This window comes from Hyla sarda, chromosome 8, assembly GCF_029499605.1.
Source record: "Hyla sarda isolate aHylSar1 chromosome 8, aHylSar1.hap1, whole genome shotgun sequence".
In the NCBI taxonomy this organism is placed as follows: Eukaryota; Metazoa; Chordata; class Amphibia; order Anura; family Hylidae; genus Hyla; species Hyla sarda.
Window position 1 is genome coordinate 168,647,945 of NC_079196.1, and position 72,089 is coordinate 168,720,033.

General features: G+C 43.7%; 1 pseudogene; it reads right to left on the reverse strand.

The window, feature by feature from the left end:
• Positions 1–16,506: 16,506 nt before the first annotated feature.
• On the reverse strand, positions 16,507–16,627 carry LOC130290057 (U2 spliceosomal RNA; annotated as a pseudogene).
• Positions 16,628–72,089: the final 55,462 nt, after the last annotated feature.

Here is a 72,089-nt window from a genome sequence, read left to right on the forward strand (position 1 = left end):
GGACGTCACAAGGGACGGAGTAATGACGTCACGATACTCCGGCCCTGTGGTCGGTACCCAGCAGTTTGTGAGCTGGAAGCGCGGCATGCAGCTCAAAGAGGTGGGTGCCAAATGCAAGATCGTGGGGGTCCCCAGCGGGGAACACTGCAGGAGAGCTCTGAGGACGTACAGGAACTCAACCTGACAGGACTGTAGGAGCACATCCCATACTGGGATATCACAAACCCCCCTATTAAGTAAAGTCACCCTCGACGTCCATCCTGGAAGGCTTGAGGAGCAAAACGGCCACAGGGCCAGATGCAGTCCTGGGGCATTGCCATTAATGTCCATTTCCAGGCTGTTGTTGATAAAAACTGATAATACAAGAGAGTCTCTGTATCAATGTCCATACATGCTCTAATAAATTGTATAACTGAATAACCTTAGAATTAATGGAGAATAAGGACTATGTATAGCAATGACAACATACCTATGACTATAGTATAAGCATGCTTTATAGACTATGACTATGCATATTATGACATTTGACTAAGCCAATGCATATTATGACATTTGATTATTCATATAACATTTGTCTATGTATATAACAACACTTCATACATATGACTAAGACATAGCACTGGTGGATTGGGTTGCCGGAGGCTTTCTTCCCAATGCCTTGGCTACTGGGGACCCTTGGCATTACACACTTCTCCCCAGAACACTAGTTAAAAAGACATGTATTAGATAACATTAGACATTTGTTACCTTTGACTTTTTAGGTTACATGCTTTGTGGGTACAGGAATACGTTCTGGCCAGCAAAGTATCCTGAGCACGTGGACAGAAGAAATTACATTAGACATATGCAACAACATGCAACAACTTAAAGACAGTTGAATGGACTGTAATGTAGTGAGTGCTTCAGCCCTAATGTATAGGAGACATGTGTACATGAGTTTATGTGTACTTAATGACTATGTGTAGTACACAACGTTAATCTGTATTAAACTTTGATTGTACATGATGTTGGCAATGGGGTGAAATGTTGCTTCTCCCGACTGTTCAGGATACCCCTTCAAAGAAAACTGCCAGACACCGGAAAAAATGGTACACCATGACTTTGGTATACAGCAAATTATTTACATTTTATTATACTACAACCATTTTAGTACAGAAACAGAAATATGTCCCTTGTGTAGAATGGTGAGTAAAAATATATTACTATGACAATATGTACACAGATGCCCATGTGTCGTTCAGCAGTCCAGATAAACTATAGAGTTCAGGTTCTAAGAGCTCAAGCTCCGTCAGGTTCCTGAGAATCACGGCTGAAGCAGGGCACAACACTTATGAGATTGGGTACCACAAAACTTTCTTACCAAGTTCATCAGGCACTGTACTTGAACGTTGCTTGTAAACCTGGAACAACATAAAGAGTGTGCTTGCACACAGAAGTCAGTCTCAGGACCAAGTCTGATAAAGTTACTGTACAAGAGTACACAAATAGGACATTTCTTTACATAGGTACTCTTCCATTCCAACCTCGTAAGTCAGACTGTTTTCTAGGCTGGGACATATACCTAGGACTGCGAGACTAAGCCCCCTCCATGGGGTTGACATGTGTGTTCCAAGGGACAAATGGGATTCAGTGATGGTTCGACACACAGTGACCACTACTTGTACAGCAGCAGCTTGATCCACTGGGTGACAACCTGTTGGTTCCTGTTGGTTCGGCCAAACCTACACAACAGCATGAGTAGGCCGAGGCACTTTTGTTGGTGCCCGATGGTCGGGCCAAACCTCTGGGGCTGCCAGAGTACGCCTGGGCACTTCAGTTGGTGCCCGATGTTCAGGCCAAACCTCCTCAACAGCAGGAGTAGGCCTGGGCACATCTGTAGATGCCTGCAGACCCAGCCAAGCCTCCATGGCAGCAAGAGTGGGCCGGGTCATTTTTTTTAGACAAATATAATTTTTACGTTTTCAGCATCTTGACTTTTCGAACAAAGACATCATGGAGAGGATAGGTAGAATAGCAGGCCTTTTCAATGTCTTGGCCTATGCTGTCTGGAATTAGTCTGTTAACAATTTCCTTCAGATCATTTGCGTGGGCCTCTTGGGTCATGATCTCCATAATTTTTTGTGTGAATCTGACGGACTTGTTGATGCTGGGCATAGGATGTCTTTTTGGTCTGATTGTTGCGCTTCTTTGTGAATCCAACGCAGAAGAAATGGAGAAGATAGAAGTCTTTTCATCCTCATGCGCTTTAATTTGGGTCCTCTGTTTGGTTACAACTGGGCCCCCCTGCAACCTGGTGAGTACTGGCCCTTTAAGATGCTTTGGGAGATGCTGCAGCAGCTTAGTCTGACTGTGCTGAAATACCCTGGGTAACGATTCTCCACATAATGGCAAGTATCCGGGAACACTGCCACTATGTGACTCACCATCGGTACCGGAGACTTACTTGTGATTGTTGGTGTCTTTGACTTTCTTGCGATCGTCAGTATCTGCGGAGTCTGTGCTGCAGCGGCTACTTGGACAGAATTCGTGGAGCCAGACACAGCCACCAGGATTTTCAATATGGATGCACCCAGGGAACTTCCTGTTTGGTCCGGTTGGTAAAGTATTCCACTGTGCAACATGGGGCGGATCCCTAGTTCCTCCTCGCACACTGAAGAGACATCACCTTTGAGGACTGATGGGGTGGAGCCGCGGCCACTCGCGCAGGCGGGAAACACCAGACTACATTTAACCCTTTCAGGTACTAACTTTTAACAGTCTGCAAGGACAATTAGTAATATTTCCTTCACCTCCCTCTCTATTTCACCAGTAACACTTTGCAATTAGAACAGACCCATACACTTTTCTGGCGCAAAACTTTTTCGCATTGGCATGCAATTTTTTTTATGACACAGTTCAGACTAGGGGGGAGGACTTGTGGCTTTGTGGTATATGGCACACACCAGAATCCTGTTTGTGATGCCAAAGTTTAGATGGGATGAGCCATGGGGTGTGAGGTGAGGTGTAAGGGGCAGATGGTGTTGCCCAGGGGTAGATGGTATTAACCCCTTTGTGTTTGTGATGCCAGGGTGTGATTTAAGCTTAATCACCCGAAGGTAGCACCGCTAGTCCTAGGTTAGGCAGGGGCAAATAATAGTCAAAGGGCAGGTTAAGGTTAACGGTAGCTTTTACTGAGGTAGACAGATGGTACAGTCTATACAGTTCAGCCAGGATCCCAGAGAGGTGACCAGTAACACGGGGGACCTCCCAGCTTGCTGGGACTTGCAGTGACTTGACAGAATATAGGTGCATGCCACGCTGACTACAATTGACTTCACTTGACAGAAGATGATGACAGATAAAGATGACTTGACTTACTGACTTGTGGCTGCAATTTAGGTTGAGGAATCCCGATGTGCTGGACACTGATCCTGAGACGTCTGGACTGGACTGAACAAGGAATGAATCACAAGAGAGGGATTGTAGTACCTCCACCTCTTATAAAGGGGGGCTAAGCAAGGAGCCCATAGGCCAACTGCGGGTCACCTGGTGTTCTCTGGGTAACAAACATATGACTTAAACATGTGACAAACATTATCATGTGACTAACAATCATGTTATCCATATCAAAGATCCTTTCCACTTAATATACAACCTATTCCAATTCTGGGGGAACACTGCAGGAGAGACCTGAGAACGTACAGGGACTCAACCTGACAGGACTGAAGGAACACCCGTACTGGGACATCACACTTCCAGTACTTATTAGTGGCTGTATACTACAGAGGAAATTATTTTGGGATTTATTTTCTGTCACGACCACAGTACTCTCTGCTAACACCTCTGTCCATGTAAGGAACTGTCCAGAGCAGGAGAAAGTCCCCATAGCAAACATATGCTGCTCTGGACAGTACCTAAAATGGACATAGATGTCAGCAAAGAGCACTGTGGTTGTGACAGAAAAGAAATCCCAAAAGAAAATAATTTCTTCTGTAGTATACAGCCGCTAATAAGTACTGGAAGGATTAAGAATTTGTAATAGAAGTAATTTACAAATCTGTTTGACTTTCTGTCACCAGTTTAGAATAAAAAAATAAAAAAAAGTTTTCCACCGGAGTATCCTTTTAAGGCATTATTCAGTATAAATAATTCATAGAGACCAAGGTGTTAAAGGGGTTTGCTCTACTGTATTTTAAGTAATTGAGAGCTTTTTAGGACTAGGGATATACAACACCTTTGTGACACAGGGCATTCAGACAAAGACTGGAGTGTTGTGAGCCTGCATCACAGCCAATAAAAGTGAACGCAGTTGCATGGTGCCTTTTATTCCTGTACGCAATTGAAAATGGGGGAATTAATGCCCAAAACATGTCTTGCTTTTTATGCTTTCTTTATTTTATTTTGTTTTGTTACATTTTATGCATCATTGTCAATAAATAGACAATTTATTTCAACATATCTGACGATATTGGATCTATTTGTGGTTGTGCCTCATATAGCAGTCACCGTCTTGCTTTAATTTGAGATTATTCTACTACGGTTCTGATGCATAGGACACCATCGATCTGACTGCTGGCTTGCAACCCGAGATCTCCTTCTATTACCCCTCCTGAGGGGAGACATGCATGTACCCAAGTGAAAGACCAGCTTTTGGAGGGGGGATTGCCCCCCCTCCCCCTCTCTCACTGACAGGTCCCAATGATGACCACATGCCTTCTCCACAAACTGTTTTCCATGTCCTTCAACGAGCACCCTAGAGTCACAGACTTCCTATGCCGTTCATTATCTTCTCCCACATCCCTCCGTATTCTCCTTTTGCATGGCAGGACTTTTGACACACGACTAAGATGTCACTAAAGGTCTTGTAGAGCTTGTAAAAATTTACATAAATGGCCTCTCTCCCACAGTTTCCCAAGATTTGTCCACAATCATTGTAAATCTACAAAATTTAGAAATATATCTGGGGGTGCAAGGGCCCACTGGATGATTCACTAGATCCCTGGTAGGGGGGTGTAAACCTTATCTGTTAAAGATTAGCTATTTCCACAAACCACTGCTAAAGTATGTTGAGTCCAAGGATTTTCAGCTTATTGGGATAACTGTTTGGAACCTTAAAATACCCGAAAATATCAAGAATAATGCTGACCTGAAATGGAATATATACCACCATAGCAATATTATTTAATGGACAATATTCTACACTTCAACTAACATGAAAACCTAATAATCTAACAAAAATAGATGAAACAAATATAATAACAAATAATATTTTTTAAAGTAATTGTTTATAGGTTTCTGTATATTTTATTTTCTGCTGCACATATTCTTAATCTATAAAATGTATAAATCAAACCAAGATTAGTATACATATGCATAGACATGGCCAGATAGATATTATTTATTAAAAAAAAATTATATTTGATATATATCTATTCAGTTCCACCGGTATCAGTGCATTTAGTGATTGGCTCCAGTAGGTTTCCCTCTGGCTTACTTTCCTAATATACTTTAATCCTCTTATTTATTCAATAGCAAAAAAGTTGCGTCACTTGTTGTTTTTTTAAATGTGTTTCTTTAAAAAATTACCTTAAAGGGTTACTCCACCCCTAGACATCTTATCCCTTATAGACCCCCTCCAGTAGACTTGCATTAATGGGGCAGGCCGTGATGTCCCGAGGGGTGGGCTGTGATGTCACGAGAGGGCGGAGCTGTGACATCACAATGCTCCGGTCCCTGTATAATGCGTCATTATGCACAGAGCGAGTTTGCTCTGTTCAGTGATGACAGCAGGGTGCCGCAGCCGAGATCTCGGGGGTCCCCAGCGGCAGGCCCCCCCATGATAAGATGTCTAGAGGCAGAGCACCCCTTTAAATGGGTACTCCACTTCCCCAGCATTAGGAACATGATGAGGCCGTGGAGTACCCCTTTAAACACTATGCTCATATTGGCCCTTTGCATATCATTGCAGTGTTTTGTAATGCTCTACTTTTGTTTTCATACTGTTATACAAGCATATTGGAGCCTGCAAGGGCTTTACAATACATTTATGGCAATACTCTTTTTGCCTGACCACCCTTCAGGCCTTTTATCTCAGGCATGGAAAAGAGCCTTTGTTATAAACACCACATTTCACCGATTTTATAAAACTCTTAGCTACAAAACCATTTATTTGCATTTTGATAGATAGTTGGGGGATTTTTTGGAATAGAATGGCAAATTATTTAGTCATTTCTCAAAATAAAGGAGTTCATTTTAACCCCTTAAGGACCGGGGGTTTTTCCGTTTTTGCATTTTCGTTTTTTGCTCCTTGCCTTTAAAAAATCATACCTCTTTCAAATTTGCACCTAAAAATCCATATGATGGCTTATTTTTTGCGCCACCAATTCTATTTTGTAATGACGTCAGTCATTTTGCCCAAAAATCTACGGTGAAGCGGGAAAAAAAATCATTGTGCGACAAAATTGAAAAAAAAACGCTGTTTTGTAACTTTTGGGGGCTTCCGTTTCTACGTACTACATTTTTCGGTAAAAATGACACCTGATATGTATTCTGTAGGTCCATACGATTAAAATGATACCCTACTTATATAGGTTTGATTTTGTCGGACTTCTGGAAAAAATCATAACTACATGCAGGAAAATTAATACGTTTAAAATTGTCATCTTCTGACCCCTATAACTTTTTTATTTTTCCGTGTATGGGGCGGTATGAGGGCTCATTTTTTGGACTGTGATCTGAAGTTTTTAACGGTACCGTTTTTGCATTGATAGGACTTATTGATTTTTAAATGATATAAAAAGTGACCAAAAATGCACTATTTTGGACTTTGGAATTTTTTTGCGCGCACGCCATTGACCGAGCGGTTTAATTAATGATATATTTTTATAATTCGGACATTTCCGCGCTCTGAGCGCGCGGCTAAAGGGTTAATAGCGCGCGGCGCCGCGATCTGCGCTGCGCGCTATTAGAGGCGGGTCCCGGCTTCACTATGACGCCGGGCCCGCCGTGATATGACGCGGGGTTACTGTGTAACATTCTTGTACATTCTGATCTGTGCACATTTTGCTTATTACACTTCTCTTTTTCATTTATACCTTAACCCAAACTTTCTCAACCAGATCTAGATTTTATTCTAGCATGATTGTGTACGGTTTTAGACTGTGTAATAAAATCATCCACGCAGATGTAATTCCTTTTTGTTTTCTTGAACTTACCCTTGGGAATGTTTTGTAAGTAAGGCTTATGGTGGCAGCTTGAGAAATCAATAACACAATTTCAATTAGTTTGCGTCAAATAATTTCTTGATAGATTCTGTTGTAGCTATAGTCCTCCTCATATATGTTTAAGTCTAAAAAAATAATACTTGTGTTTCTCTGCTCAAAGGTCAAAATATATTTGGTGCTTATTCACATATTGTACAAAAAATCAAGTCCCTTTCCCAGACTAGACTAAAACTATATTTATCTATTTATCTGTTAAAGGTTTTCAAGTTTTTTTAGAATCATTTGAAAGCACATTTCTTCCATAAAAACATGTTATAAGCAATAAAATGTGTCTAATTTCACTTATGAATTGCTAAGAACTCCCCAGTCACAATTTTATTTTAACCACATATTTTGATAGGAACAGATTAATGTATTCAGAAATTCCTCCAGTAAGCAACCGGATTCCAGCCACTAATGGCAAACAGGGTGAGTTCTCAGGGTGGTAATATGTGATAAACAGGTGGTTGTATGCTGGCCCCAGTAGTTCACCTTGGTTGTCAATAATGTAACCTAGCCCTAGGCGCACACACTCTTTGACAATGGAGAGGCTGCCATTTTTGGTACTATGGCGGGACTCTTGGGTTGTGTCCCAGTGTACTGTGTACTGGGGATGTTGGTTTGGAAGCCCTTGGTGTTTTTGGCAGTGCCGTGGGTGATCCGATCAGCCATTTAAATGCCCATATTGCCGCAGATGCCGTGATCTGTATTGATCATGTCATCTGAAGGGTTAATGTCAGACATCAGCGTGATTGCTGGTCTGATGCTCGCATCATGTACAGGACATACGTCCTGGTGTGTTAAGTACTAACACATCAGGATGTACATTTACGTCCATTGACCTTAAGGGGTTATTCATTTTCATTAGTCATTTTACCCAAAAATTCACGGCGAAACGGAAAAAAAATCATTGTGCGACAAAATCGAAGAAAAAACGCCTTTTTGTAACTTTTGGGGGCTTCCGTTTCTACGCAGTGCATATTTCGGTAAAAATGACACCTTATCATTATTCTGTAGGTCCATACGGTTAAAATGATACCCTACTTATATAGGTTTGATTTTGTCGCACTTCTGGAAAAAATCATAACTACATGCAGAAAATTTTAAAAAATGTCATCTTCTGACCCCTATAACTTTTTAATTTTTCCACGTACAGGGCGGTATGAGGACTCATTTTTTCGCGCCGTAATCTGAAGTTTTTATCAGTTTGATTTTTTTTTTGATCGGACTTTTTAATCCCTTTTTATTCATTTTTTAATGGTATAAAAAGTGACCAAAATACGCTTTTTTGGACTTTGGAATTTTTTTACGTGTACGCCATTGATCGTGCGGTTTAATTAATGATATATTTTTATAGTTTGGACATTTACGCATGCGGCGATACCACATATGTTTATTTTTATTTACACTGTTTTATTTTTTTTATAGGAAAAGGGGGGTGATTCAAACTTTTATTAGGGAAGGGGTTAAATGACCTATATTAACACATTTTTTTAACATTTTTTTGCAGTGTTATAGGTCCCATAGGGACCTATAACACTGCACACACTAATCTCTTACACAGATCACTGGCGTGTATTAACACGCCTGTGATCAGTGTTACTGGCGCTTGACTGCTCCTGCCTGGATCTCAGGCACGGAGCAGTAATTCGTTGATCGGACACCGAGGAAGCAGGTAAGGGCCCTCCCGGTGCCCTGTAAGCTGTTCGGGACGCCGCAATTTCACCGCGGCGGTCCCGAACAGCCCGACTGACTAGCCGGGATACTTTCACTTTCACTTTAGAAGCGGCAGTCAGTTTTGACCGCCGCTTCTAAAGGGTTAATACCGCACATTGCCGCGATCGGCGATGTGTGGTATTAGCCGCTGGTCCCGGCTGTTGATGAGCGCCGGGACCGACGCGAGTTGATGCATATCGCGGGAGCCGGCGCAGGACGTAAATATACGTCCTGCGTCGTTAAGGGGTTAAGAGCTTTAATATTTTTAATGGCAAGAACTGCTATTGTTATTCTTGGTGTTAAAAATACTAGAACTCCAAGGAATCCCAAGAAACCCAAGGAATCCCAAGTGACTGGGATCCATTTGGTGTCAAGTGGAAACTACATCTGGCATTTTTCCATGGCCCTTGTTTAAACAAAGCCACAATTGTCTTTATTTTGGAAAAAATTGCTCTAAAATTGGAAATTTAGGCATCTACAGATCATTGGAAATAAGTATTCTTATGGTTTATCTCACCTCTATTTATAATAATAATCATTTTTATTTAGAAATGGTGTTTAGACATTCTTCTCTTGTTCTACATAACCATTATCTTCATGTAGCTTTACATGTTTTTCCAAATCAATAGCCCAAAACTGAAAAGCTATAATATTCAATTACTTAATTTCTTACATTATATAAGCAAACATAACTTTTCTGAAGCGTAGTGTTAAACAATGGCTGAGTAGGTAGTTAAGTGTTACTTCAATGAATGCAGTGGAGTGTTTTTCTTTACGATTAATGTTTGTGCCATAAAGGGAGAAATTTTATAAAGTTTTATATTGGGAACTTTGGAACGTGTCCAAAAACTGGCAGTACATTCATTTCCTCCAGTTCTGTGGTAATAATGCTGTATATGGCAATGATACATAGAAAACGAGTAGCTGAAACTTGTTTTATTACTTGAAATTGCTGCATCGCTCCTTGAAATGAGATTTCTTGCGAGTAGCCCTCGTTAATCAGTATATCTTCTTTATACCATTTATTATTTTCATTGCTTAATTTTATGAAAGCATTTAAGGCTGATGCTATGCAGGAGACTTGTAAATGTAGTTAAATATGATATATTATGATATAAAATGAGTTTATGATTTACCAATAAGTGTGAAAAAGGGTATTTCACAAAGATGTTAAATTGGACAAAGGCAGGAAGCATTGAGTCATTAAAATAAATGACAAAAGGTTCCACAGAAATTTAGTATGTACAGCAATTCTAAATGAGTCTGAAATTTTAGTTTCTGCAGGCCATACATAAACATACTTTATTATTTTCAAAAAGTTATTCCTGGTTCACACAACTCCCTGGCCCACTTTTATCAAACTGTGTGAGTGATTTTCCCACAACAACCAATCACAGCTCAGCTTTCACTTTACTAGAGCTCGTTAGCTGAGCTGTGATTGGCTGCTGTGGGAAAAATCTCTCCATTTTTCTCTCACACAAGTTGATAAATCTGGGCCCATGACTTCCTATGCAGAATACAGATCCATGATATGTCGGTATTTATGATATATACCGATTCCGCATGAGCTATGTATCTGCAATGTCTCTTATGGGAGAAAAGAAAACATGTATAATACAAATCTCAAACTGTTGACTCATTGATACAATTTAGGTGCAGTTATATTTTTAATTCCCATAATAGCATTCAATAGGGGATTGAACGTGTCACATACTGTATATAAAAAAATACTTATATTATATTTCTATGTAAAGCTCCATAGATTATAGAAGTTGTTTCACCAACCAAGTTAAAAACAGCTCCACCCAACATAAAACATATTAATGTTATGACAACAAAACTATTTTTGTCCCTGGTTTACATGTTCTCTATTTTTGTTCTATTCTTGTCCTGTGATTTGTATTTTTTTAGCACATGGGTCTCTCATCACTTTATGTCCCAAGAATATTTTGTAGAGCATAATCAAAGGGTATAGTTAATGGCTTAAAGGGGTACTCACACCCTAGACATCTTATCCCCTATCCAAAGGATAGGGGATAAGATGTCTGATCTCGGGGGTCCCGCCGCTGGGAACCCATGCAGTATTGCATGCGGCACCCACCTGTTTTTTGTCCGGAAGCGCTGGAGGGTCTGAGTCGCGACTACAGAAATGGAAGTCTGTGATGTCCGGACTCCGCCCCCTTGTGACATCACACCCATCCCCTCAATGCAAGTCTATGGGAGGGGGCCCCCTCCCATAGACTTGCATTGAAGGGATGGGCATGATGTCACATGGGGGCAGAGTCCTGACGTCACGGACTTCCGTTCCCGTAGTCACGACTCAGACCCTCCAGCGCTTCCAGACAAAAAACAGGTGGGTGCCGCATGCAATACTGTGGGGGTCCCCAGCGGCGGGACCCCCGAGATCAGACATCTTATCCCCTATCCTTTGGATAGGGGATAAGATGTCTAGGGTGGGAGTACCCCTTTAAATCAGAAGGGGAGATCAATGCAAAGAGCCAAAAACTTCATCATGGAAATGCAAATATTGGGTCATGCTACCTAGAACACAAATGTAGGGGGTTACAACACACAAAATATTTTTTTACTGTGCTAATATTGCAATAATACTTATTAAAAATGTGTAATTCTATTTTGTTTTTATCCATTCCCAGCTTTGACGTAAGAAACGTCCACAACTACATGTGTGATTTTACACTGTGTACATCCACACTGGAGCATGATATTGGTGCACGTAAGGGCATTAGTTTGCAGCAATCAAAAACCTTCTACCAAGAACATTAATGTGGTTGTGTTCTCGCATCTGCATAATTATTCATACAAACATGGTGAAGGTTTCTTGCTTCAAGTTAGTGGTTTCTGATCAATTTATAAATTTGTGCCTAAAAGTTTACATACCCTTGGAGAATTAATAATATATGCACCATTTTTAACCCCTTCCTGTGGCAAACAGTTTTTATTTTTGCGGTTACATTTTTTTCTCCTGTCCTTCTTAAGGCCATTACCTATTTATTTTTCCACCAGTATAGGCATTTGATTTTCAAGGATACAATAGCATTTTGTAATGACACCTTGTATTTTACCATAAAATGCATGAAGAAGTAAAAAAAGAACTTGACCCTGCTGTTCATTTTTGTGCTCCTTGAAACAACTACCATTTTTTTTTTCCTGAGAAGCCTGTATCTCTCATGAGGTTACTTGTAGCAATTGTGGCTGAAATCTTTCTAGATCTACATGACTTTTGTTTGGTATCAAGAGAACCCCAAATGTTTTACTTTATAATTAGTATTTGAACAGTATTGACTGACATTTCCAAAGCTTTGGATGTCTTTTTATATCCCTTTCCATCTTTATAAAGTCCCATTACCCTCTGACACAGTAATTTTGACAGTTCTTTATTGCTCCCCATGGTTCAATATCTAGCCTGCACAGTGCACCACATGAGAGCCAACACACTTATTGGGAGAGATTTATCAAAACCTGTGTAGAGGAAGAGTGACGCAGTTTCCCATAGTAACCAGATTGTTTCTTTCATTTAAATAAAAAAAAATAAAGTCCTATAAAAAATGAGGTAAGCTACCCCCCTTACTTGCCCTTACCCACCCTCCTCTCTACTTTCTTTCTACTTTCTCTCTTCAGCCATTCCTGAACTTTTTATATATCTGGTTATTCCATGCCACGTGTAACCATTGGACCACATTTCTCTCGGCATGAGTCCGCCCTGATATACTCGTTAACCAACAAACGCTATACGACTACCTGCTCACTACACGCTCAGGGTTGACGATGTGGTAACTGCTGTTCATTAATGTTAGCCTTAGATACCAAATTCACATTAGATAGCTGTTCCAGAAACACACGCTATAACTCCCTGTACTCAACATTTACCCTTATCCTGTAAGTAGTCAGTAGCCTGGTTCCCATATGTTGTGGCGTCTAGTCATACTAGCTGGTTGTAATGTGAATTGCTCTATTATTCGTGTTATAATGTTCATATGATTACAAATGGATGACATATGTCTGTTATATTCTCACTTTTGCACTATTGTTGGAAAAACCTCAATAAAAATTTTTATATGAAAGAAAATAAATAAAATGAAGTAAGCAATCTGATTGGTTGCTGTGGGAAACTGCACCACTGATAAGTCTCCACCATGGATTCATAGACAGACATTAATTGCAATTTAAAAAGTCACAGGTTGTGAAACACTGAGTTAAGTAACAAACTCTGTGTATTGCAACCAGTGTGCCTCCAGCTGTTGCATAACTTCAACCCCCAGCATGCACGGACAGCCAAAGGGCATGCTGGTAGTGCTAGTTTTGAAACAGCTGGAGGTTTGCCCCCCCCCCCCCATGTGAATGTACAGGGTACATTCACACGGGCCGGGGTCTACAGCGAGCTTCTTGCTACAAGTTTGAGATGTAGCAAGTTTTCCGCCACAGCTCAAACTCCCAGCGGGAAGCTCGCTGTAGACTCCGGCCGTGTGAGTGTACCCTAAAAACACTATACTATACTACAATACACAAAATAAAAAGTAAAACGCTACATGCACACATACCCCTACACATTCACCTCCCCCCCAAATAAAAATAAAACATTTCTTGTATGACACTGTTTCAAAAATGGAGCCTCCAGATGTTGCAAGACAACTCCAAGTATTGCCGGACAGCGATTGACATTCCAGCTGGAGGCACCCTGTTTGGGAAACACTGCCATAGGGTATTTTTTGTATCGGAGGCAAGTATAATTCTTGCATCCGGTTCCGTCCTTATGCAAAGTCCTTATTTAGTCTTCAAATGCGCATGGCGCTCTCTCACTTCGGAGCCCTGTCGTATTTCAAGGCAACAGTTTAGGGCCACATATGAGGTATTTTCGTACTCAGAAGAAATTGCCTAACAAATTTTGGGGGGCTTTTTCTCATATTACCCCTTGTAAAAATGTAAAATTTGGGAGTAAACCAACATTTTAGTGGAAAAAAAATTATTTACACATCCGACTTTAGTGAAAAGTCGTCAAACACTTGAGGGGTTTTAAGGCTCACTGGACCCTTGTTACATGCCTTGAGGGGTGTAGTTTCCATAATGGTATGCCACATGGATTTTTTTTTGCAGTTCTGGCACCATAGGGGCTTCCTAAATGCGACATGCCCCCCAAAAACCATTTCAGAAAAATTCACTCTCCAAAATCCCATTGTCACTCCTTTCCTTCTGAGCCCTCTACTGCGCCCGCCGAGCACTTGACATACACATATGAGGTATTTCCTTATTCAAGAGAAATTGTGTTTTGGGGGGATTTCTCTCCTTTTACACCTTATAAAAATTCAAAAACTGGGTCTACAAGAACATGCCAGTGTAAAAAAATGCAGATTTTGAATTTTCTCCTTCACTTTCCTGCTATTCCTGTAAAACACCTAAAGGGTTAACACACTTTCTGAATGTCATTTTGAATACTTTGAGGGGTGCAGTTTTTATAATGGGGTCATTTGTGGGGTATTTCTAAAATGAAGGTCCTTCAAATCCACTTCAAAACTGAACTGGTCCCTGAAAAATTCAGATTTGGAAATTTTTGTGAAAAATTTGAAATTTGCTGCTATACTTTGAAGCCCTCTGATGTCTTCCAAAAGTAAAAATATGTCAACTTTATGATGCAAACATAAAGTAGACATATTGTATATGTGAATCAATATATAATTTATTTGGTATGTCTATGTTCCTTACAAGCAGAGAGTTTCAAAGTTCGAAAAATTGCAAAATTTTCAAATTTTTCATGACATTTTGGAATTTTTCACCAAGAAATGATGCAAGTATTGTCGAAATTTTACTGCTATGTTAAAGTAGAATATGTCACGAAAAAACAATCTTGGAATCAAATTCATAAGTAAAAGCATCCCAGGTTATTAATGCTTAAAGTGACAGTGGTCAGATGTGAAAAAAACGCTCTGGTCCTTAAAGGGTAGCTCCCACCATCCTATTTTTTTTTCTGTCCCTGCCTATTGCCAATCTATCCCTAACCCCCTCCCTGCTTTTAATTTACATTTTTACTGTATTAAAAAAGCCTTTTGTCTGCCTGGCAGTGTGTTCACTACCAGGCAGACTTCCCCAGCAGGCACCACGTCACTGATGCCTGCTGGGGGGAACTTCCGCCCGTAGTTCATCTACACAGGGTGTCTCCAGCTGTTTCACCACTACAACTCCCAGCTTGCCCTGACATCTATTGGCTGTCAGAGCATGCTGGGAGTTGTAATTTTGAAACAGCTGGAGGCACCCTGTGTAGATAAACTATTAGTTAGTTACATGCGGCGCTTGTCCCCTCCGTCTGCCTCCCCCAGCGCCATACCCCGTTCCCTCCATCACAAACCCCCCCCACATACCCCGTTCCCTCCATCACAAACCCCCCTCTCGCATACCCCGTTCCCTCATTACACTTACTGCAGAGTCCGGCAGCGGGCGTGCAGGGACAGCGGCGGTGACAGGGCAGCGACGAGGCGGCGGCGATGTGCGGGAGGAGTGGCCTCCCAGCCAGTGGCCGGGGAGCCAATGCGCTCGCTCCCTGCCTGTCTGATTGACAGGCAGGGAGCGAGCGCAGACTGAATGAAAAAGGACCGATGCCTGGCCGCATCAGTCCTTTTTCAGGCGTGTCATCACGCCAGGCTGCAGCCGGCCACTAGGAGGGAGACCCCTAGTGGCCGGTTTTCAAATGTCAATTAAAGCATTTTAATAAAAAATAATAATAATAAAAGTATATTAGAGATTTGTTGTAGTACATAAGTACTACAACATATCAAAAAAAAAAAAGTTGGTGACAGTGCCCATTTAAGGTGAAAATGGACTTGGTCCTTAAGGGGTTAAATAAAAGACAGTTTCCTTATATGATCAGTCATATTTTCTTAATCAATGCCAAAATTTCACAATTTCTGCCAGGGTATGCAAACCTGTGATCACAACTATATGTATTTATTTACATTCTTAAAACACAGTATCCTTCATATCACATAAACAAAATTGTCCTGTAATTAAAATGGAATCATCTATCAAAACCAGTCCAAATGTTTGTGAGTCACAGCCTAATTTCTAATTCTTGGAATATCTGAACATTTTAGGGATTAGTTGCAATAAACATAAATATGATGTGACATGATTTTAATTAAACAAAACTAATTAAATAAAACTATAAAATCATCATGTATACTGTGAATCATAAATACATAGAATAAAAATGCTAATTCAGTTACATTATTTAATGTTATTTATTACATTGGCAACATTTGGAAAGGAGGGTCTGCTGCTGGAGGAAATATTCATTTTCTTCACTTATTAAATCAGCTATAAAGTACTGGTCACCTACTAGAATGCAGGCATGCTTATGAGCTCTCACATTGGACTTGTGGCCACAGTGAACCATCATTTTTGGATTTCATTTCTATACAATAGAAATATTTTTGAACAGTTAAGTAGACTCCTAAGATGTATTTCTTTTCTTTCCTTTTTTTTTTCTTTTTTTTTTTCTTTTTGTAATATCATGTCATTGCCTTAAGATGAAACTCAATTTTTCAGTTCTATGTTCCAAAGATGTATTTAATATATGATCCCCAGACAGGGGACACATCAGATATGAAACTGATACTAGTAGATACTATACTTGATCATAGTCAAAAAGCAAAAAAACATATATATATATATATATATATATATATATATATATATATATATATATATATAAATTTCATTCATTATGCCAAAATACAAAAATTTGGGTTACATTTTTTCTGATAACTTTAGAATTGCTCTACTGTCATTGTGGAAAGTATGCTAACAGATGCTTTTCTAAGACTTTTATAATCTGAAATCTCAGAAATAATCCTGTACAGTAGAATTTCTTAGAAGCTTATACTACTTTACTTTGGCCTCATCAGTGAGAACATGGTGATTCCTGGATCTCAATAGCTCACACACACAAAAAAAAAAAAATAAAACATTGCAAATGTTTTCTAATAGACAAGGTATAATATTAAAATATTCATGACAAGTGTCAAAATGTGTTGCTTGTTCAGATATTGCTACAATCTGAGAAAGGCCTGTGCACCCAGCACAACGTGTATGGTATCACATCTGTCAAAAGTGCCTTCAAAGTCATGATTCACCATAAACAATAACTGGTGATATGAAGTGTTTGATATTAATTTACTTTTGTGTAAATGGATGATACCTGGTAGTACTTCACAGGTTGAACAAAAACACTGCACTAATTTTTTTATAATTCTTAAAATTCATTTTGTCCAAGAAGTACCCCTTTTTTGGAGGTAGTGCCAGTGTTTATATGCACATAGAGGTATTGAATAAAACAATACATTTTTCCAAGTGGTCCCAAAATGATCCCTTTTTGGGAGTAGCAACAGATTTTGTGGCTGGAGTGTTCCGTGCCAAAACTACTAGGCGGGGCATATAGGGGTTGTGGGTGGGGGCAGGTGTATATAACACCCCCGGTTCCTACTAGCGGGGCATGTGTGACGTTTTCACGGATGGTGGGCAGGTCATGCGCGATGTACTACCTTGTCCGGCGTTTTGTATCTCCAGCTTACAGGAGCTCCACGGCCGCTGTAGTGGGGGCTTCACTGACTACTGACACTGATTTTGGTGGGAGATTTACTTTAGCATTCAGATGGAGTTCACGGAGTGGCACAGAAGGTAGCAGCGGGATGAGGTCCGGTGGGACTGGAGGAACAGCGGTGGTCAGGTGAGGTCAGGCCTTGGTCTCTGCCAGCTCCGCCTGCAGTACGCAGGAGTCGGGAGCCGGGCGTACATGCGAGGGATAGGCAGTCTTTCAGGTGCATGATGGTAACCTTACTGCTGCACGTCCGCTCGGTGTGCAGGTGACGGTGCTTCGGCATGGTGTGGCTTACTACTTTAACTACTTACGTCAGCGCTTCTGAGTTTTCATTGGGGGCGGGGATGTTCTAGGATGCTGGATCCGTACTTCAGCAGCACTCGGTATGGCGGGGCAGAGCGCTGGTTGGACCTGATACGCGGTCCCTCAGCAGAGATACGTGCCCGGTCTAGTGGCAGAATGTTAAAAAAAAAACTGATGTCAATATATACTGTTTAGTAGCCTATTGTGCATTTGGTTTTGTATGCCATGCATTGCAGGAATACAGTTGTTCATGGTCACAGTGCACACAGCACATTGGGTTAATATTTGTTTCAGGGCATACGGTTACGGTACATAAAGTTATAGTAATTTTTAGGTACAGTACATATGTTCAAAGGAATCTTTATGGTGCACATGGTAATAGTGTGTATACTACAGACATGGTGATAGTATATTTCTTATTTTCATTGTGTTTATACACGGTCATGATAGGTATAGGGCATACAGTCACGGTACTTCAATCACACAGTTTAGGTGGGTCTAGTTACATATATACATACTATACAGTTACAGCATCTTATAGTGTTTGTGGTCATAAATGTCTTGTATATGGTACGTACACTAGTCTTAAAATATAAAAGGAGAAGATCTGACTCACTGACTCATCAACGCCCAGCCTAAACCCTTGGACCTAGAAACCTGAATTTTTGCACAGATATTGTTTTTAAGACGTAGACAAGGAATAAGAAAGAATTTTTCGAAATTCCACCTTTAATGGGGTCAAAAAGGTTTCAAACGGCTGGAGATTTTTCAATAATACTTGGTCACATGTTACTTATATGTCCACTTAAAATATAGGATAGTTAATTTAACCCTTAACTACCCCCATTTGTGAGGGTCGGGGTTTTTGTTTAAAGTCCCATGCAAATCAATGGGAAATGTATGTTCCCACATAACTTCCGTATGGCTGGAGATATTTCAATACCTGGTACATATATTACAGGTCGGGATACGTGGACAGGATGGGAGGTCAGGAAATGAGGTCGGGATATGAGGTCGGGATAGGCGGTCGAAATAGCAGGTCAAAGTAGGAGATCGAGATAGGAGGATGGGATGATCGGGATAGTAGGTCGGGATAGGAGGTCAAGATAGTGTATCTCGACCTCCTATCCCATCCTCCTATCCCGTCCTCCTATCCCGACCTATCTCGGCCTCCTATCCCGACCTCCTATCCCGACCTCCTATCCTGTACTCCTATCTTTACCTCATATCCCCTCCGCCTAAATCGACCTCCTATCTTGACCTCCTATCACGACCTCCCATCCCGATCATCCCGTCCTCCTATCCCTAAAAGGAAATTTGAGGAAACAAAAAAACAGAGAGGGCAGCGCCTCGTGTGATACCGTACAAACAGAGAAATCCCAGGTGGATCCCCCAGCAGGGTGTACTCTCACCTGGTGACCCTCTTGGGATTAAACGTATCTCCCCGTTTGAGGGGTATTAAGTGGAATCCGTGCTGCAGCTGAAGGTGCCTAGACCGGTATCCTGGGAAGGAACCCGTAGAATACTTGAATGAGAAGGAAAGAGAGGGCCCTTGTGTCCAGCGCACGGGACTTGTTCCAGCTAAATGTTCACTCAGCAGAACTTGACGCCCAGATGGCTCCTCACTACGATTCTGATCCTCTGCCTTAGAACACTGCTGGGCTCCTGTATCCTCCAGGCACTTCCTGCTTCGAAGTGCCTGGAGGATACAGGAAGTGCCTGGAGGATACAGGAGCCCAGCAGTGTTCTAAGGCAGAGGATCAGAATCGTAGTGAGGAGCCATCTGGGCGTCAAGTTCTGCTGAGTGAACATTTAGCTGGAACAAGTCCCGTGCGCTGGACACAAGGGCCCTCTCTTTCCTTCTCATTCAAGTCCTCCTATCCCTACCTCCTATTTCGACCTGCTATCTCGAACTCTTATCGCAACCTCATGCATAAACCTTTCGCCTCACAGTCTCATCCCTGGGTCTTTAATGAAATGATACAAGCATTGCATTTATCAGTCGAAGGAGATCCCTACAATGTGCTCAGTTTTTAAAACACTTTGAAAAAAAGACGAATATTCGTAATAGCGAATTTTAATCGCAAAATTCGTAATATTCGTGAATTCGCGAATATGCGATATTCGCGATGAATATTCGAATTGCAAATATTCGTGAGCAACACTAGATATGAGGACAGGATAGGAGGATGGGATATGAGGACGGGATAGGAGGTTGGGATAGGAGGTCCAGATAGGAGGTCGAGATAGGAGGTCAGGATAGGAGGACGGTATAGGAGGTCAGGATAGGAGGTCAGGATAGGAGGTAAAGATAGAAGGTCAAGTGATTACAGTGCATTTACCTTTGTAGATACATTATAGTGTCTGCAGTGCATATACGTTCATTGCATTGGGGCGCATACATTCTTTACATTAGCAATTATACGTCTGTTGTGGTCGGTGCGTATGCACATGGGATAGGAGATCGGGATAGGAGATCAGGATAGGAGGACGGGATAGGAGGTCGGGATAGGAGGTCGGGATAGGAGGACGGGATAGGAGGTCGAGATAGGAGGATGGGATGGTCGGGATAGGAGGTTGAGATAGGAAGTCGAGACAGGAAGACAGGATAGGAGGACGGGATAGGAGGACGGGATAGTAGGACGGGATAGGAGGTCGAGATAGGAGGTCGAGATATGAGGATGGGATAGGAGGTTGGGATAGGAGGATGGGATAGGAGGACGGGATATGAGGACGGGATAGGAGGTCAGGATAGGAGGTCGGGATAGGAGGTCGGGATAGGAGGTCGAGATAGGAGGTCGGGATAGGAGGATGGTATAGGAAGTCGGGATAGGAGGTAAAGATAGAAGGTCGAGATAGGAGGTCGAGATAGGAGGACGGGATAGGAGGACGGGATATGAGGACGGGATAGGAGGTCGGGATAGGATGACCGGATAGGAGGTTGGGATAAGACTTCAGTATAGGAGGTCAGTATAGGAGGTCGTGATAGGAGGTAAAGATAGGAGGTCGAGATAGGAGGTCAAGATAGGACGACGGGATATGAGGATGGGATAGGAGGTCGGGATAGGAGGTCGAGATAGGAGGTCGAGATAGGAGGACGGGATAGGAGGACGGGATATGAGGATGGGATATGAGGACTGTTGGCAGTATATAAGCAGCACGAGAAGGCGGGTTCCCCTGCACGCAGACTCGGTAAAAGTCCTCAAAGAATGTCGATCTTCAGTTCTATGAAACAACAGATGTAATGTTTTGGGTTGTTTGGATGCCCGTAGACGTTACCCAGAGTGGCCTCATTACTATAGGATCGTAAAAAGTAAATCTATGTTACCCCAAATTTAATGCGAGTGAAGCCGCGGGCAAAAGCTAGTAATACCATATACAGTGCATATAGTTATAGTGTTTTTACAGTACATTTTTTCAGTGTTATGTGCAGTACGTACAGTCATAGTCTTGTATACGGTACAAACACTCGTATTATCATGTGCAGCGTGTACGGTTGATGCAAAATTAATAGCGAAATTTTGCTCGTCTGCGCATGCGTGCTATAACATCATGCGAGGGACGTTGCTAGGAATGTTGCTAAGCTCTGACAACTGTGCTTGCAGAACTCTCATTGGCTCACAGGCATAACTAGGGCGGAATTTCCACGAATATTCGCATTGTGAATATTCGCATGCATAAACCTTTCGCCTCACAGTCTCATCCCTGGGTCTTTAATGAAATGATACAAGCATTGCATTTATCAGTCGAAGGAGATCCCTACAATGTGCTCAGTTTTTAAAACAGTTTGAAAAAAAGACGAATATTCGTAATAGCGAATTTTAATCGCGAAATTCGGAATATTCGCAAATTCGTGAATATGGGATATTCGCGATGAATATTCGAATTGCGAATATTTGTGAGCAACACTAGATATGAGGACGGGATAGGAGGACGGGATATGAGGACGGGATAAGAGGTTGGGATAGGAGGTCAGGATAGGAGGTCGGGATAGGAGGACGGTATAGGAGGTCGGGATAGGAGGTCGGGATAGGAGGTAAAGATAGAAGGTAGAGTGTTTACAGTGCATTTACCTTTGTAGATACATTATAGTGTCTGTAGTGCATATACGTTCATTGCATTGGGGTGCATACGTTCTTTACATAAGCAATTATACGTCTGTTGTGGTCGGTGCGTATGCGTATGGGATAGGAGGTTGGGATAGGAGATCAGGATAGGAGGATGGGATAGGAGGTCGGGATAGGAGGTCGGGATAGGAGGACGGGATAGGAGATCGAGATAGGAGGTGGAGATAGGAGGACAGGATAGTAGGTCGGGATAGAAGGTCGAGATAGGAGGTCGAGATAGGAGGATGGGATGGTCGGGATAGGAGGTTGAGATAGGAGGTCGAGACAGGAGGACGGGATAGGAGGACGGGATAGGAGGACGGGATAGTAGGACGGGATAGGAGGTCATGATAGGAGGTCGAGATATGAGGACGGGATAGGAGGTTGGGATAAGAGGTCAGGATAGGAGGTTGGGATAGGAGGATGGGATAGGAGGATGGGATATGAGGACAGGATAGGAGGTCAGGATAGGAGGTTGGGATAGGAGGTCGGGATAGGAGGTCGATATAGGAGGTCGGGATAGGAGGTCGGGATAGGAGAACGGGATATGAGGTAAAGATAGAAGGTCGAGATAGGAGGTCGAGATAGGAGGAAGGTATAAGAGGACGGGATAGGAGGACGGGATATGAGGATGGGATAGGAGGTTGGGATAGGAGGTCGAGATACGAGGTCGGGATAGGAGCTCGGGAGAGGAGGTCGGGATAGGAGGATGGTATAGAAGGTCGGGATAGGAGGTAAAGATAGAAGGTCGAGATAGGAGGTCGAGAAAGGAGGAAGGAATAAGAGGACGGGATAGGTGGTCGGGATAGGTGGTCGGGATAGGAGGTCGAGATAGGAGGTCGAGATAGGAGGATGGGATAGGAGGTCGGAATAGGAGGACAGGATAGGAGGTTGGGATAGGACTTCCGTATAGGAGGTCAGTATAGGAGGTCATGATAGGAGGTAAAGATAGGAGGTCGAGATAGGAGGTCAAGATAGGAGGACAGGATATGAGGACGTGATAGGAGGTAGGGATAGGAGGTCGAGATAGGAGGATGGGATAGGAGGACGGGATATGAGGATGGGATATGAGGATGGGATATGAGGACTGTTGGCAGTATATAAGCAGCGTGAGAAGGCGGGTCCCCTGCGCGCATACTCAGTAAAAGTCATCAAAGAATGTCGATCTTCAATTCTATGAAACAACAAATGTAATGTTTTGGGTTGTTTGGATGCCCGTATACTTTACCCATAGTGGCCTCATTACTATAGGATCGTAAAAAGTAAATGTATGTTACCCCAAATTTAATGCGAGCGAAGCGACGGGCAAAAGCTAGTAATATCATATGCAGTGCATATAGTTATAGTGTTTTTACAGTACATTTTTTCAGTGTTGTGTGCAGTACGTACAGTCATAATCTTGTATACGGTACAAACACTCGTATTATCATGTGCAGCGTGTACGGTTGATGTTTTGTATACAGTTCATACACTCATAGTGTTTATAAAAGTTAATTTCAGTTAATTTTCGCACGTTATAGTTTTTACAGTGCATTTACCTTTGTAGATACATTATAATGTCTGCAGTGCATATACGTTCATTGCATTGGGGCGCATACATTCTTTACATTAGTAATTATACGTCTGTTGTGGTCGGTGCGTATGCGTTTTCATAGCATTTGTAGTGTGTAATCGTGTTAGCGTTTTTCAGTGGGTATCTGTGTTGAGTCTACAATAGAGGTTTCAAATGTATAGGTGATAAAGTTTTGTTTAGCAGCTTTTACGGTATTATGTCATAGCCATTATGTCAATAAAGAGGGGCCTGACGAAGCGCAGACAGCGCGATAACGGACCGTCGCCCATTCCTTCACCCCCGCATTCCTGTATGTCCGCTCCCCTGCATATGAATCTTCAATAAAGCTCCTGTGATTTACGTCTTACCGGGTGAGTGCTCCTATTCTTCTTCTGTTATGGATATGTGATGGACTGCCTCATTTGTGAGCACCCGAGTGTGGACATTTTCTGGCTTATACAGGACTGCTACTATTTTGCTAGATGTCAATCTCCTATGGATGCAGTGCCAAGGTTGCTCTTTTAGGTGTTGCCATTATGTCAATGCCCTAGTGGCATTTTATACTCTTCATACACGCTTGTGGCAGCTATGCTGTTGATATGCCCATGGCATTCATGTCATGCATTCGCCTATGGCATTATACTGTTCATGGACACTCATGATAGTTATACTGTTTTATATGCTCATGGCATCTATATTGTAATACGCTAGTGGCTTCATTGTGCATACACTCATGACATTCATACTGTGTACACGCTCATAGTGTCATACTGTTCGTATGCTCTTGGCTTTTATACTGTTCACATGCTTGTTCATAATGTTCATACGCTCAGGGCAGGTATACGGTTTATACTCTTATAGCAGTTATACTGTCCATATGCTCTTTGTATTTATACTGTGCACACGTTTATCGCATGTATACTTTTCACTCAAGGTATTTATACTATTCATTCGCTCGTGGCCGCAATACTGTTCATACACTTGTGGTGGTTTATACTGTTTTAGGCTCATTGCATTTATACTTTACATACGCTCATGGCATTTATATGTTTATACGCTCATGGCATTTATACTGTTCATTAGCAAACATTATTTATATTGTTCTCCAGCTCTTGGCAGTTGTAATTATATGCTCGTGGCATTGATACTGTTTATACGCTCATGGCATTTATATTGATCATGCACATTTGAGAGTGCAGTGTTAAGTCTGACAAGCAGCTATCAGTTTCACTTGGCTTAATGACACAGGTCATTAGGTTTAGCTAGTATGCTGGCCTGGTCTTGAGTCAGTGTTGGCTTGTTCTTCAGAGTAGGCATAGGGGCCATAGCTATTTGTTACCAGGTATCACCTTCGTTCATTTTTGGTTGTAGATTCTACTGTAATAGGGGCCGAATTAGGTTTGTGATGGTCAGTGTAGTTAGGGTATTGTTTATGAGGTTTATGCATTCTGCTACTTAACCTACCGGTTTATGTGTTTTGCCCTCCAAAGGGGCCTGCCCTCAGTCGCGGTTATGGGCACAGTTCAACCGCTGTTTTTAGGTTTAATGTTTTCCATGCAGGTATGTTAAACGTTTGTGATATGAACACGAGTGTAAGCCCTGAGCGCAATTATTATATATGTGTGGTCATTCTCCAGTCTGTGTTGTTTATGCTTAGTGTCTCTCACAGAGATCTTCACCTAACATCTGGTGTCTCTGCTGATAAAGTGATGTCCATGGACTTTTATAGTGGCTTTGACATTACACTTATACTGCCTTCTGACTGACTGGGAGAGGTGTTTGAAAGGCCTAATGGGATTCACTTAGGTCACGTGATCCTTCTCCTTCTCCTTTTTGCCATGTGGCTGATATTAATTTTGTAGGTGCTGCTAAACCAAACTGCCCAAAGTCTGAATTCTAGCAGAACTGAACTTTTGACTGAACTCAGATTCTATGGTTCACTTATCTCTAATAAACATACATAAATGACCTATTCTAACTACATAGGGCTTGTAAGTATGGCCAGTTTTAATTAGAGTGACAATATTATGTCTTACAGCTTATAAAAATGTGAAAAATGGATTGAGGTTGTATGTTGGAGAAGTATTTATTTATTTATTTTCTTTCAGAGACGTTATAGATTGAATATCACATTTCAAGTATATATTTTTAAGTTTTATTTACGGAAATGTTCAATACTCGACTTGGATCAGCAATAACAGATAAGTAATTCACCATTTTTGTATGTTTCTTCAATGTCAGGAAGTGGTCGGTGTTAAATCAAGTTGAGTTCTATAACTGCTCCTTCTCCTTTGTTGCATGGAAAATAGAAATTTAAATTATAACATGGGGTTTCTCCACAGGAGTGGAACATGTTTCCTCTCCATGAGTGATAGCGAGTAGGGATTTAATTTAATAAGATAATGCATAAAAGAGTAAAACACCTTCATATGTAAATGTGCATTTAATTATAAATGTATCAATAACAAGGTTTGTTATATAATTACTCCATATTTGAATCAATAATTGTTGTATTTACATGTATTTAATGAATCCTCCAATCAATCCTCTAATTGTACACTTAAGTCTCTACAATATGTTTACCTTTTAACAAAAATACCAACATGCAGCCTTTCTTTCCAATCTAACATCCCCCTGGAATATAAAAAGCCAAGTATGAACATATTAGCAGTGATTTTTTCCAATAGTGATTGATGTTCAGGTTCGGGATATGTTAATATGCATTGATTTTAACAAAATAAACAGGGAGTCTCTTAATGTCAGTCCATATTATTGATGATAAAAATAATAACACACTTGACATATGTTCTTGATTAGGTGGTGTACATATGGAAACATGGAGCAATTAAAATCTTCTCTGCATAATTCTAAAATGAAGACAGATTTCTTGATTGCATTCGTGGGCAACATTATGAGGAACACTAAATGAGATTGAGATTAAAGGGGTATACCAGGATTTATTTTTTATTTGACTACGCTACATGGGCTGTAAAGTTAGGCTGCTTTCACACTATAAACTTCATCCGTTAAAATATCCGTTATAAACGTCCGTTAGAAAAGCTTTAAAAAACAGATGTTAAACATCCGTTACAAAATCCCATTCAACTCTATGGGATTTTTTGATTATCCGTTATGACCCATTATTGCCCGTTATGGCCCATCATGAATAATGGACGTTAATTGCAAAGGAAGAAAAAAACGGCACATGCACTAATTTTTCTTCCGTCACAAGAAATGGATAAATTAACGGCCGTTATTTTTAACATTGAAGTCTATGGCAAACGGATGAGCCTTTATGTCATCCGTTTGCACTTGGTTTATAATATCCGTTATAACTTCTGAGTATGCTCAGAAGAGGTGACATCAGCAGACTCCTGCAGTGCTGAAGGACTACTACTACTCCCATTATGGAACAGACTTGTTTCCATGATGGGAGTAATAGTTCCCTGGCAGCGGGAGTCTGTGGTGGCTGGGGAGGCTACATTAGTGTTTGAACTACTAACCCCATCATGGAACAGACTCTGTTCCATCATGGGGGTTGTAGTACAGGGGCTGAAGGATTGATCGCACCGGGTCTCACTTCTGAGACCGATGCGATTAGAAGTTATTAAACAGGGAAGCGGCGGCGTGCTGCACTCCCCTGCGATGTATAATGGCCGGTACTGGGGAGCCATTCAGGGCTCCAGGCAGGGTTTTCAAATAGAAGTGCTGCTTTGGGAAAAGATATATAGAATCGCTGGGGGGTATATATCTGGCCCCCACAGCGCTTCAATATATCTTGCCCCCTGCAGTTATATATGTTACTACCGCAGTGTATATATATATATATATATATATATATATATATATGTTCCACACGCAGCGCTATCATAAGCCCCCGGCAGAATGAAAAGTTTTCTACAGCAGCGCATGTGGTCGGCGCTATGTGCTGCTGCAAGGGGAACATATATATGCGCTGCGGTGGTAACATATATAACTGCTCTGCTGAGGGGAACATATATAAAGGCACTACGGGGGGCAATATATATATATATATATATATATATATATATATATATATATATATATATATATATATAGAAGTGCTGTGGGGGCCAGATACATACCCCCACCAGCGATTCAATATATTTTTTCCCACCGCAGCGCTTCTATTTGAAAACCCCACCACGCCATTCAGGGCTCTCGGCAGGGAATTTAAAAATGAAAGTAAAATACATTGTACTTAGTAGGGGAGTGCAGCATCCAGCCCGCTCCCCTGTTTAACAACTTCTGATCGCGTTGGGTCTCAGAAGTGAGACCCGCTGCGATCAATCTCTCAGCCCCTGTACTACAAACCTCATCATGGAACAGAGTCTGCAGACTCCCAGGGCCAAGGAAATACTACTCCCATCATGGATAGAAGTCTGTTCCAGGTGGGAGTATCAGTAGTCCCGGCTGTGGGAGTCTGTAGTCAGAAGTGTTAAAACTGCCATGCATGAGGGATGTTATAACGGGTCTTAACTGATGAATATTTATTCAGCCGTTAGCACCCGTTATTTCAGCCGTTATTACACATTCATTTTTACACAGAAAATTGATGCTTAATAGCGGATGAATGTTCATAGTGTGAAAGGAGCCTTAGTGTAGTTGATAATATAGTGTCTGTACCTGTGTGTGATGGTTTACTCATAATTCTTATGTGATTTTCACCCTAATATTTATTTTTAACAACATACAAAATTACTGTTGTCTCAGATTTTTCCCAGGTTGCAATGCGGCTGAGACCTGACCTAACTAGTCAGCTGATGACAAGGAGCCTTTCTGCTTCAATGGATGGATAGATGGCTTGGTGGGAGAAAGATCAATCTGCAACAAATGCAACCTTTGTAGGCACCCTGATTTAAAACCACAAGTCTTTTGAATGGATGCAGCTCATTTTTTTTTTACTGTAATTTTTATTGAAAAGTTTGCATAGTTACAAATTGAAACGAAAATAACCACAACGCAAGTGTCACAAGGGCCATGGCCCACTAACATCCAAAGCTATACAACCAATCGTAGTAGCAAGTAACTAGATCCAGATCCATAAGCATGAAGGACCCTATAAAGACTAGGTAGAGAGAGCAAGGGACGAGTAAGAGTAAGAAGAACATCATCAGCAAAGAGACAGATCTTGACATCCCTGTCGTGCAAGGGAATGCCAGTGATGTCTGGGTCCCCCAAATCATAGCATCCAAAGGCTCAATACAGAGTGCAAAAACCAAGGGGGACAACAGACATCCCTGAGGAGTCCCATTGAACAAGGGGAAGGTTGGAGAAATAGCATGAGGAAGTTTGAGAGAAGCTGTAGGAGAGGAATAGAGACCCTGCAGTGGCATCTAGGCTAAGTATGAGAGCCTATTCAGATCTCCGATTGATCAGATCAACAAGGTCCACCACCCTCCTGGTGTTGTCGCTGCCCTGGCGACAGGGGATGAAGCCAACCTGGTCCTTATGGATCAGAGTGGGGAGAAAGGAGCTAAGTCGGACCGCTAACACCTTGAATAACAGTTTGAGGTTAGAGTTAAGGAGGGCAATAGGCTGATAACTAAAGCAATCATGAGGATCCTTGCCAGGTTTAGGTATCAGGGCAATAAGAGAATGTAAAAAAGACTGCAGGATCTCCTCCCCCCATAAAGGAGTTAAAGAGGGGAACAAGCTTAGGTACGAGGACAGAAGAGAAAGTCTTGTAGTAGAGGTAGGAGAAGCCGTCTGGGCCAGGGGAATGGCCAGTAGGAAGGGACTTTAGAACCTCCAAGAGTTCGTCCCCAGTGATGGGTGCATTAAGAACTTCCCAATCAGCCCCCGACAAAGCAGGTAAGCCACATTGCGAGAGATAAGAATTAAGGGCCGCAGTCCGTTCCACTGGATCAGACGGGAGTTGGGAGGGAAGAGAATAAAGTTTAGTGTAGTAGTTAACAAAGAGGCGAGAGATATCAGCAGGATGATAGTGGAGGACATCAGGATCTTTAAGAGCCGAGGGAGATTGAGCCACCGCCTGGACACGGAGGCACCTGGCCAACATGGTATGTGCCTTATTACCCTTCTCATAGAAGCGTTGCCTTGCAAACAGCAATTGATGCTCAACTCTATGAAGGACCAGGTCACCCAACCGCGATCGGGCAGCCACCAGGCTCTGCAAGGTTGATAGGGAGAGAGCAGACAGCAAGAGAGCCTCTAGGCGGGCAGTTTGCGCCCGGAGTTCCCAGGAGCGCGCCAGAGCATCACGCTTAAGTTTGGAGCCCAAGGCTATACAATGACCACGTAAAATGGACTTATGGGCCTCCCAGAGAATAGCCTGGGAGGGAACCGAGCCCTCATTATCAGTGAAATAATCAGTGATACACTTCTGTATCGACTCCCGGGAAGGCAGAGATTTGAGGAGGGAGTCATTCAGTCTCCAGTGGCAAGCACGAGAGAAGAAGAGGAAGATGAGAAAGAAAGGAGCACGGGGCAGTGATCAGACCAGGAAATGGGATCGAGGGAGGCTGCGGAGAGCATGCGCACCATGGGGAGGTTCCCGAAAAAATAATCAATGCGTGTATGCAGTTTATAAGGGTGAGAGTAAAAACTAAAGGAGCACTCCTTGGGGTGGTTGATACGCCACAGGTCATACCGCGACGAAGCACGAATAAGCTGAGGAAAAATGGAGGCTAAGCGCAACTGGGCCGGAATGGGAGGAGCACCTGTGAGAGAATGACGGTCCAGGAATGGGGAGAAGATAGATTAAAGTCCCCTCCCAGCAACAACGCAGAGGAAGGAAGTTTATGAAGTCTAGCCAGGACCCTACGTAGGGAGGGGATTTGAGAAGTATTGGGAGCATAGACATTATACAAGAGAAGCGGGACCCCACCCAAACTACCCTCCAAAACAACAAAACGCCCCTGGGGATCAAGAAAGGAGGAAGAAACCTGAAGCGGGCAGAACCTGGAAACCAGAATGGCTACACCAGGAAACTTCCTGTCAGAGACAGCAGAGTACGTCTCGGGAAAGCGATGCTGAAGAAATTGAAAGGTTCCAGAATGATCAAAGTGCGTCTCCTGGAGAAAGACAATGTCAGCACGGAGCCTGACTAATTCCCTCTGTAATAAATGCCTCTTTGAGGGGGAGTTCAGACCCTTAACTTTGAAGGAGACGCACTGACGGATGACGGATAAAGAGAAAAGGCAGGGAGCTCAAGTAGAGCATACTCACAAGAGTAGTCGAGAGGGTCGTCATGCAGCAATGGAGGGACCTCCGGCTGACCTTGAATACGAGGAAAGGCAGCAGAAAGGAACAACCTAAGGCAGGAAAAAATACAAAAAAAAAGAAGAGAAACAGGAGGAAACAAGAGGCTACACCAACAGACAACAACATACAAGACACCGAAAAACAAAGAAAAGACAACAGTTAGCAATAAAATAAACCATTGACTAATACGCCAATGCGGAGGCCAAGACCACCGAAGTGGACCAAGGACCAGAGCATGGGCAGTCCATTGCTACGGCCTCGAGAGGGGTCATAGAAGAACAACGCCAAGGAACAACCACCGGAAGAGTAAGCGCCCTATTCCAAGGCCATAGCAAGAGAACACAGGAAAACAAAAACCACTGGTGACCATAAAATGCATAAACACTGTAAGACCAGGGAATAATTAGCAACAAGGTGAAAAGTGCAGACGGGGGAGGGCCCAGGGGGGGGGCCAGGAACCCAAAAAAGTCCCAAACCTAGAGTAACTCAGAAAAACATAGGACTCAGTCAGCAGTTCAGGGGGGAGCTCTAGGGGAGACCCTCAAAGCCTGAGGAGGGGACTTCTTCTGGGAGCCAGCCCGACGGGAACGGACAGGCTGCCACACAGGGGGCAGAGGGGGTGGGGGAGACATCAGATCCCAGTCCACCATCTGGGAAACGGCAATTCCAAGGTAGAGCAGAAGGTTTGGAGATCCACGTAGGAGCGGAAGACAGCAGAGCAACCATCTCTGCAGGCATGCAGTCCAAATGGGAAGGTCCATCTGTATGGCACATGGTGAGATCGAAGGACTTTTAGGAGGGGTTGCAGCAGTTGCCTCTTCCTGAGAGTTACCCAGGAGAGATCCTGGTAGAATTGAATAGGGGCTCCATCAAAGTCAAAAGTTTGCAGGGACCGGGACTTGGCCATGATAGCCTCCTTAACTTGAAAGTCGTGCACGCAGCAAATTACATCTCTCGGGGCACCTGAGGCGGATTTAGGCCGAAGTGCTCTATGGGCTCTGTCCAGTTTGATCTTGTGCGTAACAGGTTCACTGAGGATAAGGTTGAAGATAGCCTCCAGAGTGACAAATGGGTCCTCCTCACGGGCAGCCTCCGGCAGACCTCGCACCCTGATATTATTATGCCGCCCTCTATGGTTCGAGTCCTCAACATGAGCGGAGGTCCCCAAGAAAGTCCCTTTGGGATGCAATAGTAGAGTGCAGATGAGCAATGTAAGCCCTAGTTTGGTCTTGGGCATCATCTAAGCCATTCACCCGGTTAGAAATATGCTGAAGATCCTGACGCATCAAAGAGATCTCTGCCCAGCTGGCATCCCTAACCTCAGCAATCAGGGAGCGGAAGTAATCCTTGGTTGGAATTTGGGACAAGAGCTGGCTGAGATCAGGGAAGGCAGAAGCAGGTAGCAACAGTCCCGAGCAGGGCAAATCAGACTCTGGAGCGGCATCCCAGTTCACAGAAGCAGGCGCTGATCTAGCTGACGCCAAAGGCTCATGGGGCGGGGGATGAGTCCCCAGAGGATACAGATGGGGGGCTCCGGAGGACAACATGGGGGTCTGCCGATAACGTTGCAGATTGGGAGAGGCAGACGGAGTGTAGGCCACAGCAAGAGGGTCCAGGGGAGTAGAGGGGGAATGCACTAGGGCAACAGCAGCTGATTAAGCTTGAGGGAGCTGTCTGATGGAGCACAACTCAGGGCCTGTAGCTGCAGGCACGGAGGAGGGGAAGGCTGAGCAGTGAGGAGTAGCTGGAGAGCCTGCAGGGGGAGATTTCCAGGTCTTCACCAGTGAGGCCCAGGATGGAGCCTCTGACACTTCACTGGGAGAGGATGAGGAGGAGATGGCAGGAGGGGGCACCAAAGCAGCCCCTGGGAGCACAGCAGCAGCTGGAGGTGAGCCCCCAGTGTCACTCACCGCTCGTGGCCGCAGCACAGGAGTCAGAGGAGAGGCCCCAGCAAGGGAGACTGCAGCAGGAAGGAGCTCCGGTGTCACTGCTGCAGCATAGCCCCCAGGCAGACAGTACGGTGCTTCAGGTGGGAGCGGAGCTGCGGAAGCCGGCGGGGACAGGCACGGGAATCCCACCAAGGGCTCCAGCATCTGGAAGCAGCAGGGGGGGGGGGGTGAGCGAAGCTGGGGACCGCTGAGGGATCGGGAGCGCAGGTCCCGAGATGGCTGCCAGGGAGGAGGGAGCTGAGTCGAGGGGTAGCTGGAGGTAGCGCTGGATGCCACTGGCGGCAAAAAAAACAGACTTGGCAGGCGCAGAAGGGTTCCTGGGCTTGCGGGAGTTCTTCCCCATAAGCAGGCAGGGTCGCCAGGGTAGGTTAAGAGCAGACGTGTGGTCAGTGGAGCAGGAGCAGTCTCAACATGCGACCATCTTTTTTTTCTTTCCTGTCCTAATGTCTCCAAAACTGACTTAATTTTTAAATCACACAAAGACATACCATCATTTTCACAGGCGCAGCTGGCTGGCGTGTGTCAAGAGGCTGTGCCTTATGGATCTTTTGGATCGCCTGCAAATGGCTCAGGAGGGTGAGTTAAGAATAAAAAAAACATAAACCCACCTGTCAACATCCCCTAACTGTGTCATTCTTATAGTGATGGCACCTTATGTAAATCCTTTGTATTCTACCCAAGATGGGAAAATGTGTTTTACACCAAGGTCTCGGACCATCAATTTTGCTGGCTGGCTGTCCAGCATGTATCAAAAGGCTGTGACTTATGGATATTTTGGCTCGCCTGCCACATATTGATTTGCACTGCAGGCAATGCATATACACATGTCCAGGCATAAGCATGATAAATGTGTCAGGTGCAGCGCACCAGCACACTTATATGACTGTCATATACTATACAACACTTCCCAGAGCAGCACTGTATAGGGCACTGGGGCCTGGACTCTGAGTTGTCGGGAGTCCCTGCTCTGAGATGTCATTGACTTTAGAGCTCAGCTAGGATGGGGTTATACATTGTATACCTCCTATACCACCAGGAAAGAGTTAAGGAGGGATGCACTGCATCACTCATTAAATCTTTGGGGCACACTATCCAGCGATGTATATACATCATCCATTTGTGTCAAACGATACTGGGCTAAGGGGTTTTGTGCCGGCCCAGCACTCAAGGGGTTAGTTAGGGATGCTGAGCATCCCTATTTAACTCATTATGGAACATATCGTAGACAGTCATCTATGTACAGTAGATAGCTGTATACTGTATATCACACCTACCTGTCCGAGTTCCTGTACACAGTCTTCTTGATTCTGTAGCTTCACCTCTAATGATGTTATGGTCACTAGAGGAAGAACTAAAGAAGAAAGAAGACTGTACACTAGAAGTGATGCTGTTTACATTCTTTTGTGTTTTTATTTATTTTTGTGCATTTAAAAAAAGCACAAATAAGATAAGATCAGGAACTATTCATAGTATTCAGAGTATTGGGCAGACTAAATGGGCCAAATGGTTTTTATCTGTCGATACATTCTATGTTTATTTTTTTTATTAACTCTTTAATAACATCAACGGTCCAGTTTATGTCTAAGTGTATTACATAGGCAGTTATTACCACATCCACAAATAAAGCTGTAGAAAGGCATCACTGATAATATGGAGGTTGCGGAGAGACGTTAGAGATGTACCCATTAAGAGCAAGGGGGAAAATAGAGGACCCCTATAAAAACAACAGGTTTAAACATGTGCATAACATATAAGTGGCCAGATGAAGAGGAATGCCTAGTGCCCATTAATAAATGGATGAATGAAAGGACTGCTTCTGTAGGGCTTACATTTACCTTCAGTATAGAAAATAGGAATGGGGAAGTAGTGCTGTAGGTTTGGAATTAGGCAGATGTGGATGAAATCTGCTGAAGATATTTTTGTGAGGCTCCAAATCTCCCCGAAGACATCATGCTTAAAAGGGTCCAAGCTAGACATTTCTTCTAGTCTGTATATTTGAGTTTTTTTCCACCCCTGGACTTTAGTAGGAGGTGTTTTCTGTAGCCAATGGAGAGGAATAGGTTGGAAAGTGCAATAAATTTCATAGATAGTAGTACATTTGTTCAGTAAATAAATTATTATAAAGTATTTTTTTTATGTTTACGCCATTCACCGTATTGGATCATTACCATTACAAATTAATAGAGGTGCACCGAAATGGAAATTTCAGAACAAAAACGAAACCGAAATAATAAGAAAATATCCGGCCGAAACCGATACCGAAACCGAAAATGACTTCTCCCCATCTTCTGGTAAAATGCAGCGCTCCGCTCATTAGATTAGATTCCTCCTATATAACTCCTATACAGTGAGCCAGCATCCTCTATACAGTTTGGGGTATTGTCAGTATCTAGCACTGTTAAAATTATCCATATATGGATATATATAATCTTCCAATAGAGTATCCATTTGCCTTATTGCTGATGTGTCGCCAATCCTGCGGAGGGATCCCCACTTGATGCTCCATGCAATGTACTATTAGTACCCCCCTCTGTTGTTGTTGGTGCATGCCTCTATCCCCAGGCTGAATATTCTAATATCAACTTGTCACACTAACACATTAAAGTTTAACATTTCAGTTAATAATAAAAAAACAAAAAACTAAAATTTTTTTTGCATGAGATAATTATACATTGTATTATAGCCAGTTATATCATAAATTGGCTGGCATCTGACACCTTTGGATAGGGAGGTCGTTATATCATGTAGGTTTCAATAATCACACATGTGATTTTGCGGGGATTTAATTTGCCCATAGTTATTAGTCCTATACTTTAGCCTAAGTCAGGAATATTGTCAATTTTATCTACTATTTGTACCTCTGATAGCTACCGCACCCGACATCTGAATATGCTTCAATCCTTAGAACGGCGTTCTCATGATTGATAGGGAGGCCGCGCCCCTAGTAACGGCGTCATAGGGAGCCCCCTCCAATTACGTAAATAGGGTGCGAGCAGGCTTCAGTTAGACGCCAGCGTGTTCACCATACACGCACCAGCTCCGGACTCCGCTCCGGTACTCGCTGCCATTGCAGCGTTTTGTGTGCATATCTATCAACTAACTGTAAGTATATCCGGACCAGAATTATGATCTCTTTATCACATACTTGTTTGCATGGCGCTTTTACATATATTAAATGAGGGCATATTGCCTTCACAGCATCCGGTGGTCTCTCAAGCTAGCCCAATATCCACAAAAGACCGTGAGTACAAGCCCTAAACCCCTGTTAGGCATGATCCCTGGTGAGTTACAACATATTGCTAAGGGAGATTTCCATGTATTTTTTTTTATTTCTAGGTTGCTACTATAGAGACCCTGGCAGTAACACACTGGTTTTAAGTGTGGTCTTTTGTACATAATTTGTTTTCATTTGGAGTACATAACATCTGTGTCTCCATATAAGAGATTGCTTTTCTGATAATCGTTCTCTAACATATAATGCTGACTCATAGTCCCCTGATGAAGTGGGGGGAACAAAGTTATTTACCAGTTCCCCCCATGGAAACGCATTGGGACAAGGGACTCTAACCAATATCTGATTGGAATTTTCTGTTTCTAGAGTATCAGTCACGATATGGTGGCATGTTGACAACTACTGTTTGTTACAGTTTTGACTATGATACTAGGTCGATATATGAGCGCCATATGCTAATTAGTAGCTCTTAAGTGTTGATTTGATTGTCTTTTTGCTTGGTTGCACTATTTGAGCACTATAATTTAATAAGTTTAACATATTTTAGCGATTAACAATTAAAAGTTATATTTTAATAAGGCACCTCAGTCCTATATATGGACCACTTTCTTTATTTCCTAGATTAGATTCCCCCACATTAGGTCGGGAGTTCCCCCACATTAGGTCGGGAGTTCCCCCACATTAATATGCAGCTCCCCCACAATAGTAGGCAGCTCCCCCACAATAGTAGGCAGCTCCCCCACAATAGTAGGCAGCTCCCCCACATTAATAGGCAGCTCCCCAACAATAGTAGGCAGCTCCCCCACAATAGTAGGCAGCTCCCCCACATTAATAGGCAGCTCCCCAACAATAGTAGGCAGCTCCCCCACAATAGTAGCAGTTCCCCCACAATAGTAGGCAGCTCCCCCACATTAGGTCACCGTTTCCCCCACAATAGTAGGCAGGTTCCCCACAATAGTAGGCAGTTCCCCCACAATATTAGGCAGCTCCCCCCAACAATATTAGGCAGCTCCCCCCACATTTGTAGACAGCTCCCCCCCACATTAGGTCAGCAGTTCCCCCACAATAGTAGGCAGCTTCCCCCAACCCCACAGACATACAGCTTCCAGCCATATACAGTGTATGGCTGGAGGCTATATGTCTCTACTGCTGCCCCCACAGTGATCCGGTCACCGCTTCTCCGGCCCGGGGTCACATCTACTGCTATGGCCTATGGACCATAGCAGTAGGTGCCGGGACCGGAGGAGCAGTGACCGGAACACTGAAGAAGATGACGTGCCGCCGGTCACTTACCAGGCCCCGGCCAGCGCGCCTTCTCCTGCGACGATCCTGCGGTCCTCCTGCGTCTCTATGGTTGTATACACGGGACGTCCCGTGCCGTGCGTACAACCATAGAGGCGGAGAAGCGAAGGACCGAAGGAGGACGCGCTGGCCGGGGAATGGTGAGTGACCGGCGGACATCCTTATGTCCCGAAAAGAGACACAGGGATGTCCGGGATAGGAATACTTCTTTTTATGTGCCCGGGCCGGCTCCCGTGTGTGGCTGCAAGCGGGGGCCGACCAGAGCATATAAAAACTAATACTGTATACTAAAAACCAGGGGGCCTCTAGCTGTTGTGAAACTACAACTCCCAGACAGCCTTTGCCAGTCCGGGCATGCTGGGAGTTGTAGTTTCACAACAGCTGGAGGCCCCCTGGTTTTTAGTATACAGTATTAGTCTTTATATGCTCTGGCTGGCCCCCGCCTGCAGCCATACACGGGAGCCGACCTGGGCACATAAAAAGAAGTATTCCTATCCGGGAGAGCGTGCCCCCCCAGATGTTGCGCCCGGTGCGGCCGGCCCCCCCTGCACCCCCACGCTACGCCTCTGGCACTGGCAGTGTTTGTAACTTGTGCTGTGAGTGGGCAGGGGAGGTGGGTCATTATCGGCAAATTTTTTGTTGTTTCGGCATTTCCCCAAAATAGCTATTTTCTGCCGATATGTATCAGCCGCCGATATATCGGTGCATCCCTACAAATTTATATTTCGGTTATTTCTGCATGGGGAAATGCCATAAATGTTTATTCAGGTTTTTTTATTTGTAACATGGGAAAAGGGGAGGGGGGGTTAATTTTTTTAAAACTCTTTATTGCTTTGTTTTTACATTTTTTAAGCACCCTCAAGGGACTATTTACAGCAGTCGTTTGATACATAGGCATAGCACTGATCAGTAATATAGGCAATCCCCAGACTCGGTTGGGCCCTTCTCCAGGCCTCCAAGCAGTGTGGTGGCTTGGCTGCTCCAGATGTGTATAACTATTTTCTTGCCTCCCAATTGTTATATGCAGCGTGGTGGCTCTACCTGGATCTATTGAACTCGTCGACGGCCCTGGCTGGTGCCTTTATGGGATCATATGAAGCTTTATCCAATACACTATACAGGTATCACTCTAACTCATCCTTTCCTATTCCTTTGTTCACTGTAGCTAAGGTGTGGTCAATGGTGTTGAGTAAATTTCCACAGCCTCTGGTATCTCCTAGGGCACCCTTGTGGGGGAATGTTCATTTGCCTCACCTGCATGGGTTACAGGAGGCCAGTTTTTGGGGTACTCATGGAGTTAAATTTGTCACCCACTTGTTCCGGGAGGATCAGGTTTCCTTATCCTTCGCGTAAATGCAGGAACGCTATGGCATCCCTGGGAATGACCTGTTTAGGTATTTTCAGCTTAGGCATGCTGTTCAGGCGCAGTTTGGCTCCCTGGAGTTTACTCTGGTTTTCTCTGAGGTGGAGCTTCTTCTGGGCACCACGGATCTCTCTAAACCTCTCACCCAGTCCTATGCCCTTCTCCAGTTGCTTGGGTCCTGCCCTTTCTCCCTTGCCTTCTCTAAATGGGTGGCTGATATACCAGATCTGACGGAATGTCAATGGAAAGAGGTGGAGAGCTCATATTATGCTCTGTGGTCAGTAGCAGGGACATGCTGATCCAATCTAGATATGTTTTACGGCTGTATTATACCCCTGCTAAGCTTAAGCGGATTGGATTGTCTCCATCTGATCTCTGTTTTAGATATTCTTTGGAGGTTGGCACCTTCATGCATGCACTTTGGGAATGCCCGGTTATTGCAGTCTTTTGGAGGGAGGTGATGGCTTTCTTGGTTGACCACCTGGACTTTCCTTTAGTATTTAGCCCTATGGTATGCTTATTGGGGTGATTAATGATTTGGTTTCCAGTACTCATAGACAGTTGTTAATTTGTTTCTTGTTTTTCTGTGCCCGTAAGGTAGTGGTCATGACTTGGAAGGATACATCCGCGCCCCTCCACTGTCTCATTGGAAAGCCTTGGTGAATAAATATGTTCCGTTGTATCAGGCTCTTTATGTTAGTCGTAAGTACCTGAAGAAGTTTGATATGGTGTGGACCCCCTGGCTGTTGTTGGCGGAGTCATCTGATCTGCCAGCTGGATGGAGTCATTAGGTCCTTATGGAATGTATTTGTCTGGTTGGTGCCGGGGTGGGAGTGGGGGGGGGGGGGACGTGTGCATGTTTGTGTGACTGGTTGTCTGTCTGTGTCAAGACTATTCTCGGGGTTGCCCTCTGTGCACATTGCTGATCCTTTTTGGTATGCCTTATCTCCTTCCTATTGTTTACTGAGGCTCACTGGGTCCTTTGGGGAGTGCTGTTCTCTCTGTTTCTTGTTTTGATATCTTGCCATGTAGGCAATGTTTGTTATCTTTAATTGCAAAACTTAAATAAATACTTTAAAAAAAAAGTAATATAGGCAATCCACTTGTACAGTCTGCCAGAAGGCAGACCATACAGAGCAGGTGAAACTAACTCCAGGTGCCATTTTCACTCATTGGACTCCCCCAATCGGGATGCTGGTGGTCCAATGAGATAACTTACCACAGGAACTGATTTAGATACTGTGATCTGGGCATCGAAATAGTTAATGGAAGGCATCAGTGTGATCGATGATGTCTGTCATTGTCTATGATGTTTTGGTCACTGATAGAAGCCTATGACCTAGTCTGCTGCAATGACATACTTGGACATAAATTAAAATTGGATGCAATTTTGCCCCTCAACAAGGTGACCTTACAGCCTCAGGCTGACACCAAATTACCAATTTACATAAAGATTGCATGTTATAAATAAAGTAAATTGTATGATTTTATCCTAGTACTTTAATTCCCATTTTACATCAGTGATTTGGAATGATATGAAGGGAATTGTGAACTGCTTTATTATTCAGAACCCTTTATTGCATCTGTAGAACTCATTTACATGTACTCCTCCTCTCTTTATATTAGCTTGCTGTTTTACGATTTGCTGGCTCCTAGATGACATTAGACTTTCATTTAGCTAAACAAGGCAGCCGAATGCCATAGGGAATCAAGCAAGCAACTGTTCCTCAGGAAGAGAGAGTTAAGCAATATTTTCTATTTACATGGTTTACTTCACAAATGCCTGACTCATTGGGCAGAACTTGCACAGTAAAATTACTATTTGCTCCATTTTATTGACTACAATTCAGGGCCGCTGCCAGCCTCACAAATTTAATCCCTCAAGCTCTTTGCCAAGAACATTACCTTTTATTTTCAGTGTTAAACTGTATAGGATACCCCTAAGGCTACATGTGAACTCACTCTCCATGATGGAAGCTAACCGAGTGTATCAATTGTTCATGATTTCCCGTTCTCCTGTAAATTGGGAGAGGCAGTAGAATGTGAATTTCATTCTGTCAGCACTTTCTTTTTTCCAAGCTGTGTTTCAGACATTGACTGTTAGGTAATTAATTATGTAATGTTCTCCACTCCAGGATACCATTTAGCAGGCTGTCAGAGGGAAAGCTTGGAAGCCAATTGGATAGATGTGGATGCTATTATTTAGATTGCTTTAATTAATAAATAGTTTACAATTTAACTGATTCAGAATTGTTTATAGAGAAAATAACGTTAGATCCATTTGTTTAAACTGATATGTTACACAAAACAGAAATAAAAGGGAAATAATGAATTTTTAGTTCTGTAACATTCCCTTTTATCTATTATGAACAGTAAATACATACCACAGTATTTTGTTTTGAGAACTACACCTTATAAATTAGGACTTGGATACTTACTGTATTTGTTTATTTACTGTATGTAACAGAACAACATATTGCTGTAGTCTTTAGTATTAACACTTCAGCTGAACCACATGCAGTGCCAAATGGTGCTCCTTGTGCCCACCTGAAGAAACATTTCCATCCAGCATCCATCGTTATCAAACATATGAATATGTACACTATTGAATGAAATATAACTGTGTTTTCATTGCGCACACAGAAGATATGGTTAGTAAGACCAAAATGATTTTGTGTGCACAAAAATACACCCTAGGGCAATTGATTGGTTGCCAAAGATAGCTCCATGTTAGGCTGCTTTCACATTATGAAAAGTACTCGTTATATAACACCCGTTATAAAGTAGCAGGTGATCACGGGGTTAAACCGCCATTAGAAAATCCCTAACATACGTTAGAAAATCCCAAAATAGTCTATGGGATTTTTCTAATAGCCGTTTTAACCTGTTATCAACCGTTATTCATAACGGGCATTATTTTGTGACGGGAGATTGAACGGAAGAAATAGTGCATGTACTATTTCTCCCATTACTATCTCCCATCATAAAATAACGCACTGTGTTAAGACTAAAAAGAACAACTCAACTTCCTCTGTAGTATACAGCAGTTAATAAGTACTGGAAGGATTAAGATTTTTTTTAACCCCTTAACGACGCAGGACGTAAATGTACGTCCTGGTGAACGGGTACTTAACATACCAGGACGTACAGCCCGTACAGCCAGGGACCCGCCCGTAATGGCGGACATCCGTGATCGCGCTGATGTCCACCATTAACCCCTCTGATGCCGTGATCAATACAGATCATGGCATCTGCAGCATCGCGGTACTTTGAACGGATGATCGGATCCCCCGCAGCGCTGCCGCAGTGATGCGATCATCCAGCATGGCAGCCGGAGGTCCCCTGACCTGCCTCCACTGCCTTCCATGGGTCTTCTGCTCTGATCTGCGATCGAACAGACCAGAGCAGAAAATTACCGATAATACTGATCAGTGTTATGTCCTATGCACAGCACTGAACAGCATTAGCAATTGAATGATTGCTATAAATAGTCCCCTATGGGGACTATTAAAGTGTAACAATAAAAGTTAAAAAAAGTTAAAAAATTATGTGAAAAACCCGCTCCCCCAATAAAAACATAAATTGTCCCATTTTCCCTCTTTCACCCCCAAAAAGTGTAAATTTTTTTTTAAATACATATTTGTTATCACCACGTGCGTAAATATCCCAACTATTAAAATAAAATGTTAATAATATATGGTGAACGGCGTGAACGTAAAAAAAAAAACATTTTATTCCCCAAAAAATTTATAAAAAAAAGTATTAAAAGTTTTATATGAGCAAATATGGTATCAGTAAAAAGTACAGATCATGGTTAAAAAAAATACCCTCATACAGCCGCTTATAAGGAAAAATGAAAAGTTATAGGTCTTCAAAATAGGGGGATTTTAAACGTACTAATTTGGTTAAACAGTTTGCAATTTTTTTAAGCGCAACAGTAATAGAAAAGTATGCTATCATGGGTATCATTTTAATTGTATTGACCCAAAGAATAAAAAACACATGTAATTTTTACCGTAAATTGTACGGCGTGAAAACGAAACCTTCCAAAATTTGCTAAATTGTAGTTTTCTTTTTAATTCCCCACACAAATAGTATTTTTTGGTTGCACCATACATTTTATGGTAAAGTGAGTGATGGCAGTACAATGGACAATTGGTTGCGCAAAAAACAAGCTCTCATAATAGTCTGTGGATGAAAATATAAAAGAGTTATGATTTTTTGAAGGCGAGGAGGAAAAAAACAAAAATGTAAAAATAAAATTGAGTCCTTAAGGCCCAAATGGGCTGATTCCTTAAGGGGTTAATAGAAGTAATTAACAAATCTGTTTAACTCTCTGGAACCAGCTAATTTGAAAAAAATATATTTTCCACCGGAGTACACCTTTAAATTCCTCTCATATTAGCCACTTATTTTGACAGTGCTTCAACCTGCTGGAGGATCCACTGGTGCTTTGGTGGGGCTATTCCAATCATGTCTATTTATTTAGATATAAGGATTCTTGTTTATGTTTTTGAATGATCAAATGTTATTTATGTTGTGTATGGTGTTATTTGTGGAATTTAGAATTGAACTCCTTAACGACCCAGGAAGTATATTTACGTCCTGCACCGGCTTCCACGATTTAACGCAGGGTGGCGCGGTGACCCCGCTTCATCTTGGGTCAGTCTCGGCGGCCATCAACGGCCGGGACCCGCAGCTAATACAGGACATCACCGATCATTGTGATGCTTCAGATGCAGTGATCAAAGTTGACCGCTCCGTCCGAAGTGAAACTGAAAGTATCCCGGCAGCTCAGTTGGGCTGTTCGGGACCGCCGCCATAAAATTACGGCATCCAGAACAGCTTACAGGACACTGGAAGGATCCCTACCTGCCTCCTCGGTGTCCGATCGGCGAATGACTGCTCCATGCCTGAGATCCAGGCAGGAGCAATCAAGCGCCGATAACACTGATCAATGGCATGTTAATGCATGCCAGTGATCAGTGTAAAAGATCTGTGTGTGCAGTGTTATAGTCCCCTAAGGGGGCTATAACACTGCAAAAAAAAAGTTTAAAAAAGTGTTCAAAAAATTTGATTTAACCCCTTCCCTAATAAAAGTTTGAATCACCCCTCTTTTCCAATAAAAAAAAAACAACCAGTGTAAATAAAAATAAACATATGAGGTATCGCGTAAATGTCAAATCTATAAAAAATATATTGTTAATTAAACCACACGGTCAATGGCGTACAAAAAATTCCAAGGTCCAAAATAGCGTATTTTTGGTCACTTTTTATAACATTAAAAAATGTATAAAAAGCGATCAAAAAGTCCAATCAAAACAAAAATGGTACCGATAAAACCTTCAGATCACGGCGCAAAAAATGAGCCTTCAAACCACCCCGTGTGCAGAAAAATAAAAAAGTAATAGGGGTGAGAAGATGACATTTTTAAACGTATAGATTTTCCTGCATGTAGTTATGATTTTTTCCAGAAGTATGACAAAATCAAACCTATATAAGTAGGATATCATTTTAACCGCATGGACCTACAGAATAAAGATAAGGTGTTCATTTTTACCCAAAAATGTACTGCGTAGAAACGGAAGTCCCAAAAGTTACAAAACTTAAAGGGGTTATCCAGGAAAAAACTTTTTTTTATATATCAACTGGCTCCAGAAAGTTAAACAGATTTGTAAATTACTTCTATTAAAAAATGTAATCCTTTCAGTACTTATGAGCTTCTGAAGTTAAGGTTGTTCTTTTCTGTCTAAGTGCTCTCTGATGACACGTGTCTCGGGAAACGCCCAGTTTAGAAGCAAATCCCCATAGCAAACCTCTTCTAAACTGGGCGTTTCCCACGGCACATGTCATCAGAGAGCACTTAGACAGAAAAGAACAACCTTAACTTCAGAAGCTCATAAGTACTGAAAGGATTAAGATTTTTTAATAGAAGTAATTTACAAATCTGTTTAACTTTCTGGAGCCAGTTGATATATATAAAAAAGTTTTTTCCTGGAATACCCCTTTAAGGGGTTAAGAAGCTTTAGACTTAAGTATATACACAACAAAGTAATCATTCTACCACTGTACAAATCATTAGTCAGACCACACATACTGTGTACAACACTGTGAACCATTCTACAAGAAAGATATAGTGGAGCTGGAGAGAATTTAAAGCCAGGCAACCAGAATAATGAGGGGAATGGGAGGACTAAAGTACACAGAAAGATTATGAGAATTAGGGTTATATATTTTAGAAATAAATATGGTTTTGCGGCTCCCAAATAACTATGTATAAGTATGTTAGGGGGTAGTACAAAGATCTCTCCTATTATCTATTTATACCCAGGACTGGATCTGTAACAAAGGAGCATCCTCTACATCTACAGGAAAACTGTTTTTTTTTACTGTAAGAGCAGTGAGACTATGGAACTCTTTGCATGAGGAAGTGATCATGGTTAGAGATGAGTGAATCGAATCAGACAAAGTCGAATTTTCTCAAATCAGAACTTCGACTCGATTAAAAATAACAAATTTCTTCATTAGTGAAACCCGCTGCAATTATCCTGTATAATGTATAGATGCGAATGGCTTTCTCGCATGTCTGCAATAGATAGGGCGATTGCAGTGGGTGTCAGGAGCGACACCACTGTGATCTGTCCTTAACTGCAGGTACTACTGCTCCCAACATGGAGCACACTCTGCTCCATGGTGGGAGCTGTAGTACCTGCATTAATGGAGAGATCGCAGCTGGTGGCACTTCTGACTCCTGTTGCAAATTGTCTATTAATTCAGGTACTACAGCTCCAAGAATGGAACAGAGTGTGCTCCATGTTGGGAGCAGTAGTACCTGCAGGTAAGAAAAGATCACAGTGAGCGTCACTCCTGACACCCACTCTGAATGTCCTGTATAATGTATAGATGCGGGCGGCCGCTCTTTTCTGGCCCCACTGTAGTATGAGTATACGCCGTATATATACCTATTATTTCCTGCAGAGAAATCTAGAGAGAGGGAGGAAGGCGTCTTATGTCCGGGATCAGCAGGTCTTGTTAGTGGGGGAAGGGGACGATAATTCCCAAGCCGCTTACCAGAGTTGGTTGTGTGCCCACACACAACAAGGTAAAGTGGAGAATGAATATATGTATAGGTCCACTGCAGCCCTCCTGGGTAGAAGTAGAATCAAAATAGGATGACCGTAAATTCAGGAGTTAGTCTGGAGCAGAGAGGAACCATCAGGGAGCCAGATAAAATCAATGGATTTATTAGATGCAACGTGTTTCGCTGCGAATGCGCAGCTTCATCAGGCGATCAGCTGGCCTGATTGTTACGCCGAGCGCTCCGGGTCCCCGCTCCTCCCCGGAGCACTCACGGCGTCTCTCTCCCTGCAGCGTCCCGGTCAGTCCCGCTGACCGGGAGCGCTGCACTGACATGGCCGTCGGGGATGCGATTCGCACTGCGGGACGCGCCCGCTCGCGAATCGCATCCCAAGTCACTTACCCGTCCCGGTCCCCTGCTGTCATGTGCTGGCGCGCGCGGCTCCGCTCTCTAGGGCGCGCGCGCGCCAGCTCTCTGAGACTTAAAGGGCCAGTGCACCAATGATTGGTGCCTGGCCCAATTAGCTTAATTGGCTTCCACCTGCTCCCTGGCTATATCACATCACTTCCCCTGCACTCCCTTGCTGGATCTTGTTGCCTTGTGCCAGTGAAAGTGTTTAGTGTTGTCCAAAGCCTGTGTTACCTGAACTCCTGCTATCCATCTTGACTACGAACCTTGCCACCTGCCCCGACCTTCTGCTACGTCTGACCTTGCCTCTGCCTAGTCCTTCTGTCCCACGCCTTCTCAGCAGTCAGCGAGGTTGAGCCGTTGCTAGTGGATACGACCTGGTTGCTACCGCCGCAGCAAGACCATCCCGCTTTGCGGCGGGCTCTGGTGAACACCAGTAGCCTCTTAGAACCGGTCCACTAGCACGGTCCACGCCAATCCCTCGCTGACACAGAGGATCCACAACCTGTAAGCCGAATCGTGACAGTAGATCCGGCCATGGATCCCGCTGAGGTGCCGCTGCCAAGTCTCGCTGACCTTCCCACGGTGGTCGCTCAGCAATCGCAGCAGATTGCCCAACAAGGACAGCAGCTGTCGCAGTTGACCGCCATGTTACAGCAACTTCTGCCTCTGCTACAGCAGCAACCATCTCCTCCGCCAGCTCCTGCACCTCCTCCGCAGCGAGTGGCTGCTTCTAGCCTCCGCTTGTCCCTGCCGGACAAATTTGATGGGGACTCTAGACTCTGCCGTGGATTTTTGTCTCAATGTTCCCTGCATATGGAAATGTTGTCGGACTTGTTTCCTACAGAACGGTCTAAGGTGGCATTCGTAGTGAGTCTTCTATCTGGAAAGGCCTTGTCTTGGGCCACACCGCTCTGGGACCGCAATGATCCTGCCACAGCCACAGTCCAGTCCTTCTTCGCTGAAGTCCGTAGTGTCTTCGAGGAACCAGCCCGAGCTTCTTCTGCCGAGACTGCCCTGCTGAACCTGGTCCAGGGTAATTCTTCAGTGGGCGAGTACGCCATCCAATTTCATACTCTTGCTTCTGAATTATCATGGAATAACGAGGCTCTCTGCGCGACCTTTAAAAAAGGCATATCCAGTAGCATCAAGGATGTGCTGGCCGCACGAGAGATTCCTGCCAACCTGCAAGAACTTATCCATTTGGCCACACGCATTGACATGCGTTTTTCTGAGAGACATCAGGAGCTCCGCCAGGAAAAAGACTTAGATCTCTGGGCACCTCTCCCACAGTATCCTTTGCAATCGACGCCTGGGCCTCCCGCCGAGGAGGCCATGCAAGTGGATCAGTCTCGCCTGACCCAGGAAGAGAGGAATCGCTGTAGGGAAGAAAATCTTTGTCTGTACTGTGCCAGTACCGAGCATTTCTTGGTGGATTGCCCTATTCGTCCTCCACGTCTGGGAAACGCACGCACGCACCCAGCTCACTGGGGTGTGGCGTCTCTTGGTTCAAAGTCTGCTTCTCCACGTCTCACGGTGCCCGTGCGGATTTCTCCTTCAGCCAACTCCTCCCTCTCAGCCGTGGCCTGCTTGGACTCTGGTGCCTCTGGGAATTTCATTTTAGATTCTTTGGTGAATAAATTCTGCATCCCGGTGACCCGTCTCGTCAAGCCGCTCTGCATTTCCGCGGTCAACGGAGTTAGATTGGATTACACCGTGCGTTACCGCACAAAACCCCTCTTAATGTGCATTGGACCCCACCACGAATGGATTGAATTTTTAGTCCTTCCCAACTGCACCTCTGAGGTCCTCCTCGGTCTGCCATGGCTCCAGCTTCATTCTCCCACCCTTGACTGGACCACCGGGGAGATCAAGAACTGGGACTCTGCTTGCCACAAGAAATGCCTCTCCCCCCTCCCAGTCCCGTCAGGCAAGCCTCAGTGCCTCCTCATGGCCCCCGTCCTGGTGTCACCCTGCCCCGTGCCAAGCTTCACCCTCTGCCCTCCCTCCCCATTCCCACTCCTGCTGTACGGCCTGCCTTTGAGGAAACCCTTCAATCACTCCCGGTGTCCTCATCCCATGGGAAGCAGTTACCGGACAAAGAAAGGGGGAGACCTAAGGGGGGGGTACTGTTACGCCGAGCGCTCCGGGTCCCCGCTCCTCCCCGGAGCGCTCACGGCGTCTCTCTCCCTGCAGCGCCCCGGTCAGTCCCACTGACCGGGAGCGCTGCACTGACATGGCCGTTGGGGATGCGATTCGCACTGCGGGACGCGCCCGCTCGCGAATCGCATCCCAAGTCACTTACCCGTCCCGGTCCCCTGCTGTCATGTGCTGGCGCGCGTGGCTCCGCTCTCTAGGGCGCGCGCGCGCCAGCTCTCTGAGACTTAAAGGGCCAGTGCACCAATGATTGGTGCCTGGCCCAATTAGCTTAATTGGTTTCCACCTGCTCCCTGGCTATATCACATCACTTCCCCTGCACTCCCTTGCCGGATCTTGTTGCCTTGTGCCAGTGAAAGCGTTTAGTGTTGTCCAAAGCCTGTGTTACCTGAACTCCTGCTATCCATCTTGACTACGAACCTTGCCACCTGCCCCGACCTTCTGCTACGTCTGACCTTGCCTCTGCCTAGTCCTTCTGTCCCACGCCTTCTCAGCAGTCAGCGAGGTTGAGCCGTTGCTAGTGGATACGACCTGGTTGCTACCGCCGCAGCAAGACCATCCCGCTTTGCGGCGGGCTCTGGTGAACACCAGTAGCCTCTTAGAATCGGTCCAGCAGCACGGTCCACGCCAATCCCTCGCTGACACAGAGGATCCACAATCTGTAAGCCGAATCGTGACACTGATGAAGCTGCGCATGCGCAGCGAAACATGTTGCATCTAATAAATCCATTGATTTTATCTGGCTCCCTGATGGTTCCTCTCTGCGCCGGACTAACTCCTGAATTTACGGTCATCCTTTTTTCATTCTATTTCCCGCAGAGCTGTGATTGGCTGGAACCATCTGGCCAATCACAGCTCTCTGCGGGAAATATGAATAAGTGATGTGAATTCTATTCACATGACTGGCCAGCAGGAGTATAGTGCAGTGATGCGAGCACAGATGAAAGCCGCTCCCTCTCTGCAATAGAAAGGATAATTGCATCGGGTGTCAGGAGTGACACCTGGGGCGATCTGTTTACTAATACAGGTACTACAGCTCCCATCATGGAACAGTCTGTTCCATGCTGGGAGCAGTAGTACTACCTATTTTTTTTTTTTAAATAGAGAAAAAAGTGAAACACACACACTTTATTAAACACAATATTAAAATACATTACTACCGTAATTAAAAATTATTATAATAATTATATTATTTTTACATTTATATGGCCGATTTCTGCTCACCCACATAAAATGGTCCCTGTTTAAAAATTATCATTAATATATATATTTTTTTTTTCGTCTTTCAATTTTCGGGAGCAGACAGGGACCAGAAAATTCATTGCTCAATATTAAATATGAATGAGAAGTGCATTTCATAATTTTGTTTTCTAATTTTTGTTCTGAATCATAATTTATTTTATTTTTACTTAATTTTTTTTGCCACATTTATTAAATTTTTTCTAGCATTTAGATGTGCTGCCATCAATAATTGCAGGGGTCAGAGACGAGCCGAGGACAGGGACATCAGTAATATGTATAATACAGAAGGCAAAAAAAGGCTGAGTGTCCCTAATTTGCCAAAAATCCATAAATTTACAGAGGTCTTCTATCAGAAATCAAAGATACTTCAAATTGTAATTTGCAGAGGCAGATGGCCGGGACAGTAATGTATTTACTGTATGTATTTAATGTAATTGTGGAGGACAATGTCATTGTAATTATACAGTATCAGCTGGTTTTAAATGGCAAATTACTGAAAAAATCGTCTTGTAATTCCAATGTCTCTACATATGCAGGAAGACATGGATGGGAAGGACTTTTTCATTGCTGTAAGCTGTAGAAGGGAATATGTAACTTTGGATGTGGAATGTGGGATAACCAATTTATATATGTGAAAAATAATTTCTATGTTATGAAGGGGATGATGGGAGTTGTAATTCTTGAATTCCAGTTGTCCCCACTTGCAATCACAGTGGTTGCAGTGGGGACCGGCAGGGAGACCGTATGAATGGAAGAAAGAAAGTTTTGAAATATACAGTATCTGCTTTTATTGGAGCAAATTAAGGTTCATTGAATAAAGAGACCACAGCCAATTAAGGTCAAATAGGTAATAGATCATCAAAGGAACATAGGTCAAGTGGTTTGACCCTAATTGGCTATGGTTTCAATATTTAATTTAAAAAAAAATATTTTTATATATATATATATATATATATATATATAGATAGATAGGTAGATATATGACAAATATATATATATATATATATATATATATATATATAATATATATATATATATATATATATATATATACAATACAAGAATTGTGGTGCACTACTGTGGTAGATGTAAACAATGACATTGGCTAACCCTCAACACTGATGTTAAAATTTAGACATTAGTCAGTATATCCTTGTATGAAGGACATACCTGAGCCCACAAACCAATGCCAAGGTTTCTCAAGTGGCACGGGACCTAACACTAAACCTACCTGATAAGCAAAACCAGGGGCCAGTGGGCAATTACGGCAGCATCAGGCCGACTCACAGCCTCCTCCCAGGTACACTCCAGTGTGGCTGAGCACACATACAATGGGAGGAGGGAGGTAGACTACAAGCCCCACCTAAGTTGGTTAACATACAGGGTGGGCCATTTATATGGATACACCTTAATAAAATGGGAATGGTTGGTGATATTAACTTCCTGTTTGTGGCACATTAGTATATGTGAGGGGGGGAAACTTTTCAAGATGGGTGGTGACTATGGCGGCCATTTTGAAGTCGGACATTTTGAATCCAACTTTTGCTTTTTCAATAGGAAGAGGGTCATGTGACACATCAAACTTTTTGGGAATTTCAAAAGAAAAACAATGATGTGCTTGGTTTTAACGTGATTTTATTCTTTCATGAGTCATTTACAAGTTTCTGACCACTTTTAAAATGTGTTCAATGTGCTGCCCATTGTGTTGGATTATCAATGCAACCCTCTTCTCCCACTCTTCACACACTGATAGCAACACCGCAGGAGAAATGCTAGCACAGGCTTCCAGTATCCGTAGTTTCAGGTGCTTCACATCTCTTATCTTCCCAGCATAGACAATTGCCTTCAGATTACCCCAAAGATAAAAGTCTAAGGGAGTCAGATCGGGAGACCTTGGGGGCCATTCAACTGGCCCACGACGACCAATCCACTTTCCAGGAAACTGATCATCTAGGAATGCTCATACATTGGATAGATCCCTCCAAGACTGTTGTTATGGTGTACCAATTGATATGTTGTGGTATATGGTGTACAAAGATAGTGGGGCCAGTCTTCATAAATGGAAGCCTCAAGGCCACTGGATATGCAAAATTGCTACATGATGATGTGTTTCCCTCTTTATGCACTGAAGCTGGCACGTTCCCTGAGTTTTTCCAGCAAGATGGTGCACCACCACATTACGGGTGTCAGGTCCGAGCATTCCTAGATGAACAGTTTCCTGGAAAGTGGATTGGTCATCGTGGGGCAGTTGAATGGCCCCCAAGGTCTCCCGATCTGACCCCCTGCGACTTTTATCTTTGGGGTAATCTGAAGGCAATTGTCTATGCTGTGAAGATACGAGATGTGCAGCACCTGAAACTACGGATACTGGAAGCCTTTGCTAGCATTTCACCTGCGGTGTTGCTATCGGTGTGTGAAGAGTGGGAGAAGAGGGTTGCATTGACAATCCAACACAATGGGCAGCACATTGAACACATTTTATAAGTAGTCAGAAGCTTGTAAAAAAAAAAAAAAAAACTCATGAAAGAATAAAGTTAAGTTAAAACCAGCACATCATTGTTTTTCTTGTGAAATTCCCAATAAGTTTGATGTGTTACATGACCCTCTTCCTATTGAAAAAACAAAAGTTGGACTCAAAATGTCCAGCTTCAAAATGGCCGCCATGGTCACCACCCATCTTAAAAAGTTTCCCGCCTCACATATACTAATGTGCCACAAACAGGAAGTTAATATCATCAACAATTCCCATTTCATAATTGTACATCCATATAAATGGCCCACTTTGTAGTTGCAGGCCTCACAGCTGCATCTTAATGCTGCCAGGAAGATGTCCAAGGTGCATTACATACGGAATTTACACACCTCCAAGTGTAAAGTTTAAACAACAACAAAGACGTGGTCTCAAATGGCTGGAGGTGCTCAACACCAAATGCAGTTGTGCATTTATGCTGGGGGAGCAGATCCTGCCCTTGTGGTCTGTTGTAGAGATGAGCGAATTGAAGTTGACGAACCCGAATTCGTTACGAATTTCATGAAAATTTCGATTCGCAATGAATGCGAATATCGCCGCGATTCGATCGCACAAATCGCTTCATTAAACTCCATTTACAGCGTTCCAGGCTATTGAAGACCTAAGATGGCGGATCCACATGTGAATACATGGGGCAGGGGATTATGGGAGGGTGGGAAACAGCGGCGGGAATGAAGGTAGGCGGGCTGACCCTGAATCACATGTGAGATGCAGCCTATCAGATGACCCCTGTGATGTCACAGCCCCTATATAATCGGCGGCCAACTTGCCTCTCTTCATTTCATCTATGCACTCAGATGGAGAAGATGGGACTGTGTGTGTGTGTGAATAGCTCATACCACAGCGTTACACTGCAACTGCTAGTCACATCAGCATTAGGGAAAGACAGGAGTGCAGAGTGCTTTGCTGTTACACTGAGAAGGATCATTGATAGCTAAACCTCCTATTCACGTTATTGAGCATTGCAGCAGAGAGGGGCTGATAGCTGTCAGCTGCCTCATACAGATCTCCAAGCTGCCTGAACTTTCTGAAGCATCTTATCGCCTCATTTTTCAGCCCAATTGAGTTTTTTTTTTTTTGCTCCACAAATCTTCTGCTGCTCGGAATTGTGTGACAGAGTGCAATTTAGGGTTTAATCCCTGGACTTTTTTTTCTTGTGGTGCTGCATTGTTGGGTCCTGCTGCTGTTCAGAAATACGTAATTGTTCTGTGGACTGTAGTGCATTTGTACCATTTTGTACCTGTTAATCTGTCAAGGGGCTACATACTGTGCAAGTCCAAAGAATAGTATTCACCGGCTGTTTTTTCTTTTAAAAATAGTTTTTTCTGCGTATAGTTACTAGTGTTGCTCGCGAATATTTGGAATGCGAATTTTATTTGCGAATATCGCATATTCGCGAATTCATGAGTACTACTGTGTGAGACTGGTGTGCGAATTTGCGCATATGCGAAAATTTGCATATGCACACTTTCGCAAATGCTAATTTTAGCATATGTTAATTTTCGCATATGCGAAAATAAGACGAGAATATTACGAATATGCGAATATTCGCCGAAAATAAACCCTACCCCGAAAGTAAGCCCTAGCAGGATTATCAGGGTGGGCTGCAATATAAGCCCTACCCCAAAAATAAGACCTAGGTCAGGGGTAATAAACTGGCGGACCGCGGCCGCCAGTAATGCCCTCAGACCCCATTGTAGAGGGGTGGGGGCACTGTAGGAGTGTGAAGGATGACGGGGGAAGGGGAGGATGGGGACTGTAGGAGAGTGGAGGATGGGAGGCTGCGGGAGTGTGGAGGATGGAGGGTTGTAGAAGTGTGGAAGATGGGGGGGGAGTGTGGCATCCTCCACACTGCTACAGCCCCCCATGTTGTTCAACCGTAAACCGTAAATAAATAAGCCCTACCCTGAAAATAAGCCCTAGTGTTTTTTTGGGACTAAAATTAATATAAGACCTGGTCTTATTTTCAGAGAAACACGGTATATGACGAATATCCGTCCATATATTCACGAATATTTGCGAATTCGAATATGGCCTATGCCGCTCAACACTAATAGTTACGCATATATAAGTGCCCTCATCAGTGCATACCGCATAGGTACATCCAAGTATTGTACCTTTTAGTACCTGTTAAGCTGTCAAGGTGCTCCATACCGTCAAAGTCCAAACAATAGTATCCACCAGCTGGTGTTTTACAAAAAAACTGATTTTTTTCTGAGTATAGTTAGGCATATTACTGCCCTCCTCAGTGCATACTGCATACGTACATCCAAGTATTGTACCATTTAGTACCTGTTATTCTGTCAAGGTGCTCCAAACCGTCAAAGTTCAAACAATAATATTCACCGGCTGGTGTTTTACAAAAATACAGAGCTTTTTCTGCGTATATTTACGCTTATTACTGCCCTCATCAGTGCAGACCGCATAGGTACATCCAAGTATTGTACCATCTAGTACCTGTTAATCTGTCAAGGGCCTAACTTACTGTGAAAGAACAGCCGTAAGTAATCACCTGCTGCTGTTCTAGACAAATACTGTTTAAAGAGTAGTGTAGCGTATTGTAATACCCTCATAAACGCACTAAGTATGTCAGGCAGAGAAGTGCCAGGACATGCACAGAAGAGTGGCAGAGGCCTAAATACTTCCGGCAAAGTTGGCAGTAGACTTGGGGCGAGTGGAAGCAGGAGTCGCAGCAAGAGGCCTGAGCTCCCGTTATCAGCCAGTGGTCGTGTCTCCACCAGCAACCCATCTGCTGTCGTTGATTGGTTAACACGCTCATCCACATCATCAAAAGTGACATCTGACACCCCCAGTCAACAGTCGGTGGGTTCCTCAGACACAAACCTCAGTTGGCATTGCCCGGGAGCAATCCCTGTCCTCCCATTGCCTTTGTCCTATGCTGTTCCCTCTCCTAGAGAAGTATCTTATGCTGTGGGTTCAGCTCCACTATTTACTCTGGACGATCTAATAGAGGACAGTCAGCAGCTACTGGATAGCCAAGAAGGGGAGGAGACATGCGCCGCTTGCTACGCTAGGCAGCCAAGTAGTGATGCGGAGAGTGACATGGGAGGCGATGTTGCAAGTGTTCAGGGTCCTGAAGCAGACACTGTTGGGGAACCTGAGGAGGACATCAGTGACGTGCACACAACTGTTGATGATGATGAAGCCGATCGCAATTGGGAGCCGGGTGCAGAACGGGCTTCATCATCATCAGGAGAAGAGAGTTGCAGGTTGCCCTTGAGGCAGCAAGGCGATAGCACAGTTGGCAGTTAGCGTGGCGGCAGTAGTGGAAATTCAGGTGCCAAACGTGCCCGGGGGAGACCACCTGCTTCGCGGCAGCCTACCTTTCCGGGAGGTAGTGAAACAGGGGTTCCTGGAGACGGCGCCAGTAGCAGTCAATTAGTGCAGACTGCAGTGGGAAAATCAGCTACTCGGCGGTGTGGAAGTTTTTCATAAGACATCTGGAGGAGGTTCACATAACCACATGCAAGATCTGTTGGCAGAAGGTGAAGCGTGGCCAGGGTCCCAATGTCTGCACCACGGCCCTGCGTCAACACATGCCTCGCCACCATAAAGTGGCCTGGGAGAACTGTGGCTACGATGTAGTGGTCCAGCCTGCTGCATCACCCAGTGGCCATCCGCTCCCTCCTTCATCCAGCCAAGGCTCCACCACCTCAGCCGAAGGGAGCTGTGTGTCAAACCCTCCTTCTGTCGCTCCTGCTTCTCCCGCTTTTAGTCAGCCATTCCGCCAACAATCCATCGGCGAAGCCATATCCAAGAGACAACAGTATGGGCCCACTCATCCAACGGCGCAGTAGTTGAATGTGCTCCTGTCCAAGTAGCCACAACAGCAACTTGGACAGGTCACACCGCTTCCTCCTCCAAGCTCTCGCTCCCAGGTCCTGTTACACCATGCGACGCCGCCTCCTCATCCTCCCCCGTGTCCTCGGCCTCCACTGCACGTCCAAATCTCGGTGGCCCTTCATCGTACCATGTGTGTAGGGCACGGCAGTGTCAAGCTGTTCTTCACATGGTTTGCCTTGGCAAACGGAGTCATACATGGGAGGAACTGCTAAAGTTCATTCGTAAAAATATCCGAGTATGGCTAACTCCACGAAATCTTGAAATGGGAACCATGGTGACTGACAACGGGAAGAACATTGTGTCTGCGCTGCGACAAGGAAGTGTGAAACATGCGCCTTGCATGGTACACGTGTTGAATCTGGTTGTCAAGCACTTCCTCAAGTCTTCACCCCATTTGCAAAACATCCTGAAAATGGCAAGGAAACTGTGCATGCACTTCAGCCACTTGTACACTGCCAAGCACACCTTCTTTGAGCTACAGCGTCAGAACGGTATCCCACAACATAGTCTTATTTGTGACGTTGCCACACGTTGGAATTCCACCCTCCATATGTTGGACAGACTATACGAACATAGAAAAGCCATCACTGATTTCTTGATGATCCAAGCAGATAGGAGTACTCCCCTGTATAACTTCAATGTGAACCAGTGGCAGCTCATACGTGACCCCTGCTGTTTGCTGAGGTCCTTTGAGGAAGCCACATTATTTGTGAGTCGCCTGGATTACGCCATTAACGACGTAATTACACTCCTACATTTCCTACAACAAATGATTGAAACCATGGCTGGTTACGGAAATGGAGACATTGCGACTACATCTCAAGGCTACATGAGCCCTGTGGCGGCTGAACTGGAGGAGGAGGATGATGAGAGGCAGAGCGGAGCACAGTTTAGGTTGGATGAGATGGCCGGTGTTTCTAGTCTTCGGACAGGAGAGGAGGACCAGGAGCAGCCAAAGGAGCTGGAGGGTTATGAGGAAGTTGAGACAGAGGACCCAGACACACTGTGACAGTATGCAGTGGAGATGGAGGCAGGTAGTCCCTCCGAATCACTGGCGCAAATGGCACGATGCATGCTCAGTTGCTTGCGTAGTGACCTCCGAGTTGTCAAAATTCGTCAGCGGGATGACTTCTGGATCTCCGCCTTATTAGACCCTCGCTACCGTCCCAAAATGGGGGCCTTTTTTACACCCACTGAGAGGGAGGACAAACTTACCTACTACAGAGAGATTCTACGTAGTCAGTTGGCTGATGCCTATCGGCCCCATGATCCATCCATTCAGAGATCTGAATCGGGCGCCCTCTGCGCTCACCTTACACTGTCATGGCTGCTGGGGAGGGGAGGGGTGGCAGGAACATCACCAGCTCAATCAGCAGCAGCCTGAGTCTACAGTCGCTGATGAGTAGCTTTCTTCACCCGCATAGTGAAGCAACTCATCAGCAGCAGGTGGACATGGAGCAGGACCTGAACCAGCAGGTGGTGGCATACCTTGACATGGCCATGCCAACAACCATTGAAGATCCGCTGGACTTCTGGGCAGCCACACTTGATTTATGGCCACAAATAGCAGAGTTTGCCCTGGAAAAGCTGTCCTTCCCGGCCAGTAGTGTGCCATGAGAGCGGGTGTTTAGTGCGGCCGGGGCCATAGTCACCCCAGGGCGAACTCGTCTGTCCACTAAAAATGGAGAGACTGACGTTTGTCAAGATGAATCAGGGATGGATCAGCCAGAATTTCCAGCCACCAATGCCGGATGCCTCAGAGTAGATTGACCATGCTGCTACACCAACATACCCCAATTATGGTTGGTTATGAAACCCTTTTGGGTTATCAATTAGGGTTATGAAACCCTCTTTGGTAGTGCGATTGCCTGCTCCTGGCTCATCCTCTGTCTTTCAGGAACTACTTGCCTCACTGATGCTTCTGGCCTTGGGCCTTTAATTTTTGGATGTTTAGTAGTAGCTAAATATGTGCTTAATGCAAATGTCAACATTGATCTTTAACCCCTTAACGACGCAGGACGTATATTTACGTCCTGCGCCGGCTCCCGCGATATGAAGCGGGATCGCGCCGCGATCCCGCATCATATCGCGTCGGTCCCGGCGCTAATCAATGGCCGGGACCCGCGGCTAATACCACACATCGCCTATGGGACCTATAACACTGCAAAAAAAATGTAAAAAAAAAGTGTTAATAAAGGTCATTTAACCCCTTCCCTAATAAAAGTTTGAATCACCCCCCTTTTCCCATAAAAAAAAATAAAACAGTGTAAAAAAAATAAAAAATAAACATATGTGGTATTGCCGCGTGCGTAAATGTCCGAACTATAAAAATATATCATTAATTAAGCCGTACGGTCAATGGCGTACGCGTAAAAAAATTCCAAAGTCCAAAAAAGCGTATTTTGGTCACTTTTTATATCATTAAAAAATGAATAAAAAGTGATCAAAAAGTCCGATCAAAACAAAAATCTTACCGATAAAAACTTCAGATCATGGCGCAAAAAATGAGCCCTCATACCACCCCATACATGGAAAAATAAAAAAGTTATAGGGGTCAGAAGATGACATTTTTAAACGTATAAATTTTCCTGCATGTAGTTATGATTTTTTCCAGAAGTGCGACAAAATCAAACCTATATAAGTAGGGTATCATTTTAACCGTATGGACCTACAGAATAATGATAAGGTGTAATTTTTACCGAAATATGCACTGCGTAGAAACGAAAGCCCCCAAAAGTTACAAAATGGCGTTTTTTTTCGATTTTGTCGCACAATGATTTTTTTTTCCGTTTCGCCGTGCATTTTTGGGTAAAATGACTAATGTCACTGCAAAGTAGAATTGGCGACGCAAAAAATAAGCCATAATATGGATTTTTAGGTGGAAAATTGAAAGGGTTATGATTTTTAAAAGGTAAGGAGGAAAAAACGAAAGTGCAAAAACGGAAAAACCCTGAGTCCTTAAGGGGTTAAATGTAAGGGGTTATGAAACCCTCTTGGGTACTGCCAATGCCTGCTCCATACTCATTCTGTGTCTTTTAGGAACTACTTGCCTCCCTGCCCTCAGGCCTTGGGCCTTCAATTTTTGGATGTTTAGCAGTAGCTTAACCCCTTAAGGACCGGGGTTTTTTCCGTTTTTGCATTTTCGTTTTTTGCTTCTTGCCTTTAAAAAATAATAACTCTTTAAATTTTGCACTTAAAAATCCATATGATGGCTTATTTTTTGTGCCACCAATTGTTCTTTGTAATGACATCAGTCATTTTGCCCAAAAATCTATGGTGAAACAGAAAAAAAAAATCATTGTGCGACAAAATTGAAAAAAAAAAACACAGTTTTTTAACTTTTGGGGGCTTCCATTTCTACGTAGTACATTTTTCGGTAAAAATGACAACTTATCTTCATTCTGTAGGTCCATACGATTAAAATGATACCCTACTTATATAGGTTTGATTTTGTTGGACTTCTGGAAAAAATCATAACTACTTGCAGGAAAATTAATACGTTTAAAATTGTCATTTTCTGACCCCTATAACTTTTTTATTTTTCCGTGTATGGGGCGGTATGAGGGCTCATTTTTTGCGCCGTGATCTGAAGTTTTTAAAGGTACCATTTTTGCATTGATAGGACTTATTGATCGCTTTTTATTCATTTTTAAATGATATAAAAAGTGACCAAAAATGCACTATTTTGGACTTTGGAGTTTTTTTGCGCGCACGCCATTGACCGAGCGGTTTAATTAATTATATCTTTTTATAATTCGGATATTTCCGCACGTGGTGATACCATATATGTTTATTTTTATTTTTATTTACACTGTGTTTTTTTTTTATTGGAAAAGGGGGGTGATTCAAACTTTTAATAGGGGAAGAGTTAAATGATCTTTATTCACTTTTTTTTTTCACTTTTTTTTTGCAGTGTTATAGGTCCCATAGGGACCTATAACACTGCACACACTGATCTTCATCATTGATCACTGGTTTCTCATAGGAAACCAGTGATCGACGATTCTGCCGCATGACTGTTCATGCCTGGATCTCAGGCACTGAGCAGTCATTCGTCAATCGGACAGCGAGGAGGCAGGTAGGGGCCCTCCCGCTGTCCTGTAAGCTGTTTGGGATGCCGCGATTTCGCCGCGGCTATCCCGAAAAGCCCACTGAGCTAGCCGGCAACTTTCGGTTTTGCTTTTAGCCGTGCGGCTCAGCTCTGAGCGCACGGCTAAAGGGTTAATAGCGCGCGGTGCCGCGATCGGCGCTGCGCGCTATTAGAGGCGGGTCCCAGCTTCACTATGACGCCGGGCCCGCCGCGATATGACGCGGGGTTACTGTGTAACCCCGCGTTATATCAGGAGAGCAGGACCAAGGACGTACCGGTAAGTCCTTGGTCCTTAAGGGGTTAATACATGCTTAATGCAAATTTCAACATTCATCTTTAAATGTAAGGGGATGGTTATGAAACCCTCTTGGGTACTGCGAATGACTGCTCCTGACTCATTCTGTCTCTTTCGGGAACTACTTGCCTCCCCGAAGCCTCAGGCCTTGGGCCTTCAATTTTTGGATGTTTTGCAGTAGCTAAATACATGCTTAATGCAAATTTCAACATTGATCTTTAAATGTAAGGGGTTGGTTATGAAACCCTCTTGGGTACTGCTCCTGACTGCTTCTGACTCATTCTGTGTCTTTCAGGAAATAATTGCCTCCCTGTGCCTCAGGCCTTGGGCCTTCAATTTTTGGAAGTTTAGCAGTAGCTAATACATGCTTAATGTAAATTTCAACTATGATCTTTAAATTCTCGGCGCTCTGCTAGGGCCTTCTCCTACCCTGCCGGGGCAGACCCGAGGACCTCACTAAACCATCTAATCGGTAGTAGAGACATGCGGTGTGTACAAAGGGCAGGGACTTAATGAACCCGAGCTTTCGACCCGCGCTTAGTTGTGATTCTTCTTTCCTGGCAAATAATTGCAGTCCCTGATCCCTATCGCGAACGGGGTTCAGCGAGTTACCTGTCGGTGAAAGATAGACACACGCTGGTCCGTTCAGTGTAGCGCGCGTGCAGCCCCGGACATCTGAGGGCATAACACACCTGTTATTGCTCGATCTCACGAGTGATCGTGCAATGTAAGGGGTTATTAAAGCCTCTTGGGAACTGCTGATGCCTACTCCTGACTGCTCCTGTGTCTTTCAGGAACTACTTGACTTCATGATGCTTCTGTGCTTGGGCCTTTAATTTTAGGATTTTTGAAATACAAACATACATACATGCTTAATTTAAATTTCAACATTTATGGTGCAATGTAGGGGGTTATTAAACACTCTTGAGTAGTGTTTTTTTCAAATTTTCTGATAATTATCACAGTAATAAACTTGAATTGTCCACAATAATAACTTACATTAAATTACACCATTGAACGATTGTTGCGTGTGATTTTTTAAGTAAAATTTAAAAAAAAAAATATGCAGAGGGATGAACTCTGCTTCTTTATTTCATAAAAAAATATTTTATAGAAGAATGTCTTTTGGTGGTCCACCGTCCTGCATTATAGAGTCTTCTGGACTCTTGGATATGCGCTTGTTCTTAAACAAAGGTACAAAAACCAAAAATGGACGGTCTGGGCTATGGAGATGTTGCGCCTAAATCTTACAGCCACATGAGCCCTATGGGTGCTTGTGAGATTAGGTCCTTTGTACCCACACAACGGGGTCCGGGAAACAAATTTTGATTTACATTTCAAATAGAAAAAATCACACATTTCAATGGTCTCCTCATGCTGCAGCCATCTCCAGGCTGCGTCATTCTGGTAATATATAGAGAGCACTCGCTGTCCTAAATTTTCGTTAACATTTTCCGTCAAAAATGTTTGTCTTTTTTATTAGGGATTGTGAAGATTTGGTGCGTACTCATGCATCAGCCAACTCCAGCCTGTGTCATTCAGGCAATATATGGTTTACTGATGGCACTGCTAGGCCTGGGTCTGGGAATTTCAAATTTTCTCATAGGTAGCACCCGCTATCCAAAATTTTTTTTCAAAAATGTCTACAATAGTTGTATTTTTTTGGAGGGATTGTGAAGCCCTAGTGTGTACTCATGCATTAGCCAACTCCAGGCTGTGTCATTCAGGCAATATATAGGTAGCACCCGCTGTCCTAAATATTCTTAAAATGATTTTAAAAATGTTTGTTTTTTCTTTGGGATTCCGAAGCCCTGGTGTGTACTCAATGCTGCTTCCTGCTACACTCTGTCAGCCCATTGGTGTGCTACTCCGCCTCTACATCCTCCACTGTGTCTTAAGCCTCCACTAACCGGACCAGTCTCAGTGGCCCTTCAGCATACCATGCATGCAGGTCACAGCGGTGTCACATTGTTATTCACATGGTTTGCCTTGGCGAGAAGTCCTGGAAACAATGGCCGGTCAGGGCAAATCTCACGGCCACACGAGCCCTGTGGGGGCTTGTTGGATTTGGTCCTTTGTACCCACATGCTAGGGTCTGGGACACGCAAAGGTTGTTTTAAATTTCAAATAAAAAAATGATGGCGCTGCTGGGCCTGGGTCTGGTAATTTCAAATTTTCTCATAGGCAGCACCCGCTATGCAAAATCTTTTTCAAAAATTTCTAAAATTGTGGTGTTTTTGGGGGAGAATTGTAAAGCCCTGCTGTGTACTCGTGAATCAGCCAACTCCAGGCTATGTCATTCAGGCAATATATGCTTTACTGATGTTGCTGTGGGGGCTTGTTGGATTTGGTCCTTCGTACCCACACGATGGGGTCCGGGACACTCAAAGTTTGTTTTAATTTTCAAATAAAAAAATGATGGCGCTGCTGGGCCTGGGTCTGGTAATTTCAAATTTTGTCATAGGTAGCACCCACTATCCAAAATCTTTTTTCAAAAATTTCTAAAATTGTTGTGTTTTTTGGGAGGGATTATGAAGCCCTTGTGTGTACTCGTGCATCAGCCAACTCCAAGCTGTGTCATGCAGGCAACATATGGGTCACTGATGCCGCTGTGGGGCCTGGGTCTGGTAATTTCAAATTTTCTCATAGGTAGCACCCGCTATCCAAAATCTTTTTCAAAAATTTGTAAAATTGTGGTGATTTTTGGGGGGGATTGTGAAGCCCTGGTGTGTACCCGTGCATCAGCCAACTCCAGGCTGTGTCATTCAGGCAATATATGGGTTACTGATGCCGCTGTTGGGCCTGGGTCTGGGAATTTCACATTTTCTCATAGGTAGCACCTGCTATCCAAAATCTTCGGTTTAAGTTTCTTAATTCATCTTTTCCTCTTAGGGATTGTGAAGGCCTAGTGCTTACTCATGCTGCTGGCAACTCCGGGCTGTGTCATTCAGCCACTATATGGTCTCCTCATGCTGACAACATGTCCATGCATTGTCATTCTTCCACTATATGGTGTCCTCGTGCTGCCAACACGTCCACGCTGTGCCATTCAGCCACTATATGGTCTCTTCATGCTGCCAACACCTCCACGCTATACCATTCAGCCACTATATGGTCTCCTCATGCTGCCAACACCTCCACGCTGTGTCATTCAGTCACTATATGGTCTCCTGACACTGATGCCACCACCAGGCTCTGTAATTGTGCTGCTGTGTGGCAGTGATTCTAAAAGTGATGCCGATAATCTGCATGTTATTCTGAATAACAGTATTATTTCACTAACCTAGCACACTCCATATGCGTTTTAGAACACAGCAAAGTGTTCTATACCCCTATAGAGGCTATATGTAGGCTAGAAATAGCCTTTTTTAATATAGATTTGCCGCTAAAAAAATTGGATCGAAACAAACTTTATTGGAAAATTCGGCGAATCGGCTAAATCGAATATTTGAAAAGTTCGCTCATCTCTAGTCTGTTGCTAGGGACAATCCCCAGCATAAAAATGCATACAATGGAGGATGCCTGAAGCATTCTACAAGTGCCACAATAAGATCCTGCACCAGATAGACAGTGTGGATGTATAACAATTAGAATAATACAAGAATTGTGGTGCACTACTCTGGTAGATGTAAACAATGACATTGGCTAACCCTCAAACTGATTTTTAAATTGAGACATTAGCCAGCATTTCCTTGCATGAAGGACATACCTGAGCCTGCATACCAACGCCAAGGTTTCTCAAGTGGCACGGGACCTGTGGGTAATTACGGAAGCATTAGGCTGACTCACAGCCTCCACGTCTGACCATATATAGTAACATAATTCATAAGGTTGAAAAAAGACCAGAGTCCATTAAGTTCAACCTATATCCCTAATGAGTCCCTACTGAGTTGATCCAGAGGAAGGCATAAAACCCTCATACTCGATGTAAATATTCCTTCCTGACTCCAAATATGGCATCATATTAAATCCCTGGATCAACGTTCTGTCCCTATAAATCTAGTATACATAACCAGCGATTTTATTATTCTCCAAAAATGATCCAGACCCTTTTTGAACTCTTTTACAGAGTTCACCATGACCACCTCCTCCGGGAGAGAATTCCACAGTCTCACTGCTCTTACAGTAAAGAACCCCCGTCTGTGGTGGTGTAGAAATCTTCTTTCCTCTAAACGTAGAGGATGCCCCCTTGTTATAGATACAGTCCTGGGTATAAATAGATCATTGGAGAGATCTCTGTACTGCCCCCTGATATATTTATACATAGTTATTAGGTCTCCCCTAAGGCTTCTTTTTTCTAAACTAAATAACCCCAATTCTGATAATCTTTCTGGGTACTGTAGTCCTCCCATTCCCCGTATTTCCCTGGTTGCTCGTCTTTGAACCCTCTCCAGCTCTACTATATCTTTCTTGTACACTGGTGCCCAGTACTGTACACAGTATTCTATGTGTGGGCTGACTAGTGATTTGTACAGCGGTAGAATTATTTCCTTGTCATGGGCATCTATGTCCCTATTGATGCACCCCATCATTTTATTTGCCTTGGCAGCAGAGGCCCGACACTGGTCACTACAGCTAATTTTACTGTGAACTAAGACTCCCAAGTCCTTTTCCACGTCAGTCATCCCAAGTGTTCTTCCATTTAATCCATAATCCCAGATTTTTCTTCTCCATGTGCCCTACCTTACATTTATCAGTGTTGAACCTGATCTGCCACTTCCCAGCCCAAACCTCCAACCTATCCAAATCAATTTGTAACAGTTCACTGGCCTCTATTGTGTTTACTGACATCGACATGAGAGGCCATCGTATGTCGAATTGATCATATGTCGGGGCCATCATATGTTGGGGGGTTACTGTACGACATCCAGCGATTCTCTGGTCCAGTCTGGAGCTCACCTCCTCATAAAAGCTGATCAGGTTAGTTTGACAGGAACAATCCCTCATAAAGCCATGCTGATATGGAGTCATACATTTATTTTTATCAAGATACTCCAAAATAGAATCCCTTAGAAAACCCTCAAAAAATTTACATACAACAGAGGTTAAACTAACAGGTCTATAATTTCCGGGGTCACTTTTTGACCCCTTTTTAAATATTGGCACAACATATGCCATGTGCCCGTCCTGGGGAACAGTGCCTTTCCCTATAGAGTCCCTGAATATTAAAAATAGGGGTCTGTCTATTACATTACTTAATTCCTTTATAACACGATGGTGAATGCCATCTGGACCTGTCGATTTGTCTATTTTGATTTTTGTAGGCGGCACTGTACTTCTTCCTGGGTTAGACAGGAGACCTGTACAGGGGAGTTTACCTTTTCTCCAGGGGTCAAGTCCTGGGAAAAAAGTGCAGGAACTCACCCAAGATTTCTACTCAAGGACTGGTCTTGTAGAACTCCTGCTAATAGGAATGTTGTTCCTGCTGTAGAAAAAGTGCAGGAACTTGGTTCCCACACGTTCCTGCAGGACTTGAGCCCTGCTTATCTCGCTGTATTTCACCGTGGCCCGGCGTTATAGAACGGGAGCGGACTCATGATGTTCCAGTACGTCATGGGTCCTTAAGGGGTTAATATATTTGCTTTGTCCTGATCCCCTTTTATAATTTCTTCCTCATCATTTTTTAAAGGGCCTGCACTTTCATGTTTGACCTTTTTGCTATTTATATAGTTAAAGAATATTTTGGGGTTAGTTTTACTCTCCTTGGCAATCTTTCTGTCTCTATTTTTGCAGATTTTATCAGTTTTTTTACATATTTTACATTTTTACTTTTTAATGCTTCTTCACTACCATCCTCTTTTAGTAGTTAAAATGCTTCATTTTTGTCATTTATTGCCCCTTAACTTTCTTATTCATCCATATTGGTTTTCTTTTATGTCTGACCCTTTTATTCCCATAAGGTATATACATCTTACAGTGAGAATTTAAGATATTTTTTAAAGTCTCCCATTTAGTGTCAGTATTCTTGTTTTTTTAGGACATTATCCTAAAGCTTTAGCTATAGTCAGAAACCTGTTTCCTTTACGAGATTCACAGGTCTCAGTCTCCCAGTTTATATCGGGATAGTTAAAGTCCCCCATTATTATCACTTCATTTTGATTTGCTGCCTTGTTTATTAGCCTCAGTAATTGATCTTCGACCTCTTCCATTATGTTTGGTGGCTTATAGCAAACCCCTATCAGAATTTTTTTTATTTTTATCTCCATATATTTCTACCCATAGTGACTCCACATTATTGTTTCCCTCCTGTATATCCTCACGCAGTGCGGCCTTCAGACTGGACATTACATAAAGACAAACTACTCCACCTTTCCATTTTGTCTGCTCCTTCCTGAATAGACTATGACCCTGTATGATGACAGCCGAGTCCCAGCTATCGTCCAACCAAGTCTCTGTTATACCCACTTTGTCATAATCCTCCTCAGACATTTTCAACTCCAGTTCGTCAGTTTTAATGGTCAGACTTCTGGCATTAGTCAACATGCAATTCAATGGTATATGTTTTTTTTCCTATGACGCCTATCCCTATTGAATATTCTAACCCCTCCCTCTGCTCCACCCCCAGGTACAATAATAAGTCCCCCCTCTCTATCTGCACTATCTTCCCGCTCTATGTTGTAGGTTTCCTCCCCTAGTCCCTAGCTTAAATACTCCTCCACCCTTCTAGCCATCTTCTCCCCAAGCACAGCTGCAGCCCATCCCTACGATAGAGCCGGTAACCGACAGCAAAGTCGGCCCAGTTCTTCATGAATCCAAACCCCTCCTTCCTACACCAGCTTCTGAGCCACTTGTTTACCTACCTAATCTCCTTCTGCCTCTCTGGTGTGGATCGTGGTACGGGTAATATTTCAGAAAATATCACCTTGGCGGTCCTTGCCTTAAGCTTACGCCCTAAGTCCCTGAAATCATTTTTAAGGACACTCCACCTACCTCTTACTTTGTCATTGGTGGCAATATGTACCATGACTGCTGGGTCCTCTCCAGCCCCACCCAGCAACCTGTCAACCCGATCCGCGATGTGCCGAACTCGAGTGCCAGAAGACAACACACTGTTCGGAAATCCCGGTCTTTGTGACAGATTGCCCTGTCTTGTCCCCCTAATAATTGAGTCCCCCACTACCAGTACCTGTCTGGCCTGCCCTGCCCTCCTCCCTCCTTACTGGAGCAGACACCTCCCTGGTGGTCAGAGGCAGAGTCCTGCTGCAGTACTGCTAGCTCTGAAATGGCATCCCCCCTCATCTGCCAAACCTCCATGACACTTTTCCCTCTACCCCCGTTTTCTAACTGTAACCCAGCTAACTGCCTGACTGTCCTGCACCTCTATCCCACTATCCTCCTCCACCTCTACCCCAGAGAGTACCTGCTCAGTGAGCAGGAAACTCCTCTCCAGGTTGTCAATGCATCTCAGTGTTGCCAGTTGCTCCTCCAGATCCAGAATCTGGGCTTCCAAATGAACAATTCGTACACATCTCGCACAACAATATGAACCCTCAAATTGCTGTTCAAGGATTGCATACTTTGTGCAAGATGTACACTGGACTGCATTTTCCAACACGGAGGCCATATTAGATTTGGGGATTGCAAAAATTAACAGTAAAAAGAAACAATCAAATATTTCAATTTAAGCTCCTTGAATTTAAACTCCCTTAATTTTAAGTCCCTCTCACTTTTATACTTACACTCACTTGTATACTTCACACTCTTGTATAAACACACACAATAGCTAGTGTACTTGTTTTTATATTTACCACCATCGACCTCTCTCTTCCACTGTCTGGAAGTGAATGCAAATCATATATATATATATATATATATATATATATATATATATATAATAGATAGATAATATGATTTATATATCTATACATATACATATATATTTATATAGAGAGAGAGAGAGAGAGAGAGAGAGAGAGAGAGAGAGAGGGGCATATAGATAATAAAAAGTTCTCACTCCAGCACACATGGTACGGTGAAAAAAGGCTCAGTGGTTTATTCCATAAAAAAGTGTTTTCACAGCAAGCAACATTTCGACCAGGCTCACCCAGTCATTATCAAAACAGTGCACATTCCAAAGCTCACACACATACAAATAAGGGTACCAATCAACTGATACCAAAGTGCATTAATTACAACATTAGTTAAACATAGTGAAAATTTAGTGATATTTCCATCATATAATCCATAGTAATCATTAAAGTGAATAAAGTGTATAGTATATTGTTCCATGTAATAAAGTGCTCTCCGTGTATTAAAATTACATTAAAAACTGGTACTGCTGATATAATACAAGATCACTCAATATATACACATCTGTGTAAAATCACACCATAATCAGGGAGGTGGAGATATCATAACACTCACCCGATGCAAAACATGTTCACAAGCTCCGCTATTATGTTATCAGCATTACAGAGTCACACCTGCGCTTGCGCACGCTGCACACTGACTCCATATGTGTCAAAAGGGGGCGTATGAGTCACTAGCCAATCAGCATTCCTGCATCATCGGCTCTAGCACTAAGGGACGTGCGCACCCAATGAAATTCATTACAAAGTGCCAGGCTAGATCATGCCTGCACACTGTATATTGAGCTCACTAACACCATATGTTCTAAGGGAAAGCCTAAATCAATTGTATTCTAAAATAGGAGACAACCATAGCAGCAATTATGTCAGCCACAGACTGTAGATTAAGTTAGCAGCAAAAGAGGAGCAAACACTGTAAGCACCACACATACTTCATAATTGAGGGCATGAACCCCATGCTGTTATTCACAGACATTGGTCACGCACCAGACCTCCATGGCAAAGGTAGTTGGAACAGCAACATCCAAGTGATTGTACACACATGCCAGCCTATGGAATGTAATAAAATCATTGTTCACACACACGCTGCATGCTAAGATTTAAACTCCATATAAGTATATATTAGACTCCAAAATTATTGTATAGGGAAGGCACTTTCATTCCCATTAGTCTATGTCAGATGCCCTGCCCATATCAACTGGCTCAATGTCCCCTCGTACTCACATGAATGACACCAAAGTCAATTATTTCCTTTATTAAATAATAATAATGATAAATATAGAAGTAAAATATTCAAAGCATCAGATGAGTGTTGTAAGACGTCTCCTCCTATATGCATCTGTAACCCAAACAAAAAATATAAAAAATTAACTAAACAGAATGTGCAACATTACACAAATGTAGATACAGATCAGATCAAAGGGATATATTCAGATGAATTCGGGTAGAAAACAGATATGGTGCACATCTACAATCTTGTATAATGATCTGATTGCTTCTCAGCATAATATCAAAAACTAACAGGTTGTTAGTATACATTTTTGAACAAAAAGTACAAGCCCACTCGCCACATCAAGGCTACCTATTTAGAGTGGGCCCCTAACGTCCCTAGTATAAAATGGCGCAGCACTGGGTGGCGACCACCACCGTCGCGACATCAGTGCCCACAGGGGGGGAACGACCCACTGGCAGAGCGGACCAAATGCCACTCAAACCAGTATATGGGCCGCACCTCCCCGCAGACACGGCGCCACGGCAGCAACGGACACCGCACAGCACCACACCTGTGTGAACAAGGTGTAATAGCTCACTTACCATGCTCTCCCAGTCAGACTGGGAGGCTGCTAGTAAAGAAATGGCCCATGTGTAGCTAACTACTACTTATATAGGGTTGGGCTGAGGGGGTGGGGAAGAGTGCAGCACATGTTCAAACAAAAAAAGGAGGGGATAGAAAACACAGTGTGAATTCGGGTAGAAAACAGACATGGTGCACATCTACAATCTTGTATAATGATCTGATTGCTTCTCAGCATAATATCAAAAACGAACAGGTTGTTAGTATACATTTTTGAACAAAAAGTACAAGCCCACTCGCCACGTCAAGGCTACCTATTTAGAGTGGGCCCCTAACGTCCCTAGCATAAAATGGCGCAGCACTGGGTGGCGACCACCACCGTCGCGACATCAGTGCCCACAGGGGGGGAACGACCCACTGGCAGAGCGGCCCAAATGCCACTCAAACCAGTCTATGGGCCGCACCTCCCCGCAGACACGGCGCCACGGCAGCAACGGACGCCGCACAGCACCACACCTGTGTGAACAAGGTGTAATAGCTCACTTACCATGCTCTCCCAGTCAGACTGGGAGGCTGCTAGGAAAGAAATGTCCCATGTGTAGCTAACTACTACTTATATAGGGTTGGGCTGAGGGGGTGGGGAAGAGTGCAGCACATGTTCAAACAAAAAAAAGGAGGGGATAGAAAACACAGTGTGAATTCGGGTAGAAAACAGACATGGTGCACATCTACAATCTTGTATAATGATCTGATTGCTTTTCAGCATAATATCAAAAACTAACAGGTTGTTAGTATACATTTTTGAACAAAAAGTACAAGCCCACTCGCCACGTCAAGGCCACCTATTTAGAGTGGGTCCCTAACTTCCCTAGCATAAAATGGCGCAGCACTGGGCGGCGACATCCACCGCCGCGACACCAGTGCCCACAGGGGGGGGAACGACCCACTGGCAGAGCGGCCCCAATGCCACTCAAACCAGTCTATGGGCCGCACCTCCCCACAGACACAGCGCAACGGCAGCAACGGACGCCGCACAGCACCACACCAGTGTGAACAAGGTGTAATAGCTCACTTATCTAGTAGCCTCCCAGTCTGACTGGGAGAGCATGGTAAGTGAGCTATTGCACCTTGTTCACACTGGTGTGGTGCTGTGCGGCGTCCGTTGCTGCCGTGGCGTCGTGTCTGCTGGGAGGTGCGACCCATAGGCTGGTTTGAGTGGCATTGGGGCCGCTCTGCCAGTGGGTCGTTCCCCCCGTGGGCACTGGTGTCGTGGCGGTGGTGGTCGCCGCCCAGTGCTACGCCATTTTATGCTAGGGACGTTAGAGACCCACTCTAAATAGGTGGCCTTGACGTGGCGAGTGGGCTTGTACTTTTTGATCAAAAATGTATACTAACAACCTGTTAGTTTTTGATATTATGCTGAGAAGCAATCAGATCATTATACAAGATTGTAGATGTGCACCATGTCTGTTTTCTACCCGAATTCCCACTGTGTTTTCTATCCCCTCCTTTTTTTTTGTTAGAACATGTCCTGCACCCTTCCCCACCCCCTCAGCCCAACCCTATATAAGTAGTAGTTAGCTACACATGGGCCATTTCTTTCCTAGCAGCCTCCCAGTCTGACTGAGAGAGCATGGTAAGTGAGCTATTTCACCTTGTTCACACTGGTGTGGTGCTGTGCGGCGTCCATTGCTGCCGTGGCGCCATGTCTGCGGGGAGGCGCGACCCATAGGCTGGTTTGAGTGGCATTGGGGCCGCTCTGCCAGTGGGTCTTTCCCCCGTGGGCACTGGTGTCGCCGCGGTGGTGGTCGCCACCCAGTGCTACGCCCTTTTATGCTAGGGACCCCACTCTAAATAGGTGGCCTTGACGTGGCGAGTGGGCTTGTACTTTTTTTATCAAAAATGTATACTAACAACCTGTTAGTTTTTGATATTATGCTGAGAAGCAATCAGACCATTATACAAGATTGTAGATGTTCACCATGTCTGTTTTCTACCCAAATTCACACTGTGTTTTCTATCCCCTGCTTTTTTTTTTTTGGAACATGTGCTGCACTCTTCCCCACCCCCTCAGCCCAACCCTATATAAGTAGTAGTTAGCTACACATGGGCCATTTATTTCCTAGCAGCCTCCCAGTCTGACTGGGAGAGCATGGTAAGTGAGCTATTGCACCTTGTTCACACTGGTGTGGTGCTGTGCGGCGT